This window comes from Oncorhynchus kisutch, linkage group LG23 (assembly GCF_002021735.2).
Source record: "Oncorhynchus kisutch isolate 150728-3 linkage group LG23, Okis_V2, whole genome shotgun sequence".
In the NCBI taxonomy this organism is placed as follows: Eukaryota; Metazoa; Chordata; class Actinopteri; order Salmoniformes; family Salmonidae; genus Oncorhynchus; species Oncorhynchus kisutch.
In genome coordinates, this window is record NC_034196.2 from 40422403 (window position 1) to 40491947 (window position 69545).

At 42.9% G+C, this 69545-nt stretch overlaps 1 protein-coding gene across 1 annotated transcript; it reads right to left on the reverse strand.

Annotated features, from left to right (window-relative positions):
• Positions 1-325: 325 nt before the first annotated feature.
• On the reverse strand, positions 326-22262 carry st8sia4 (ST8 alpha-N-acetyl-neuraminide alpha-2,8-sialyltransferase 4). Its single transcript, XM_020458262.2, has 5 exons — positions 22004-22262; positions 15593-15718; positions 11926-12183; positions 9893-10186; positions 326-4725 (listed from the first exon to the last, which is right to left on the reverse strand). The coding sequence occupies exons 1-5, from the start codon at positions 22114-22116 to the stop codon at positions 4446-4448; spliced, it is 1071 nt and encodes a 356-aa protein (XP_020313851.1). The 5' UTR covers positions 22117-22262; the 3' UTR covers positions 326-4445.
• Positions 22263-69545: the final 47283 nt, after the last annotated feature.

Consider the following 69545-nt stretch of genomic DNA (forward strand, 5'->3'; position numbering starts at 1 on the left):
ACTGGTAATGTTAGAGACTGTGGCTATCATATTTGTGTATAAGGCATTTGCTATTATGGTCTTGTGATTTGGACAATCATGTCGCTTGACCTGAATTGTAACCTTTATTTAAAGCTTTTTCATCAAACTGTCCTCTTTTCTTTTTATGTCAAGTGGTCTAGCACCATCCTCAGTCAATTGCTTTCATTCTTGGTATAATTCTAATTTCTTGAAAAGGATTAAAATAAAGTTTAAAATCTAGGTCATGTGACATGATAGGCCAAAACACAGGGCCCTAGATGGATGATTAAAACATCCATGAATAATTAACCTATCAAAAGATTACTTCAATTTACAAGTTTATTAACTTTTCTAAAACGCATTTTCACAAACATAGAAAACTGACATAAAAAAAGAAGCTGTAAAACAAACGGTATCAAATTTTACCAAAAAGGATGAAAATCTACCACGACATTCAGCACCTGATCGGATCGACTCAAACTACAGGTGTTACATATTAAACATCAAACAAGAATTGTATAAATTACAGAGTTATGAACAGTCAAAAACAGACACATGGTGTAACAAAGCAAACAAGGCGTAACAATTTCAGTCATCTCAAAGGCTTGTGGCAGTATTGAAGAAAGTTATTCAACCTTATGTCTCGTTATAATGGTTAGCCTACCATGTATTAATTAACATTCATTGTTTTCCTTATTCAATGTTACCATGTATGTACATTTCCATAATCTATCTAGGTCATTGTCATTGACAGTGGTTCATTTACAAATGACCTGCCACATACCCAATTACCTCAGTATTATTCATTACAAAGCAACGTTTTTGGACATTTTACATCATTTATGCCACCATATACCAGATGTTGGTGTCTTACAGTGGAGGCTGGTGGAAGGAGAAGTTAGGAGGATGGGCTCCAGTCTCCACTGGTGTCCAGGGCCTCTATTCATAAAGCAGCTCAGAGTAGGAGTGCTGATCTAGGATCAGTTTTTCCTTTTCGATCAGAATAACATTACATGGACAGAGAGGACATGGTCCCAGACTAGCACGACTTCTGTGGGAAGATTTATGAACACGGTCCAAGACTTTTTTCCCTTAGATACATACAATCTTTTAGCTGTAAGCAACTGGACTTTCTTAATACTGAGAGTAAAAAACAAAAAAAACAAAAATTCAATTGGTATGTAAAGAAAATGTAATTAAGAATTCCTTGAGCATACAATGTCTCCTCGAGGCAGATCTTTTTGAACATTCGTTAGCAGTTGCATGACATCATCCATATTGTGAGATAAATGCATTTACATTCAAGCCTATTAAAGAAACTGGAAAAGGGCAGTTGTCTTGACATTATGTAAATATAGGAAGTTGAAGTTACTACAGGATAGCATGAGCATGCAGCAGTTCAAATATATCAAATATCTAAGAGGTACTTCTGTGTGAGATATGAAAGAGATTCAACAGTGAAACAGACTGATGTTGAATCCTGTTACTAAGAACAATCCTGTTACTAAGAACAATCACAGACAGATCTGATTGCTAATGAATAATTCATAGGCTTACATAAAATTCCATACCTCCACATCTTTCCTGTCAGCTTTTTTTCTTATACATTTTTAGATTTGCAGTGGCTACATAGACCAATTAATTCCAATGGTATTAGGCTGTGTTTACATTCAGCTGTTTAAAGGGGAATGGTAACGTTTAATGAACTGGATCAGATGAATCAGTCAGTGGCTATTTATACTCCCCCGGGGGTCCTCTGTAGAGGCTCAGCCACTGCTTTGTAACCTCACAATCCACCACACCGGAAGGTGCAATACTTTGCTTAAGTGATAATGTCAGAGAAGCCCGTGTTTGGAGGATATATTGGCACGGGTGCTGTTACGCCCGAGACTTCTTCAATATATCCTCCAAACACCAGTTTCGAGGGCATTATCACTTTTATACAACGGGTTACCAACATATTCAAACAATGATTTAACATATTTTCATTAAAAAACATTATTTTGATGGATGAAATTGTATGAATAAATCAATTTACAAGATATAGTCCCGACACAAATCTAGGGGTTGCTACCCAGGCCGGTTGTTCGTTCTATCGGTTGCCAGAGACGCGACCCAGTCGTTCAGTCTTTTTGTTCTCTATCTATGGACAATCGTTCTAAATGTTCCATTGCCATACTGGCTGGTAATGTTCTTATCCCTTGCTTGCTAGCTAGCCAACTACGGCTAACATACAGTCCCGTCAAAAAGTGCAGCCAGAATAACAACAAAGTAGCTTCATTTGCATTTGTTTACGCTGTTTTCTAGTGACATTTATTTGGATACATCCATAACAATGAGCTAATGAGGCACGATTTTGCCTGGGATAGAAAATGTGCTCACTTGTCAGGACACTGTTGTTCAGAGGAGCTAGCCAAAACCACAGCTAACACAATCACTTCAAACAGAAGCTGGAAAGACTGCAAACTAGCTGCACTTCCTTTCGTTTGACCTTTTTTCAATTTACATTTCTTTGTATATAAATCCATGAAAATTATGCCAGCTGATTCAAGATATCGACTGGCTGAGAAACGCTGGCTGTCTGTCTTGAACCGACTCCCGACACGTTCATTACTTTTGGACAGCTGGAGATCGAATTTGAATACTGAAACAATGTTGCAAATGTCGAAGAGACAGACAGCGAGGTTTATACAAATTGCCTTTGTTGAAAACTAAATGTTAGTCTACAAGAAATGTGAGACAATGTCTAGATGCTTTTTATAGTGGAGATCAAAGTTATAAATTGCCTGGCTGGGCTGATGAGACAGTGGATTGCGCAGTCAGATGGAACAGAATAAATAGGCATTTTAACGTCATAGATTTAGCCAGTGATAATTTGTGGAAAAGACACCGACTGGAATGCGGTTTCAATCAATCAGCATTCAGGATTAGACCCACCTGTTGTATACAGTCCAATAATGCATACAAATGAATAACAATTGGCTAAAAAGGCCTAACTCGAGGTACGTTTCCATTCCCCTTTAACATGCAAGTTTACAAAAGGTGTGTTCAGATAACATGAGATGAATCACTTAGAAACAGCATACATATTTAAAATGTATAAATTAATCTTCACATCTAGACAAATATAAAAATAATTTTGCCCTGAGGCTTCTAATTCCTAGAAAGTTCAGCTGTGAAGAACATAACCTTGTTTTGTAGTGAGGGCAAATAAATTGGCATGGGATCTTTGGAATCAACTTCCCTGGGCACATTCTTTTTTTTTTTTTATATCCCAAAATCTAATTTACTGAGCATAACCTGTATTCTCTGCTTTTTCCTACTGACAAAACACGCCATGACGACGAAAACGGTTGAAACCAGCGGTGGCCCAGCGAACATGCCCACATTGGCATGATGTGGGCAAAAATATTGGCCCCATGTTGGCTGCCCACAATGGGCCGATACACCGTTGCTGGCTCCCAAGGCATTGGCCCAGTGTGGCCCATTACGGGCAGACCATATCTGGTGAAGGCAACCCTCACTTAGCCTGAAATAAGCATTCCCTTTGGATCAGCTGCCCATTATGAGCTCATGGTATTGGTCCTATGCCAATTTATCAGTTTATTCTATAATTTAAATGTTCATTTATTTATGTATTATATATTTATTACAATTCAACTCAATGCATACATTTGATAATTTAGGGACCTTGCTACATTACATCAGAAACACAAGTTTCTCATGTCACTCATTTAAGTTTTTATTTTAAAAACTTCCTCATTGGCAGTGTCCAAGATCAGGTGGACTGGTATGGGCTAGTCCTGCGTTGGGCTGGTGTGGGAAAGCCCTGCGTTGGGCTGGCCTGTGTTGAGCTGATGTGGACTTGTTGTGGGCTAGCCCGTTTCGGGCAGACGTGGGCTTGCCCATCGAATACCCACATGGGGCCAATGGGGTTAATGTTTGCTGGGGGCCGTCCTATTGCCTCTGACCAGAATATCCCCTTGGACTGTAATTTTCTGACGATTCCGCATGTTGAATCCCCACCATTGGTCGACACCCAGCAGGTGATCGCTAACACACTGCGTCCACCGCTGCTTTTAGCAGTTGGTCTTTGTGCTTTGTCTACTAGACAACTACTGTAATGACCAATGTAGAAATCCATGGTATTGTAATCAATCTGGTTGTCTCTGATGCTCCATCCAAAGGATTGATTTCCTGATTTCTCAGCCATGATGCTTACAATGCCAAACCTGACGTTTAGATAGACTAATCATTTTTCAATTACATTCTTTGTTTTGTACCTTTACATTGTTAGTTTAAAAAAAGGCACGCTCACTTTTACTTACTACTTTTGCAATTATTCATAATCAACTCAGCAGTCTTACAGCCTTGTGTGCTTTCTAGCAACGCAAACAAAGTGTCAGTGTATGTCACGAACTGGCACTCTGTCGAGGAAGAGCACTTTAAGATTCGCACTTCGAAGTCGTCAACTTCAGAGCTCCTTTGCTGTGCAGCATTTTCAGCGTTTTGAACTCAAGTGGCATCCTGTGAGGGCTTGCGTTGGAGAAGTATCGATACTTGAGCATGTCGTAGTAATGGTACTTCACCATATTTCCATTTGCGTCCCGCGGAAAGGGCCAGAATCCATACAAGTGAATCTCGTCGCAGAAGCGCGTGGCCAAAGTGTACATCAACAATCCGGTGCTGGGCCGTTTGATATTGATCTTGTTAGTCAGCCAGTACCTGGAAAACAAGAACAAATTGTTTTACTAAAGCCTCGCTCAGACTTACAGTAAACATGATTCCATCACTGATATAGATGGCTACAAACGTCTCACTGCTATTATCTCTAGTAATCCACAATATAACAGCAGAGTGTCAGGTACGTATTCCCTAAAACACTCAAAATGGCCCCAATTCTCTGTAGTAGCCTAAATAATGCTGGCGGCAATGTTGTTTTGTGATAGAATAACAGCTCAGACTACTAATTGAATGGAATGACAGCTCCTCCGTACTCCCAAGTTATATTCACGCCGAAGGCTTATGGGCTGCATCCTCGGAGGCTTCAACACATCAATGGATTCGAAACAGAAAAGGGAAATTTTGGGGGAGAGACTCCCAACGACTGATGAATTAAAGAACAACCGACAGTTTTCAATTCCCAAGACAGATGTGTGTGTCGAGGAGAATGATCATTTGGATTGGATGAAAAAAATAGCACGTTCTCATGCTGGGGAAACAAATCCAAGTCCTTATTACTATAGACCAAATAAACCGACTTACCTAGATTATTATTTGCCTCAGCATTTGATATTTTTACAACAATACAATGCACTGTCCAGTTAACTGAATATTGAGCCTGAAGTGTACAGGATAACAATATTATTTGCAGTGTGTCAGTGCCCAGTAAACATGTACACGTCCGGCTCAGCTGACATACGTAATGTGGAGAGCGTTTGCACATTGGAAAGACATCACAGAGATATTATAATAGATTTTAGAACGTAGACATTTGAAATACATCGTCAATACTCTTGCCAATGTTAAAAAGATGTCAAAACAACATATTCCTGATGTATCCTGTGCACGTCGTACCTACGTTGAGGTTTGTGTGCTATCTGAGTGGCTAACACTTGATCCCACCCAAATTATCACAGATAATGGTAATTATAAAGGCCAGTGCCGTCCTAAACGTATATATTTGTTTTACTTTAAGCCACAATCTTTATTTTTCAGTCAACGGCAGTCTGCAATAGACTTGGTTTGCTATAAAGCTGGGAGATGCAGCTTGAGAAATGTAACGGACAGTCCATGAGGTCAACATGATAGTTTAAACCACATTTTGAAGCTATACACATTATTTGTTTACATAGACAATTGAGAAAAATAACCTTATTGTTTTGTGTCATGATAGACACAATTGAACTATAAAAATCCATAAGTAATATTCTTCTAGAATCATGTGTATATACACATTGTTTAAATTAATGATATATATACTATCAAAAATGGCTGTACCTATGACAGGTTGGGCCTTCAAATGAAGACTACTTAGATAGGTCTGTCCCATAGACCTGTTAGCCATGTCCCTCCTTCAACCAAACTATATTTAGCAGCGAGGCAGGGCAGCAGATAGACAGAACAGAAAGAACACAGTGCTTGGCTGCTATGGCAACTCACAAGGACATCGAATGTGCCCATAAAATCAGACAGTCACAACCCGTGCCCCTAGGGGAACTCTGCACAGCTAACGATCAACCCACAAAACAATTAACTAATCAGCCAGTCAATTGGACAATTAATACATTGCTGTGAATTTGTCCCGGGGGGAAATGACAAGCGTCACAATGACCCTCTCTTTAACTCCTACGGAGAAGCTCGAGATCGTAAGCCGTATGTTCATGATAATAACAATGTTTCAAAATAAGGTCTCACACACACGTTCTCCTTTCAAAGACGTTTTTCCATAATAAGGTCTCACACACTTTCTCCATTCAAAGACGTTTTTCCATAATAAGGTCTCACACACTTTCTCCATTCAAAGACGTTTTTCTCATCACTTCTTTCACTGCCTCTATCCTTTCCTCCACGGCTCGCAGAGTTCTAAATTGGAATTGAATTGAAGCCAATCCTATTTGACATTGTCTTATACCTAGCAATCGATCTACGTATGAAGACATGAGCACACAAGTGCTTCTACACCTGCATTGCTTGCTGTTTGGGGTTTTAGGCTGGGTTTCTGTACAGCACTTTGAGATATCAGCTGATGTACGAAGGGCTATATAAATACATTTGATTTGATTTGATTTATGAAAATGTAGCCTGCCGAGAAGGCATGTGGAATGGCATGCTGATTATGGCGTGGGGAGATGTGATCGGCGGGTTGCCCGGTTACTATACCATGCTGCGTGAAGCGGCACACACTAACACGACGCACCGCAGGTAGCTAGCTCCACGCCCCCTTTAGAGATCACCCCAGGTAGCTAGCTCCACGTCCCCTTTAGAGGTCACCCCAGGTAGCTAGCTCCACGTCCCCTTTAGAAGTCACCCCAGGTAGCTAGCGCCTAGCTACATGCCCCCTTTAGAGGTCACCCCAGGTAGCTAGCTCCTAGCTCCATGCCCCCTTTAGAGGTCACCCCAGGTAGCTAGCTCCTAGCTCCATGCCCCCTTTAGAGGTCACCCCAGGTAGCTAGCTCCATGCCCCCTTTAGAGGTCACCCCAGGTAGCTAACTCCATGCCCCCTTTAGAGATCACCCCAGGTAGCTAGCTCCACGCCCCCTTTAGGTCACCCCAGGTAGCTAGCTCCATGCCCCCTTTAGAAATCACCCCAGGTAGCTAGCTCCACGCCCCCTTTAGAGGTCACCCCAGGTAGCTAGCTCCATGCCCCCTTTAGAGGTCACCCCAGGTAGCTAGCTCCATGCCCCCTTTAGAGATCACCCCAGGTAGCTAGCTCCACGCCCCCTTTAGAGATCACCCCAGGTAGCTAGCTCCTAGCTCCATGCCCCCTTTAGAGATCACCCCAGGTAGCTAGCTCCATGCCCCCTTTAGAGATCACCCCAGGTAGCTAGCTCCTAGCTCCATGCCCCCTTTAGAGATCACCCCAGGTAGCTAGCTCCTAGCTCCATGCCCCCTTTAGAGATCACCCCAGGTAGCTAGCTCCACGCCCCCTTTAGAGATCACCCCAGGTAGCTAGCTCCACACCCCCTTTAGAGGTCACCCCAGGTAGCTAGCTCCACGCCCCCTTTAGATGTCACCCCAGGTAGCTAGCTCCACATCCCCTTTAGAAGTCATCCCAGGTAGCTAGCTCCTAGCTCCATGCCCCCTTTAGAGATCACCCCAGGTAGCTAGCTCCTAGCTCCATGCCCCCTTTAGAGATCACCCCAGGTAGCTAGCTCCACGCCCCCTTTAGAGATCACCCCAGGTAGCTAGCTCCACACCCCCTTTAGAGGTCACCCCAGGTAGCTAGCTCCACGCCCCCTTTAGATGTCACCCCAGGTAGCTAGCTCCACGTCCCCTTTAGAAGTCATCCCAGGTAGCTCCTCCTAGCTCCACGCCCCCTTTGATGCTGGATGTCAGCATTGGTGGGCAGTTGCTATGTAGTCACCCCAATGGCCCCTGGTCAAAAGTAGTGCAATATATAGGGAATAAGGTAACATTTGGGACGTAGCCTCCCTTTCTAGGCAGTACGGCCAGATTCATGGGGTTTAGGACACCAGTTTCATGGGGATTTGGACACCAGATTCATGGGGATTTGGACACCAGATTCATGGGGATTTGGACACCAGATTCATGGGGATTTGGACACCAGATTCATGGGGATTTGGACACCAGATTCATGGGGATTTGGACACCAGATTCATGGGGATTTGGACACCAGATTCATGGGGATTTGGACACCAGATTCATGGGGATTTGGACACCAGATTCATGGGGATTTGGACACCAGATTCATGAGGATTTGGACACCAGATTCATGGGGATTTGGACACCAGATTCATGGGGATTTGGACACCAGATTCATGGGGATTTGGACACCAGATTCATGGGGATTTGGACACCAGATTCATGGGGATTTGGACACCAGATTGAAATTCATTAATATTTCCCTTTGGAAAAATGTGGGTTCCAATTAGATAAAAACAAACAGAGAATGATATCACTGGTCTTTCTCTAGGTGTAATGTTAAAGGTTTAGAGAGGCAGTACTTCAGTCTAGTCTGGTCTACAATCTGTTTGTGCCGTCTTGCCAACTGTCATGACAACATGTGTGACAGTGACCATAGGTGTTTTTGTAATACAGCACAAACAGACCTGGGATCAGGCAACAATTTAAAATGGTTCTCTCTCAACATAATTTGCAATTAATGACACATTGATAGAATGCATTAATCCTCCAGACCTCAGACCTCTAGGTTTCTACCCATATAGTCCCTTATTCCCTACATAGTGCACTACTTTAGACCAGGGCTGGTCCCCTATTCCTTACATAGTGCACTACTTTAGACCAGGGCTGGTCCCCTATTCCTTACATAGTGCACTACTTTAGACCAGGGCTGGTCCCCTATTCCTTACATAGTGCACTACTTTAGACCAGGGCTGGTCCCCTATTCCTTACATAGTGCACTACTTTAGACCAGGGCTGGTCCCCTATTCCTTACATAGTGCATTACTTTAGACCAGGGCTGGTCCCCTATTCCTTACATAGTGCACTACTTTAGACCAGGGCTGGTCCCCTATTCCTTACATAGTGCACTACTTTAGACCAGGGCTGGTCCCCTATTCCTTACATAGTGCACTACTTTAGACCAGGGCTGGTCCCCTATTCCTTACATAGTGCACTACTTTAGACCAGGGCTGGTCCCCTATTCCTTACATAGTGCACTACTTTAGACCAGGGCTGGTCCCCTATTCCTTACATAGTGCACTACTTTAGACCAGGGCTGGTCCCCTATTCCTTACATAGTGCACTACTTTAGACCAGGGCTGGTCCCCTATTCCTTACATAGTGCACTACTTTTGACCAGCGAATAGGGTGTGCATGACTTACTTTATACTGAGCTGTAAGATGCAACCAATTGTATAATAGGCAAGCATTTAATGTCCCACAACTCTTTATAAACAGCTATCTGACTGTGTGTTTGGGTGTGTGTGTGTTTGTGAACATACTGTAGTGTATACCGTATGTGAGAATGTGTGTCAATGTGTGCATGCATATACACTACCGGTCAAATGTTTTAGAAAACCTAAAAGTTTTTTGGTTACTACATGATTCCATCATGTGTTATTTCATAGTTTTGATGTCTTCACTATTATTCTACAATGTAGAAAATAGTCAAAATAAAGAAAAACCCTGGAGTGTTCTAAAACTTTTGACCGGTAGTGTAGTACACGTGTGGCAAAACTCAACTCACCCTCTCACCACGTGGATGAGCCTCAGTGACGGGTAGGCCGTCCTCACCCTCAGCTTCCTCTTGACGATTAGCTCGTTGACACTCTCCACGTGCCTCTCTCCTCCCTTCACCATGAAGGCCGGGATCCACAGAACGCTGTCGTTGAGCCCCCGCAGGCGCTGGACAAACCTCTCCGTGTCCGTGGCGTTCTTCAGGCCGCCATACGCCCTTTGGATGACAGAGGGGTTCATGGTGGTGAAGTCGGACCGCAGCCCAACGTCCTCGGCGAACTCGGACAGCGGCGGCAGGTTGCAGCTAAATCAACAACGAGTCATTTGAGAAAGGGTACAACCTCGAACAGCGTGGCTCTTTCACAATACCAATAAGCTTAAAGAGGGGGAGAATAAATGTTGTTCTTTGTAAGGGCGGTCAAACTTCAGTCTTCACTCCTGGGTCCTGGAGAAGCTAAGTGTTAATTCTAGTTTTTGTCCCAGCCCTGCACTTACACGCTAACCTTATTTATATTATTATTTATATCAGGTGTGTTAGTGCTGGGCTGAAACAAAACCTTGTGTACACCCTGTAGCTTTCCAGGACCAGGAATGAAGAGTAATGTTCTAGAGAGGCTAGGATTGTACATACAACACCACTCAATACTCCGCAGACAATAGCTTTGGGCCCTGGTCGAAAGTAGTGCACTACTGTTACTACCCTACCAAGCAAAAAGACAGTAACTGCTCAGAATGTGGAACTGAGAAAAAAAAATGCTTTTATTTATCTTTGATTCACAGTAACTTTATACAGTTACTGCTAAACATGACCCCCATTTTATCCAAAACACAATAGAGGCAGGATTCTTGTCCACATGATTAAGCATGTATTTAATGTAGCAAAAATGACATTAACTCATTTTAGACCAATTGAGCAGTTACCGGTACTGCCTTTTTTGCTTGGTAGGGCACTGTCAGGGATAGGGCTCCATTTGGGATGACATCATTATGTCTGAACTGGGCTGATGGCACAATGGAAATATTGGTGGAAGGTATTTCCTTCCACTTTACTGTGCTTTTCTCACACAACAGGTCGTGGTATCGTATCATGAGTCAGACTATTCAGAAGTAGCATATTTGATCCACACTGACAGTATATGCTTCTGGCTTTGTCTATTTAATATTCACAACATAACAATCTTCTTATCGATGTCATGTCATGCAATATGACATATGAACCTAACTGTTATAAATACTCAGGTAATTTAAATTCGTATCATCTAGTAATTTTTTTATGTAAGCATCACTAAGCTGGAGGCAAAACCAAACACGAGACAAGAGAAGAGTGATGCTATTTTTCTGATTTAATTTAATGTGGCCCGCATGGGCACATAAACCCAAGAACCCCTCATTAAATGCAGACGGGGGAATAAATTGACCAAGCTTCTGGCTAAGAGCCAATCTCCTTAAGTGTTGATCCAATATGTGACTTCTATCCATCAGATAATGACAGCTAATACTGTCATTACCTTGAGTGTTTTCTATGAACATATATACATTCTGGAGGTGTTAACCACAGGCTAATGACAGCGGTGGGAAACTGCATTATGGCTTTTCTGCCTGGGCAAAAAGATCCAACCTTCTCTCATAGGCGGCAGGGTAGCCTAGTAGTTAGAGTGTTGGGCTTGTAACCAAAAGGTTGCAAGTTCGAATCCCCGAGCTGGAAAGGTACAAATCTGTCGTTCTGCCACTGAATGAGGCAGTTAACCCACTGTTCTGAGGCCGTCATTGAAAATAAGAGTTTGTTCTTAAACTGACTTGCCTGGTTAAATAAAGGAAATAAATAAATCAAATAGAGTGTCAGAGAATGTCTGTGTTAAGAGGTCCTAATCTTGGTAAAACATAGACCAGACATGGTAACCTTAAAGGAATCCTATCATATGATTCAAAATGCATCATCAGTTTGTGGAGCTTGAAACTTCAACGCTGACATACAGAATATGAACAAAACAAACTTAAAAGTGTTTGGGTGAACTATCCTTTAAAAAAAGGCAGCAGCAGTACCGTATCACAAAGTCATGGCTGTCGATTTCTTTGCCACATCCGCTGTTGAGAAGCACACCGGAATTACCCACAACCGCGCACGTTCTGAAGCGCTTGTTTTTGAGTGGAGAGACGTCCGGTAGCAGGCTGTGAAGCGTGTGGGAGACGTTGAGTGTCCGGCGTCTGTCGAGGACGTAGTGGATAGTGTCGCCTGGTTTGAAACTGCTCTTCACAACCGAAACGTCCCTCTCAGCATCCAGGAAACGCAGGACATCCTTCCTGTATGTTAGTCAGAAGAGAAGTGTACTGTAGTGACGCAAGTCAACTCTTAATTCATGCCTGATTTCCTGTTTCAAATATTTTTTATTGAACACACACAAGAGTGGTGTATAGGTATACGAGACCGGTATACAATTCTTATCTAAACATAAAAGAGCAGACAGGAACAACAAGACCCAGAGTTCTAGGTACAAAACAAATAATACAAAACACGACAAACAGAAAGAAAGAGGGCAGATGTCCCCCCCCTTTATCCATGCCTGATTTCCCAGAGACAGATTAAGAGAAGTACCAGACTGAAAAGCATTCACAATGGAGAACCTCCATTAAAAGGGCTTTTTAGTCCAGAACCAGGGTTAACGACGTGTGTCACGACTCCGACCGAAGGTGGCTCCCCTTCCCGTTCAGGTGGCGCTCGGCGGTCGTCGTTGCCGGCCTACTAGCTGCCACTGATTATTTTCTCCCCCTCCTTATGTGTTTATTGAGTACACCTGTTTTGAGTTGGTTATAATTAGTGAGGCTTTATTAGTCAGCCCGCCCGCCTGGTTCTTTGTGCGGGATTGATTATTGTAACCCTGGTGTTTGCATTAGATGTACATGTTTGTGTATTTAGTGCTAGACTGTTTTCGTTTCCCTGTGTCTGGGGCATTTGGTTTGAGCAGCTGTAAGTGTGATGACCGTAGTTCACCGTGTGGGCATTAAAGAAAAAGCACTTTATTGAACTCTGCTTTCCTGCGCCTGATTTCACCCTCACGACACCCAGGACCTTACACTGTGTCTCGGAAACCGGCCTAATGGGTTTCTCCATTGAAAGGGCTTTTTGGTGGAGGTTTGGGCTTACTGTATGATAGACTTGTCCCATAGGTCTACTGTATGATAGACTTGTCCCATAGGTCTACTGTATGATAGACTTGTCCCATAGGACTACTGTATGATAGACTTGTCCCATAGGACTACTGTATGATAGACTTGTCCCATAGGTCTACTGTATGATAGACTTGTCCCATAGGACTACTGTATGATAGACTTGTCCCATAGGACTACTGTATGATAGACTTGTCCCATAGGACTACTGTATGATAGACTTGTCCCATAGGACTACTGTATGATAGACTTGTCCCATAGGACTACTGTATGATAGACTTGTCCCATAGGACTACTGTATGATAGACTTGTCCCATAGGACTACTGTATGATAGACTTGTCCCATAGGTCTACTGTATGATAGACTTGTCCCATAGGACTACTGTATGATAGACTTGTCCCATAGGACTACTGTATGATAGACTTGTCCCATAGGTCTACTGTATGATAGACTTGTCCCATAGGACTACTGTATGATAGACTTGTCCCATAGGACTACTGTATGATAGACTTGTCCCATAGGACTACTGTATGATAGACTTGTCCCATAGGACTACTGTATGATAGACTTGTCCCATAGGACTACTGTATGATAGACTTGTCCCATAGGACTACTGTTTGTGCTGCTCTTCCATTGTCTGTTGACAGTGATTGATTCAGTTCTTCTGATGTTGGGGGATGACAGCCACACACCTCTGCTCTATATTTGATGAAAATATGTCACAGTTCTCTGGTTGTTAATGATGAAATCTTAATGGGGGGGGGGGGGGGGTGCTCTGTTTTGATTCATTACAGGCCTCCTGTTGTGACAGATGTAAGCATGTATCCAACATGACAGCGACAAACAGTATGGTGTCTCAAAAACGTCTAACGCTAAGCAAGATGATGAAGAAAGAAAGACAGAAACCACAGTATATAAAGCACCCTAAAATGCTGGTGCAATGTGTTCCAGTCAACCTGCTGCAAAGTTTGAAACATTAGGTGGGTCAGAAAAAAAAAACAAGAAGATAAATGAGCAAAAATGGCCTACATTTTTCACAGTGAGTCAAATAGCAATATCTTGATTGGCTTTGTAATTACAATATGCTGCATGGGGGGAAAAAAAGAAGCACGGAAATAAGTCCCAGAACAAAGGCTCGGCTAAATGGGCAAAAAGCCTCTTATGTCATACAGTAATGAGAGTTTTGCCGTTTTCTGTCTCTTTTTCGCTGTCTCACAGGGCTATGTGTTCTATTGCAGTCCTACGTCGACGATTCCCTAGACACGGAGACAGAGGGGCAGGCTGCTATTCTTAGGCATGGAAGGCACATTTGCCCAATAAAAAGAAAAAGTTGTCTCACCGCAAATTAAGCGTATACACAGTGGCGGAGCCAGAAATGAGCTGGTGGGTGGGCCTGTAGCTAACATCCTTAAATTATAGACATTTTGCAATAGGGCAAAGTTTCAGTTTCATAGCTAATCTCATGCTATTCTACACATTTTGCCATGAGGCTGAGAGAAAATTAAAGCTAAAATAACAGTGTGTTGGCTGTGTTAAAGGCACTGGATTATGAGCTGTCTTGTTTGCTAAATGAACAAATGAAGTAAGCTGTGGCATGGGGCATATAGCTATAGAAACACAGTGACAGATGCCTCAATGCAGTCATATTCATAGCTTATTGGGGGTGTGGCTTTCAGTTAGTTATTTTTGGCAACACATCCCGTGAGAGTGAATGTCATCCCAGTTCACCTTTGATGTTATATTTCATCAAATCTAACTAACCCAGTGCACTGTTTGCTATAAATTCTCTGACGGTGTTTGCATGTTTAGGTAAAAATACCAAAATAAAATGTCCTGTTTGGAACACTGACAAGTAAAACAAATCTGATTGGGTGGACTTGGCTCCCCACTGGGTGGGCCGAGTCAGACACGACTGACCCCAGTTGGTGGCTAAAAAGGAAGACAACCTCTACAATGACAACCTCCCCAAAGTTACTGTATAATACAACAGTGTTGTAAGAGTATAATAACTATATCATGTATAGAAATAGCACACAGACTTCTTCAGAAGTAGTACATAAGTAATATAGACTTATTGACAAGAGTGTAGAGTAATGAAAAGGAACGACCTTCGGTATAGATTCTTATGCCATTAAATGCAGTCAAAATAGATCTACGAATGTATTGACACTGTGGTTGAACTGTGTCACCAAAGCAATGAGCTTGAGATAATGTTGACCCTGACAATGATTCATCCTCCTCATAGTCTCCAGTGGTTACCTACTGTATCCCAAATGGCACCCTATTCCCTATACAGTGCACTACTTTTGACCAGGGGAGTATAGGGCTCTGGTAAAAAAAAAAAGTAGTGCACTATGTAGAGAATAGGGTGCCGTTTTGGAAGCATCCCATATTGCTGGGTGCTGTTGTACAATGGTGGTGGATGAGGTTAGTAATCCTCAGACAATGTGTGCTCTTGGGGCTGGTGGTGTAGAGAAGACCTCCATTGTGTCAATTCAAGCCTCTTCTAATCCAATATCAATAACTGGACAAGTGGTGACTCACCTTATCATGAGAACTAGTGACGAATTGACCCGCCATCCTTCGACCGAGTGCTGGAAAAAGGAAGGCACACCACTCCTGCTGCTTTTCTCCGAACTGTTGACCATAAGTCTTGAAGTGCCGAGTTCACTGTTGCAGAAATGAAAAAAAATTATTGAAAAAAAACAACAACTTTATTGTCCAATGTCCCCACACATGAATGAGTACTTGATCCTTGACACACACACACACACACACACACACACACACACACGTGTTCAGGTTCTTTGTTTTAATGTGATATGATTTCTCATTGAGGTGATTGCACTGGTAATTACATTGGAATGAATGGCAGAAAAAGGTACCAGAGAGATAGTGGACTTAGAAAAGAGGGCTTGATTTGTACAGCGGTACACCCTGAGTTCCATGTGCATCCAGTCTTTTGTCCTTAATATGAAAGCTCTGTTGTTTCCTGAAAGAGACACCTTGAACCCACTGTCGATTTGCCATTGTTTTTCATCCATCACACTGTACAGTCTCTCATAAAGGTCTATTGTCCTTGCTTGGGCTACACCTATTCTTGGCAAGGACAGTTGATTTCGGGAAGGTTATTTATGTAACTTCCTTTATATTTAGAGACGTGCTCTACAGAGGAAGTCATGACAGCTTTCAGAGTCTTCCAAAAACAAGTGTACTAATATCTTTAACACGTATGTATGTGTGATTAGAGTGAAGCACCATTCACAAGAACACTTATACTTTTCTGAAAGAGCTACTCCCAGTCCATTCCCCTACCCTAACATGTCTATGCATGGTTACCCCAGTGAACAAAGCCTCGAGCCCCAGACATTTTCACATTTTAGATGACTCACAGCATCTGACTCACAGCATCTGCCTCACAGCATCTGCCAGGGTTGCCTGGGATCAATGAGGCACAGTTGTGTGTGAACTTATGATTTTCAAGAGATATAAGTGGACACAATGGGAAATACCCTACTGTTGGGACTTAGATGTTCAAACGCATAACGACCACTGAAGTCACTTCCTATTTGCTGTTGCAACCTGATTAAACGAATTGTTTGGTATAAAACAAAAACAGCTTGGATATTCAAATGTGTAACCTTTCAAGCTAACTGCAGTGGTGGTTCAAGAGACAATCATCTATATTTTTTCTAAATCCTTGTAATACTAATTACATTTTGAACAGTCTTAACTCTCATGAACGGATATGACAACATCAGTTGATAGACGGGTTGTTGTTTTCGTTTGACACTTCCTGCTTAGGGGAACCACAGGTCTCTTGCGTAGGCTCACAGTCTACTACTCAGTGGCACTGGCACTGGCACTGGCACACACACACACACACACACACACACACACACACACACACACACACACACACAGACACAGACACAGAGAGAGAGAGAGACAACCTTCCCGTCTTAAGTCCAGTCGTATAAAAACTGAAACAAAGCACGTCCTTTCTTTGATAGTATCATCCTACTGACTGGTGATCGTGTGCCGTTCTGGACAAGACGGCTTACTTACCTACTGATTGGTGATTGTAACATAATTATTACAATAATTTAAACCTCACTTCTCTTTTATAAAGCTTAAATGAACCCTTCAGCGTGAACTTTAACTGAGTGGGAATAAATGGGAAACACTCCCATTGAGGCTTGTTCATACAAGAAATCACATATTTTCAGTTCCCGGTAAAGATGTAAATACCCTTTTTGTTGCGTCCTCAGACCAGCTGGCTAGAATGTTTACAGACATATTCAATCTCTTCCTATGCCAGTTTGCTGTCCCCACTTGCTTCAAGATGTCCACCATTGTTCCTGTACCCAAGGAAGCTAAGGTAACTGAACTAAATGACTATCGCCCCGTAGCACTCACTTCTGTCATTATGAAGTGCTTTGTGAGGCTAGTTAAGGACCATATCACCTCTACCTTACCTGATATCCTTGACCCACTTCAATTTGTATACCACCCCAACAGATCCACGGACGACGCAATCGCTATTGCACTGCCCTATCCCACAAGGACAAGAGAAATACCTATGTAAGAATGATGTTCATTGACTATAGCTCACCCTTCAACACCATAGTACCATCAAAGCTCATCACTAAGCTCAGGGCCCTGGGTCTGAGCCCCGCCCTGTGGAACTGGGTCCTGGACTTCCTGATGGGCAGACCCCAAGCGGTGGAGGTAGGCAACAACACCTCTGCCACGCTGATCCTCAACACGGGGGGACCCACAAAGGTGTGTGCTTAGCACCCTCCTGTACTCCCTGTTCACCCGTGGCTAAACACATCTCCAACTCATTCATCAAGTTTTCTGAAGACACAACAGTGGTAGGCCTGATTACCAACAATAACAAGACAGCCTACAGGGAGGTGTAAGCCCTGGCGGAGTGGTGCCATGAAAATAACCCCTCCATCAACGTCAACAAAACGAAGGAGCTGATCGTGGACTACAGGAGACCGCAGAGAGAGCATGCCCCCATTCACATCGACGTGGCTGCAGTGGAGACTGCTGCCCTATGTACATAGAGTAACTGAACACGGGTCCCTTTAATAATGTTTACATACTGTTTTATCCACTTTATATGTACAGTATATACTATATACTGTTTTCTAGTCAAGGTTCATCCTATAACTACTGTTGTACACACCTTTTCTATTCATATATTCTCCATACACACCATCTACAGTGGGGAGAACAAGTATTTGATACACTGCCGATTTTGCAGGTTTTCCTACTTACAAAGCATGTAGAGGTCTGTACTTTTTATCATAGGTACATTTCAACTGTGAGAGACGAAACCTAAAACAAAAATTCAGAAAATCACATTGTATCATTTTTAAGTAATTAATTAGCATTTTATTGCATGACATAAGTATTTGATCACCTACCAACCAGTAAGAATTCCGGCTCTCACAGACACAGTTTTTCTTTAAGAAGCCCCCTGTTCTCCACTCATTACCTGTATTAAGTGCACCGGTTTGAACTCGTTACCTGTATAAAAGACACCTGTCCACACACTCAATCAAACAGACTCCAACCTCTCCACATTGGCCAAGACCAGAGAGCTGGGTAAGGACATCAGGGATAAAATTGTAGACCTGCACAAGGCTGGGATGGGCTACAGGACAATAGGCAAGCAGCTTGGTGAGAAGGCAACAACTGTTGGCGCAATTATTAGAAAATGGAAGATGTTCAAGATGACGGTCAATCACCCTCGGTCTGGGGCTCCATGCAAGATCTCACCTCATGGGGCATCAATGATCATGAGGAAGGTGAGGGATCAGCCCAGAACTACACGGCAGGACCTGGTCAATGACCTGAAGAGAGCTGGGACTACAGTCTCAAAGAAAACCATTAGTAACCCACTACGCCGTCATGGATTAAAATCCTGCAGCGCACGCAAGGTCCCCCTGCTCAAGCCAGCGCATGTCCAGGCCCGTCTGAAGTTTTCCAATGACCATCTGGATGGTCCAGAGGAGGAACGGTAGAAGGTCATGTGGTCTGATGAGACAAAAATATAGCTTTTTGGTCTAAACTCCACTCGCCTTGTTTGGAGGAAGAAGAAGGATGAGTACAACCCCAAGAACACTATCCCAACCATGAAGCATGGAGGCGGAAACATCATTCTTTGGGGATACTTTTCTGCAAAGGGGACAGGACGACTGCACCGTATTGAGGGGAGGATGGGGCCATGTATCGCGAGATCTTGTCCAACAACCTCCTTCCCTCAGTAAGAGCATTGAAGATGGGTCGTGGCTGGGTCTTCCAGCACTGTTCAAAAGTTAGTATGTATACCACCATTCAAAAGTTTGGAGTCATTTAGAAATGTCCTTGTTTTTGAAAGAAAAGCACCTTTCTTGTCCATTGAAAATAACATCAAATTTATCAGAAATAAAGTGTAGACATTGTTAATGTTGTACATGACTATTGTAGCTGGAAACGGCAGATTTTTTTATGGAATATCTACATAGGCGTAGAGGCCCATTATCAGCAACCATCACTCCTGTGTTCTAATGGCACGTTGTGTTAGCTAATCCAAGTTACTCCCTTCACAGAACAGCGCAAACTGTCTCTAACTAGAATAGAAAGAGGAGTGGGAGGCCCCAGTGCACAACTGAGCAAGAGGACAAGTACATTAGAGTGTCTAGTTTGAGAAACAGACGCATCACAAGTCCTCAACTGGCAGCTTCATTAAATAGTACCCGCAAAACACCCGTCTCAAAGTCAACAGTGAAGAGGCGACTCCGGGATGCTGGCCTTCTAGAAAGAGTTGCAAAGAAAAAGCCTTATCTCAGACTGGCCCATAAAAAGAAAAGATTACGATGGGCAAAAGAACATAAGACACTGGACAGAGGACCTCTGCCTAGAAGGCCAGCCTCCCGGCCAGCCTCCCGGAGTCGCCTAACATAATTGCAAAAGGGTTTTCTAACGATCAATTAGCCTTTTAAAATGCTAAACTTGGATTAGCTAATACAACAAGCCATTGGAACACAGGAGTGATGGTTGCTGATAATGGGCCACTGTATGCCTATGTAGATATTCCATTCAAAAAAATATCTGCCGTTTCCAGCTACAATAGTAATTTACAACATTAACAATGTCTACACTGTATTTCTGATCAATTTGATGTTATTTTAAATGGACAAAAAAAATGGCTTTCCTTTCAACAACAAGGACATTTCTAAGTGACCCCAAAGGGGTTTGAAAGGTAGTGTACATACACACACATACCATTATATGTTCCGGACTCTGACATCCTTCTTTTTGGAATATGTGCCTATTGTTTTGTATTGCCAGGTATTATTACTGCACCGTTGGAGCTAGAAACACAAGAATTTCGCTACACCTGCGATAACATCTGCAAATATGTGTACGCAACCAATAAACTTTGATTTGCTACAGGTAACTGCCAAAATAAATGAAACATCAACCTATTGTCTAAATAGGGTGTGGGCCACCAGAACAGCTTCAATGCTCCTTGGCATAGATTCTATAAGTGTCTGGAACTCTATCATCCATCATTTGGTGTTTTGATGGTGGTACAAAAATCAGGGAATTTGGTGTAATTACAGACCGCAATTCAGGTTTTTCTTGTTGTGGGTGTTCCCTGATATCAGGAAACACCCATTGATACCTGCCATTGGTCAGTTCTGGTGTTATGAGACTGATGGTTTCTCGACACAGATGATTTGTTGACATAGCAGGTTAGTATAATTAACGTGGCAGGAAAGGATAATTAACGTGGCTGGTTAGGAGGCTGAGGTTAAGGTTAGGAAAAGGGTTATGATTAGCTACAATGCTACAGTTGTCAAGAACCGACGCAAAAGAAACGGCCAAGGACCAATGGCAAGCATCAATTTGAAATCAAGTAACGCCTACAGTATTTCAGAAAACACCCCTAATTGCGATCCGTAATTACACCCTTCTCATCTCAGACACAACCACCGACTGTTTCCTTGTTGAGATTCAAATGGGTACATGCGGATTCACGCCTCGTCGCCCTCTCAGAGGAACAGCAATGACGAAACAGTCCGTGGTTGTATTTGATTTATGTTTTATTAAAAAGTATGGATTTCAGCAAACAAAGGCACGTAACAACAAAGGACAAACCTAGGTACACAGTAAGAGTTTAAGAATGTACATTTTTGAAGTATCAACGCATAGTGACTGGAAAGAGTCAGAGGTCCATTTTAAAAATAAATAAACTCTGGTCTGCGCTGAACTTAGTGGAGGAGTTGAGGTACATGGCAACCTTCACCTGTACTCAAGAGTCCCAAATATGGTATCCTTAAACTAGTGATTGAGTCTTGAGGGTTCACACACACAATGTTGTAACGCATAAGATTTGATTGATTTTGTTTGCATTCCAGTATTTTGAACAAAGTGAAATCATATCAACTAAAAAACTATATTTCTCTGTATAATGAGATTTTGTCCCAATGTGTGTGGCTGAGGCGCTGAAGGAGAGTCTGTCAGCATGCCTCATCGACTCTGTAGCATTCAGAGAGAAATGTGTAAAATCTCTGAAGAATCCACTCACATGCCACAGTGAATATGATACGAGCCAATTAAATAACTAGAAAATACTGAATATCTGCACTAATGTGTCGTTTTGACATTGTGCTCATCGGTTCAGATCAAACAAAGGAGAATTAAGCGTCCATCCCAATACAATTGCTACGGGCTGGACAATGGCAGAGGTGTCCAATTTCAGGACACTGGCACATATCTACCAATATACATCTAAACAAAGTCCTAAAAACGAAAATGTATCACAAGGATGCATTCATTGACCAAGTCTCAAAGTAGAAAACCTCTGCAGCGCGCCTTATGGTAATACCTGTGTTCCCAAGCGTGTTCCAGCTATTCTATTGGCCATATCGATGGCAAAAGAACGTATCATACCCAGTGACTTGAGCTTCCTGATGTTCTTCACTTCTAGTTATTTCTTTCGTCTTGTAGAAGATCACCAGGATGCTTATTGTGCAAATAGTCCAGCGTTTCCGTGAGAGACGCATCTCGCAGAGTGAATGGCAGAATCCTTAGCGATAGATTCCCCTTTAAAACCCTTTATTGGTTAGATTTGTCCTCCTTTCGAAGCGCTTGTCTCCTTCTGCTGCGCGCATTACCATGACTTACAGCAACTACACCATATCCATCGTATGAAGTCCATCTTCCTGATGGAAAGGCAACGTAGCCAATCATCTCACTCCGTTTTGCCCATGCAAATATTCTTGGTTCTCTAAACCAATGGTTATAGGGAAGGGCGTGAACTTTCACTTTGAAGTTACGTTAGAGATCTATAGCACACAGCTTGGCCAGACGTAACATTTAACAGATAGAAAGACCGGTAGACGCTGAGTAGGCGGAGGAGCTCTGTCCGCCCTGCTGCCTATCGCAAAGACCAGGTCTGCAGCGCATGTGCCCCCATTTTCCGTTCAAACATGGTAACAGATTACCTTTATCCTGCGGGTATGAAACATTAGGATGCAGTTATAACTCCTTATATTTACATTTTACCTGACGTTCTTATCCAGAGCAATTTACAGGAGGTTTAAGTGCCTTGTCCAAGTGCACATCGTAAGATTTTTCGTTTAGTCGACTTAGGGATTCAAACCAGCAACCTTTCGTTTATTGGCCCAATGCTCGCTAACCGCTAAGCTACCTACCGACTTCATGAGCATGCATGACCACTTAAAATGTCTTATTTTCAGAGTTGAGTTTGAGGGCCCTATGGCCTAGTACTGGCACAGAATATCACCGAGATGTAGGCTACACCACTTGGGAGGAAGTCTTAGCATGATCAAATGTAGGGTTAAGAAAAATTAACAACCAATCAGATGTTGAACTGTCCGAATATAACTCTGGATCTCTTGAAGGACACACTAGGTAGTCAGAAATGACCCTGAACATCAACTACTAGGCTCAGAGAAAGGCCTGGGTGGGAGACAACCCTGCTGATGAGAAGTGAGACAAGATTGATGCAAGTGAGAAGATGAGAATAAAAAAAGGGCAAGTAACCAAGAGAGTGATAAGCTTATTCCATTCATTAGAGACAAATAGAGAGTGATAAGCTTATTCCATTCATTAGAGACAAATAGAGAGTGATAAGCTTATTCCATTAATTAGAGACAAATAGAGAGTGATAAGCTTATTCCATTCATTAGAGACAAATAGAGAGCGATAAGCTTATTCCATTCATTAGAGACAAATAGAGAGTGATATGCTTATTCCATTAATTCTTGACAAATAGAGAGCGATAAGCTTATTCCATTCATTAGAGACAAATAGAGAGTGATAAGCTTATTCCATTCATTAGAGACAAATAGAGAGTGATAAGCTTATTCCATTAATTCTTGACAAATAGAGAGTGATATGCTTATTCCATTCATTAGAGACAAATAGAGAGTGATAAGCTTATTCCATTAATTCTTGACAAATAGAGAGTGATAAGCTTATTCCATTCATTAGAGACAAATAGAGAGTGATAAGCTTATTCCATTCATTAGAGACAAATAGAGAGTGATATGCTTATTCCATTCATTAGAGACAAATAGAGAGCAATAAGCTTATTCCATTCATTAGAGACAAATAGAGAGTGATATTCTTATTCCATTCATTCTTGACAAATAGAGAGTGATAAGCTTATTCCATTCATTAGAGACAAATAGAGAGTGATATGCTTATTCCATTCATTAGAGACAAATAGAGAGTGATAAGCTTATTCCATTAATTCTTGACAAATAGAGAGTGATAAGCTTATTCCATTCATTAGAGACAAATAGAGAGCGATACGTTTATTCTGTTAATTCTTGACATAGAGCGATACGTTTATTCTATTCATTAGAGACAAATAGAGAGTGATACGTTTATTCTATTCAATCTTGACAAATAGAGAGCGATAAGCTCATTCTATTCATTAGAAACAAATAGAGAGTGATATGCGTATTATATTCATTAGAGACAAATAGAGAGTGATAGACAATGGGCTTGAAATCTGAGGGGTTCCAATACTGCACCAGGAGGTATCCCTGAGCCAAGAAAAACTGAAAAAAGTAATAAAATAAAACAAAAAGTGGTGTTAAGGTCTTTCATGGTGAAAGCCCATGATACAACTGGAACAGTTCTAAGAATAATTGAGAGAAAAATGTCAACATTTCCAAAGAATGAAAATACATGATGAAATATGCTTTATATATAATTGGGTCGACGATCGTCACGATCAAATTCTCAAGTGTCATTCAAAATGACATTCGGTGAAATCTATGGATAGGGGATATGGTTGAGATCACCCTCTCAGTATCATACCCCGGTAGTATAGTTACTGTAAAACAATATTTTGTTAGCTCTATAGCCCTTCAAAATTATGCCTGTTAAACTATATTGAGCTCCCGAGTGGCACAGCGTTCTAAGGCACTGCATCTCAGTGCTAGAGGTGTCGCTACAGAACCCGGTTCGATTCTAGCCTGCATCACAACTGGCCGTGATTGGGAGTCTCATAGGGCTGCACACAATTGGCCCAGCGTCGTCCGGGTTAGGGTTTGACCGGACTAGGCCGTCATTGTAAATAAGAATTTGTTCTAAACTGACTTGCCTAGTTAAATAAATAAAATATATATATTAAAGATTGACAGGTGATGAAATTTGAAGAGAGCCAAGAATGAGTTGAACTGACATTCCCTTTATTTGAAATCTTTTAGTAAAAATACTTGTTGGAAAGTGAAAACTATATAATATACAAAACCCCATTCCGATCTGCTCCCTTACTCTCAGAGCGTCTTAGAGTAGCAGTGCTGATCTACGATCAGTATTGCCTTTAGATCACGATAAATAAGATTACATGGGAAAAGGGAAAGGTGGACAGCTAGTCAGTTGTCCAACTGAATGTATTTAACTGAAATGTGTCTTCTGCATTTAACCCAACCCCTCTGAATCAGAGAGGTGCGGGGTGCTGCCTTAATAGACATCCACGTCTTCGGCGCCTCTGGGAACAGTGGGTTAACTGCCTTGCCATAGAACGACAGATTTTTACATGGACATCAGAGATCTGATCCTGGATCAATACTTCCCGAGACACTTTATGAACACTGGCCCAGGTGTAGCCTTGTGGCATGGAATGGACAGAATATATACTTCATTCATTTTGGCATTTCACATCACGGGAAAGAAAATAAACACAAGATGCTCTCGTGAACAAAGAAGGAAATGTCACACTTTTCACAAGAGACTATTTACTCCTTACTCATACCGGTGACAGAAAGAGTTGAAGCTCCCTAAGTCTTTTAATTGTTTCCATGGACCTAATGTGATTGCTGATTTTCCCTCTAACTGAGCTCTTTACTAATTAGAGGTGCAGATTAAAATTCTCATCAAACTGATTAAAAATTGATTGGGTAAACTAGAACATGTCCATTGTCTCTCTGTGATGAGTTTGGCAACATCAGCTTTTCAATTAATCTAAATTAATCTAAATTAGTCACACAAATTATTTTTCAGGTCAACACAAAAAAAGTGGCAGATGATAAATATGTGGCCGAGAAGACCGTTCCTCATTTATATCATTAGCATTCACATTCCTACAACATTTTTATTTCAAAGACGTGTCTGCTTGGTATGCACAGCAGCTGTAAAAAAATATATAAAAAAATAAAATAAAAATAGACAAAAAAAAGAGCAACACTGCTTCCTGACAGTAGACAAAGTGTGAAGAACAAAAAGCGTCCGGACTCCAGACCTGGGTTCAAATACTATTTGAAATCATTTCAAGTACTTTAGCTGAGCTTGATTGAGCCTGCCTGTTGCGATGGAATCAATAGAAAAATCCCAAACTGCAAATCCCACCCACCAAGCACTCTAGGCAGGCTAATGCAAACGCTCAAAGTATTTCAAAGATTTCAAATCGTTTTTGAACCCAGGACTGCCGGACTCGAGCCAAAATGGCGTAGGCGAGGCAAATCAACAAATTGTGTAGGCAGGAAATATTAGGGAGCAGAGGAGCCAGATGTGATCCAAGACATAGATCATAGATAAAAGGTTGCAGCAGAAGGCGACAGAGGAAACAGAATAACATTTGAGATTGAGGAGAGCCAGGGGGATCAGATTAGAAAAGAAAATGGCTATAAGGTTGTAGATGTCATGCAGCTCCAAGCAACAGCAAAAAAAAGATGTCCAGCTTTTTTAGGCCCTGGCAAAAAAACAGAATATGGGAGAAGAGATGTACACATCGGGAGGTTAAGGATGGGAGGTTAAGGAAAGCTCCTGAAGATTGATTTTGAAAGCTGAAACAATGAATGGAGAGAAAGAGGAGATGGAGGTAAAGCAGGAGAGAGAGAATCAAATTGCTTACAGACCTGGGTGGGCTGTTAAATTAAATTAAGGAGATGATGTACAGAACAAGTCAGGGAGAGGGGACTGATGGATAGCAGAGAGAGAGAGAGAGAGAACAGAGAAAGGTAGAAAAATACAAACCTAATAATAGTCGACTGGTTCCACTCTCACATTCAGGAAGAGGACTGCAAAGAGGTGTGTAATTGAACAAACACGGATAGTTGAGAATTAAGTACTGGCGCGTTACGCACCGAAGTAATTCACACTTGGTGAAAGGCTGTTCAGTCCCAGGAGTACATGAGATACAATTTTAGAATAGAATGTCATCGTGGAGAACTCTTTCTCTTACCCTCAGCTAGTTCCACATGTTTTATGTGTTTCAGAGCTGACACCTGAATCAGCTGATCAAGAGCTTGATGATTAGTTGACCAATTGAATCAGTGAATCAGTGAACCAGTGAATCAAGTATGCTTGTACTGGAATACATCAAGTAAGTGGAACTGGAGCTGGAGAGATTTGAGAAACAGTAGGCAAATGTAGAGCAGACTGTAGTCCTTTTAGAAATAGCCATAGCAGACCTGTGTGTGGTGCATGTAGAAAGCACTTTAGAGAAGGTGTTCAGATTACAGTAAATCCAGCACTGTTCAGGGAGCCTTTTAAAGGAATCGCCGTCTCGCCCAAAGCCTCCTAATATGAAACCTGAGACTGCATAAGGCTGTCTGGAACATCATGCATCACAGCACGTGGTCAAGGGAAGCAGCTGTTGTGTTATGCTATCGGAAGGGAAGCATTTGTTGTGGTGTGCTATCAGAAGGGAAGCATTTGTTGTGGTGTGCTATCAGAAGGGAAGCATTTGTTGTGGTGTGCTATCGGAAGGGAAGCATTTGTTGTGGTGTGCTTTCGGAAGGGAAGCATTTGTTGTGGTGTGCTTTCGGAAAGGAAGCATTTGTTGTGGTGTGCTATCGGAAGGGAAGCATTTGTTGTGGTGTGCTTTCGGAAGGGAAGCATTTGTTGTGGTGTGCTTTCGGAAGGGAAGCATTTGTTGTGGTGTGCTATCGGAAGGGAAGCATTTGTTGTGGTGTGCTTTCGGAAGGGAAGCATTTGTTGTGGTGTGCTTTCGAAAGGGAAGCATTTGTTGTGGTGTGCTTTCGGAAGGGAAGCATTTGTTGGGGTGTGCTTTCGGAAGGGAAGCATTTGTTTTGGTGTGCTTTCGGAAGGGAAGCAGCTGTTGTAGTGTGCTACCGGAAGGGAAGCAGCTGGAAGGGAAGCAGCTGTTGTGGTGTGCTATTGGAAGGGAAGCATTTGTTGTGGTGTGCTTTTGGAAGGGAAGCAGCTGTTGCAGTGTGCTATTGGAAGGGAAGCAGCTGGAAGGAAAGCAACTGTGTCACGAATCTCGCCGAAGATGGTGCCTCTTCCTGTTCGGGCGGCGCTTGGCGGTCGTCGTCGCCGGCCTATTAGCTGCCATCGATTCCCTTTCCGTTTGTTTCTGTTTATTGGGTTTAATTGGGTACACCTGTTTTAAGTTAGTGTTTGTTTGCAGGCTATTTACGGGCACTAGGCCCGCTGGGTATTAGTGCGGGCTTGTTCTCTGTTATCTGGTGTATGAGTGTTATCTATATTTTTCCGGACAGTTTTAGTCCATTGTATTTTGGGACGGGTTGTTTCATGCACCCTGGTGTTTTGCATGTCGTGGCTCCACAGTCTTTGGAATAAAATATCCAAGTACAGAATTACCTGCTCTCTGCACTTGACTCCTCCACTCACCATTGTTAGAAGTTGTAACAAACTGTTGCAGTGTGCTATCGGAAGGGAAGCAGCTGTTGTGGTGTGCTATTGGAATGGAAGCAGGTACAGGGAGAACATTTAATAAATAACAGGCATGAAACAGGACAGGAACAGCGTCTGGACAGGGGACAAAGTAACGACATCAATGCAGACACAGGGAACAAACAGAGGAAACAGACAGATAAAGGGGAGGCAATCAAACAATGCTAGAGTTCAGGTGGGTCCAATGAGGTGCAGGTGCGCGTAACGAAGGGGGTAGGTGTGCGTAATGAAGGGGACAGGTGCGCGTAACGAAGGGTGTAGGTGTGCGTAATGATAGGCAGTCTAGCACCCTCGAGCGCAGGAGAGGGAGAGCGGGAGCAGGCGTGACAGCAGGTGCTGTTGGTGTGCTATCGGAAGGGAAGCCGCTGTTGTTGGTGTGCCATCGGAAGGGAAATGGGTGTTGTTGGTGTGCCATCGGAAGGGAAGCAGCTGTTGTTGGTGTGCTATCGGAAGGGAAGCCGCTGTTGTTGGTGTGCTATCGGAAGGGAAGCCGCTGTTGCGGTTTGCTATCGGAAGGGAAGTAACTACAAGTGATAAACACATCAATCTGTTTTGTGGGTTTGGAGTCCACCGAACTGTTAATAGCGATAAATTGTGACATTTGGAAAAGGAAATGGAAATTGCATTGAGATCGATCCCTAATTTTGTTTCCATGCTGTTATATTACTGGGTTGCTACACTCATTAGAACAAATGTACAAGAAATGTGTTGGGTCTTGTTGTTGTCCAGCAGTTCTCCAACGGGCTTTCTTAGTTAAAACCCGTAGGGAAGCGGGCCGAGATGAAATCCCCCCAGGCAGACTAATAAAAGAGTTTGCATATGAACTGAGCAGACCACTGACTTACATTCTTAACCTATCTTTACAAGAGGGCATCGTTCCTGGTGAATTAAAATAGTTTACAGTGGTCCCCTTAACAAGAAATTAAGCCACCCTCTATCAGTGAAATATGGCATATCTCACTAACCGAGCAAAGTAGCTTAGAGCTTGATCACTGGATGGGCTCTGACTGATGTCCTACCCCAGATTAACACCCAGCAGTAGGGATGTCTACTAGGCCGATCAACAACACATTGTCTGGCAGATCTAGGTAACTAACGAGCCCTTCAAGTCGCGGGATAAGAATGGTTCCATCTGCTCCCTGGGGACCACTGACTTGAGTAAAGCGTGTCACAACCTCGCCCTCATCAGGATGTTAGACCTTGGGCTACAACCATCACTCGTCAGATGGATAGGCAACTTCCTCTCTAATAGACCCCAGGTGATGAGGAATCATGCTGTGTCAGTTTACATTGTGGCCTAACTCAAGGAACTCTGTTTGGTCTGCTGATCTATCATGGTGTGCTGTCTGACAGTGTCAGTATAATGTATCTTGTGGCATACCTCAAGAAACTCTGCTTGGTCCGCTAATCTTTATTGCATACATCAACAGTCCAGCCAGGCAAACAGCAGTCAAGGAATGGACGTTTGTGGATTACCTTACTAGAAACCAGAACACTAACATCACCTTCCAACATTCAAGAAAACCTGTCTGACCTGGAGACGTGGTCAGTGGGGAGACACATGGTTCTGCACCCTTTGAAGTGCAAAGTGCTCCACGTGCACTCCATCAAGTCACCACCCAAACTACCACCCCTTTCAACTAACAAAACAGAACTCCAGAATGTAGATCCTAGGAATCTTTATCCATGGCAATCGAAGATGGACAACACAGGTGGAGCACATCGGTGAAAAGGCCAGCCGACGCCTGTTCATCCAGCGATGCCTTAAACACTTCCACATCCCCAAGGAGCTGGTAACGGTATTCACCACCTACATCCGACCGAACATGCTGGCTTAGCCAAGAGAGTCCAGAGAAGAGCTGTGCCAAGGTGTATTGGCACAGACTACACCTCCCACTCAGATGCAGCAAACTGGACCTACCAGCACTACACACATGCAGGTAATGTCTCTCAAGATCCTTCGTAAGATCTCTTATAGAATCTGATCCCTACCGCCATATGCTCCCACTGTTTGTTTACACCTGACCCACTCCAACGATCGTCTGTTAGTTTACACCAGACCCACTCCTCAACGATCATCTGTTAGTTTACACCTGACCCACTCCAACGATCGTCTGTTAGTTTACACCTGACCCACTCCTCAACGATCATCTGTTAGTTTACACCTGACCCACTCCTCAACGATCATCTGTTAGTTTACACCAGACCCACTCCTCAACGATCATCTGTTAGTTTACACCTGACCCACTCCTCAACGATCATCTGTTAGTTTACACCAGACCCACTCCTCAACAATCATCTGTTAGTTTACACCTGACCCACTCCTCAACGATCATCTGTTAGTTTACACCAGACCCACTCCAACGATCGTCTGTTAGTTTACACCAGACCCACTCCTCAACGATCATCTGTTAGTTTACACCAGACCCACTCCTCAACGATCATCTGTTTGTTTACCCCTGACCCACTCCTCAACGATCATCTGTTAGTTTACACCAGACCCACTCCTCAACGATCATCTGTTAGTTTACACCAGACTGCTCCTCAATGATCATCTGGTATACTCTTACAAAAAAACCTAAAAGGGTTCTTCGCTGTCCCCATTAGGATAACTCTTTGGAGGACACTTTTTTGGTTCCAGGTAGAACCCTTTTCACAGAGAATTCTACATGGAAAAAGGGTTCTACCTGGAACCAAAAAGGGTTAAATCTGGAACCAAAATGTGTTCAGCTGAAGCACCCTTTTGGAACCCTTTCTTCTAAAAGTTGTGAGGGCATTTTCTGTTAAACCTTACTAACACTTGTGTACTAAAATATCCTTCTTTAATTAAGCCTAGGCATTGGGATTGAGATAGTTTCTTTAACAAACTCATATAAGATAGAAAACTGTGTGTGTATTAATAAAAGGCCTGTTCTAACTGTTCTCTGTGTGTGCAGAATGACCTCATGATGTTTGGGCGCTCAGCCAAGAGTTGACAGAAACTAACTGGTTCCTCTTAGCTTAACTGGTGTTATATTCTGCGCACCAGTGATAGAGCTGTTGTTCTGTTTGGAGCCTGTTTCTGGTCGAAAGGTTCTGTAGGGGTAGGACATACAGTGGCAAGAAAAAGAATGTGAACCCTTTGGAATTACCTGGATTTCTGCATAAATTGGTCATATAATTTAGACAAATATCAGTAGACAAACACAGTCTGCTCAAACTAATAACACACAAACAATTATACATGTTCATGTCTTAATTGAACACACCGTGTAAACGTTCACAGTGTAGGGTGGAAAAAGTATGGATTTAATAACTGGTTGACCGTCCTTTGGCAGCAATAAACTCGACCAAATGTTTTCTGTAGTTGCGGATCAGACCTGCACAACGGTCAGGAGGAATTTTGGACCATTCATATTTACCATTTTCATCATTCTGTTTCAGTTCAGCAATATTCTTGAGATGTCTGGTGTGAACCGCTCTCGAGGTCATGCCAGAGCATTTTAAATCAGGTTAAGGTCAGGACTCTGATTGGGCCACTCCAGAAGGCTTATTTTCTTCTTCTGAACCCATTCTGTTGTTGATTTACTTCTGTGTTTGGGGTTGTTGTCCTGTTGCATCACCCAACTTCAGTTGAGCTTCAATTGGCGGACAGATAGCCTTACATTCTCCTGCAAAATGTCTTGATAAACTTGGGAATTAATTTTTCCGTCGATGATAGCAAGCTGTCCAGGCCCTGAGGCAGCAAAGCAGCCCCAAACCATGATGCTCCCTCCACCATACTTGTAAGTTGGGATGAGGTTTTGATGTTGGTGTGCTGTACCTTTTTTCTCCATACATAGTGTTGTGTGTTCCTTCCAAACAACTCAACTTTAGTTTAATCTGTCCACAGAATATTTAGCCAGAAGCTCTGTGGAACATCCAGGTGCTCTTTTGCGAACTTCAGACAATGCAGAAATGGTTTTTTTGGACAGCAGTGGCTTCTTCCGGGGTGTCCTCCCATGAACACCATTCTTGTTTAGTGTTTTACATACAGTATCGTAGACTCGTCGACAGAGATGTTAGCATGTTCCAGAGATTTCTGTAAGTCTTTAGCTGACACACTAGGATTCTTCTTAACCTCATTGAGCATTCTGCGCTGTGCTCTTGCAATCATCTTTGCAAGACGGCCACTCCTAGGGAGAGTAGCAACAGTGCTGAACTTTCTCCATTTATAGACAATTTGTCTTACCGCAGACTGATGAACATCAAGGCTTTTAGAGATACTTTTGTAACCCTTTCCAGCTTTATGCAAGTCAACATTTCTCAATCGTAGGTCTTCTGTGCTCTCTTTTGTTTGAGGCATGGTTCACATCAGGTAATGCTTCTTGCGAATAGCAAACTCAAATTTGTGAGTGTTTTTTAAAGGGCTGGGCAGCTCTAACCAACATCTCCAATCTCGTCTCATTGATTGGACTCCAGGTTAGCTGACTCCAATTTGCTTTTGGAAAAGTCATTAACCTCGGGGTTCACATACTTTTTCCAACCTACACTGTGAATGTTTAAATGATGTATTCAATATAGACAAGAAAAATACAACAATTTGTGTGTTATTAGTTTAAGCACACTGTGTTTGTCTATTGTTGTGACTAAGATGAAGATCAGATCAAATTTTATAACTAATTTATGCAGAAATCCAGGTAATTTCAAAGTGGTTCACATACTTTTTCTTGCCACTGTATATCATTTGGGCCGACAGTCAAAGGCGCTTGCTTGCTCAACTTGGGGGAACCGTTGAGCTACTGGAGTGATGTCTGGAGTGATGTCTGGAGTGAGTGATGTCTGGAGTGAGTGATGTCTGGAGTGATGTCTGGAGTGAGTGATGTCTGGAGTGAGTGATGTCTGGAGTGAGTGATGTCTGGAGTGAGTGATGTCTGGAGTGATGTCTGGAGTGACATCCTGTAACTTTGGCACTTATTGTCCTCACTCAGTTGCGACAGACTGAGACAACCTTTTCATTATAGTCTGTACCCCGTAACCCAGTTTTAACCCAGTCTCTCCTTCTGTACACACATACACACACATACACAAGATCACGTGTTTTGCAGATGCTTGCATAAGATAGCTTAACTATATAAGGCTTCCATACTCTTTGTGCGGGGTGCTTTCACTCCCATTCACTTGTAGGTGGTGCGACCTGCCTCCTTATTATAATACCTTTTTAATAAAAGTAAAACCTAGATTGATTGTTGACTTTTCCTCTCCTCATTATTAGTTAAAAGTAGAATTTCCTCCACATAGTTTGTGAAACCCTGGCCTACACTACACCCAGACTGGAACTGAATGTTTCCTTTGCAGTGCCATCCCAGCCATGGTTGGCCTGCTGTTGATCTTGTATATTATTGTTCTATTTTCATCTTTCCTTGGCTTCATCTGTTCTTATTGTGTTTGAGTTGAATTGCCCAATTTTTATATTCCAATGTAAATTGTTCTCACAATTCAGCATGTTGCTGGCACTTGTGTTCTGTAAAAAAAAAAACTGTTAAAAAAATATTTATTTCTGTCACAGGGTTGTCCTTTGTCGCATCTTGAGTTGTCCCAGTGGTTATCATACAGGTGCAGGTCAGGTGTGATTCACCAGAGCAGAACTACAGTATGATCATCCTATAGGGCTTTGTTCAGAAAGTTTAAAAAAAGAGCAGCCTGGCTCCCATCTTGATTAGTTATTGATGTACTCACACTACACTTTGATCCTCATTTATTAAAGGCTGCACCTGTTCTTCTCAAGGAGGAATGAAAGTTAAAAATAAAATGGCTTTATAAACCCGTAATGTAAAGTTATAATCAATGACTTTATAAACCCGTAATGTAAAGTTATAATCAATGACTTTATAAACCCGTAATATAAAGTTATAATCAATGACTTTATAAACCTGTAATGTAAAGTTATAATCAATGACTTTATAAACCTGTAATGTAAAGTTATAATCATTGGCTTTATAAACCCGTAATGTAAAGTTATAATCAATGGCTTTATAAACCCGTAATGTAAAGTTATAATCAATGGCTTTATAAAACCGTAATGTAAAGTTATAATCAATCAAATCAAATCAAATGTATTTATATAGCCCTTCGTACATCAGCTGATATCTCAAAGTGCTGTACAGAAACCCAGCCTAAAACCCCAAACAGCAAGCAATGCAGGTGTAGAAGCACGGTGGCTAGGAAAAACTCCCTAGAAAGGCCAAAACCTAGGAAGAAACCTAGAGAGGAACCAGGCTATGTGGGGTGGCCAGTCCTCTTCTGGCTGTGCCGGGTGGAGATTATAACAGAACATGGCCAAGATGTTCAAATGTTCATAAATGACCAGCATGGTCGTATAATAATAAGGCAGAACAGTTGAAACTGGAGCAGCAGCACGGTCAGATGGACTGGGGACAGCAAGGAGTCATCATGTCAGGTAGTCATGGGGCATGGTCCTAGGGCTCAGGTCCTCCGAGAGAGAGAAAAAAAGAGAGAATTAGAGAGAGCATATGTGGGGTGGCCAGTCCTCTTCTGGCTGTGCCGGGTGGAGATTATAACAGAACATGGCCAAGATGTTCAAATGTTCATAAATGATCGGCATGTTCGAATAATAAGAAGGCAGAACAGTTGAAACTGGAGCAGCAGCACGGCCAGGTGGACTGGGGACAGCAAGGAGTCATCATGTCAGGTAATCCTGGGGCATGGTCCTAGGGCTCAGGTCCTCCGAGAGAGAGAGAAAGAAAGAGAGAAGGAGAGAATTAGAGAACGCACACTTAGATTCACACAGGACACCGAATAGGACAGGAGAAGTACTCCAGATATAACAAACTGACCCTAGCCCCCCGACACATAAACTACTGCAGCATAAATACATAATCAATGACTTAATAAACCCGTAATGTAAAGTTATAATTAATGGCTTTATAAACCTGTAATGTAAAGTTATAATCAATGACTTTATAAACCCGTAATGTAAAGTTATAATCAATGACTTTATAAACCTGTAATGTAAAGTTATAATCAATGACTTTATAAACCTGTAATGTAAAGTTATAATCAATGGCTTTATAAACCTGTAATGTAAAGTTATAATCAATGACTTTATAAACCTGTAATGTAAAGTTATAATCAATGACTTTATAAACCTGTAATGTAAAGTTATAATCAATGGCTTTATAAACCTGTAATGTAAAGTTATAATCAATGGCTTTATAAACCTGTAATGTAAAGTTCTTATTCATCTTTTGATTTTTTTCTACATTATTTCACTACAATCTAATAATGATTCTCTTACTCAAAATCACTAGTGCAAACTTTTACTTTGTACAAATGCAAACGTACGGTATAGTTAATTAGGCCCTCATCGACCCCATTCCAGTTAAGTGACCAAATGAGAGGGTGAAACAGAAGAACAGGTCAGGACAAAAAGAGGCACACTCAAAGATCCAGTCTAAGACAGTTTTAAATTCACCATATCCAACCACACACTATATTTACCCTGACTACATAGATAAACAACAACAACATAAGGCAGTCAAAGGGCACACATTTCCTGAATTCTTAACCAGCTGAGCACAATTGTGTGTCTTGCAAATCTCGCCCCCAGAGTTTATGTAACCCAAGTAATTACGATGCAGCGCATTTTATCTCCTCCGGTTTCAATGCACACCCTAAAATGCTTCATTATGTGGACTCTGACAGTGGGTTGCTCTAGGCAATGTTTTTTTTCTGACACACTGTTTATCTAATGTGATTTATTCTCCTCATTTGGTTCCATTTGGGTAGCCTTTTCTGCCTTCGTTCGGTAATGTCTTTTTCGACAGGTCTAGAGCTATTCGTATGAATACGTACAGTGGATCTCAAGTTGCATACAGTAGGATGTCACTGTTTGGGGGTTTTAGGTCTGGGTTTCTGTACAAGCACTTTGTGACATCTGCTGATGTAAAAACAAAAGAAAAGAAAAAAAAGAAAAGGGGTTTATAAATCAATTTGATTGATTGATGACTAGTAGACAAGTTGTGGTATTATATTTATTCTCTACATTAATAGTAGGTAAGAGGTGAGAACATTATTCCTTTTCTACAGCAATCACCCTTTTCAGTAGGTTTAGGCATGGCATAATGGCAGCTACAAAAGGAAAACGTTTATTGTTGTCTAGATGACTCTAGTACACACCCTTCTACTGTAATAATTTGCTCTCACACCTTTTTATGTACACTTTGCTCTATTGACATTGTATTACCATGTTGTGGTGTGTTTAGTATTTGCTACGGCGTTGAGAGGATGTGGTTGTTAAAACTAATGATGCCAGGACTGTTCCACCATCCGCTTGTGTAAAACCGCTGAACCGTATTACAAAGTGATTACTAAATGAACATGAACAACATGTGATACAATGTTGTTATTACAGTGTTATAGTCATGTATCATGTATCGCGCCTAGTCCCTGTTTAGTGCACTACTTTTGGCTCCATGAGCCCTGATCCAAAACAGTTTCAGTATAGGGGGAATAGGGTGTCATTTGTAATGCACGCTCAATCCCGTGCCATGTTTAATCAACATCCATTTACAAAAGTTTACACTGTTTCGTTTCAGAACTGGAGAACTACAGTGTGTATGCCTGACGGACAACCTTAAGGTTCAGCTTGTGCTTTTTCCTCTACCTCACTCTTAGTTCTTTGTCCAGAATTCGCCCTCTCTGACTGTAATCAATCAAGGGCTTGAGTCACTCCCGGGCACTCAGTCCCCACTCATCACTCCTCTGACACTCTGTCCGTCACATGCCAACACTAGAGGAGAATGGGGAGGACAACTTCAGTCTGTGTCCAAAATGGCACCTTGTTCCCTAGTGCTTTATGTTTGTTCAAAGCCTTATGGGACACAGCATGGACTGCATGTAAAATAGTTTTTTTTAGTTGATTTTCTTTCCAAATGGTAATATAAATGTAATGTCTATGTTTCCTTAAGATGAATAGTTGTATTTTTCCAGGCAGAATTGAGAAGTTGAGGGTATCTTGGTCAATGTGATTGTAAACAGGTATTACAACCACCATCCACCATCTGGGTCGTGCCTCTACTTTCATTTTTTGGGGGGGATTGGATACACCAGCTTTATCATAGTCAACAGACCAGAAGTTCAACATTGCTGCTGTGTTGGGAAAATGCATGTTTAAAAAAATATACATGTTCAAAATGGTGAAATTAAGCTAAATTACATTTCATTTGTACTAATGCACCTGTTCCCTAGTCTAGAAAATATGTGAAGAACAAATATTGAATATCATCATGGGGTTACCGAATAAAACACAAAGAAATGTGTCCCTCTTCCAGAAGAGTCCTGCTGTCTCTCACTAGAACCAACTCAGCGGTACTGTTTTTGCACCTGTTACCAGTGAGTACAAGGCTCAGTTCAACATCTCTGTTTCTCTGGACCTCTAGGGTCTGGCGAAGACTCCCACTTCTCTGCTGATGCAACACCACTTTGCACGTCATGTTTGTTGACATCAGTTGGTATGGTAACAGCAGCTGTACATACACAGTACAGTATTGGATGCAAAACACTGTGAAGCAATCCCTAATGACACCCTATTCCTTATATAGTGCACTACTTTTGACCTACAGTGGTCTATGTAGGGAATAGGATGTCATTTGTGACGCAGTTGTCCGTCTTAGCACCACCTCCAACCCCACAGGTTAGGCAGCACTTCATCCCCCTGATTGGAGCCCTCATCCCACCATTGCACATCAGGGGGAAGTTGTTCCGTTCTTCAGGCTCCCATCTTGTTTTTTTGGGGGACAGTGAAGTGAGCTGTCATTCTCTGTTAGAAGTGTTTCTCTTACCCATAACGCACTTGACGGTAGCACAGTGTCCTTGACTTGTGTAATCCTCTCTAGAAAATGTCTAACTACCATGAATACCTTATCCCTCTCCCTGTTTTATAGAATAGCCAACTGTATAGTGTATTGATTCTGTATTGTAAAGCTGTAGATTTATTTTTCTCACCATTTTTCTCACCATGTATTGTAAATATAATAATATATTACTTACAATCGTGTGTGCATCAATTTTACGTATGGGTGGCCCCAGGAATCTAACCCACAACCCTGGCCATGCAAAAGCCATGCTCTACCAACTGAGACCATGATTTAATATACACCACATGGCTGTGGGCTGGGTTCCGGTTCACTAATATACCAACGCAACGCTTTGTCTCCCTAGGGGAGGAGAAGCAGTGATCCATTCATCTTAAATATATTCTCGGCCAGCTCTGCCCAAGACTTCCACCTTTGAATGTTTCATTAGTCCTCATCCATAACACTGGAAAAACGAAAAATCGTGAACTTCCAGAAAAAAAACGGCACCATGTTCTTGGAAATCTAAGATATTAAACCCCAGCTGCTGACTTCTGTGTCTTTCAGAAAGCGAGCAGATCAGGACTTCAGAGATGTCTCTCTCTCTCTCTGTCACTGACAGCTTGATTTGAAGAACAAAACTGTAACAACAAGCAATTTTTGGTACTGATGACAGCTATCATCTTTGTTGTCAAGTCAACACAACGCTTGAGGGGTTCGATTTAAAGCCCTTAATCTCTGTAAATCTCTCCGTGACAGATTTCCCTACTGAATTCTCACTGTCAGAGTGTCATCATTCCATTCAGTGGTTGGTTGGCGCATGATAACTATCCAAGAAAATATCCCCAAAAATCACAATGATAAGTTATGCTAATGTAACAGTATAACTTTAGACCGTCCCCTCGCCCATACCCGGGCGCGAACCAGGGACCCTCTGCACACATCAACAACAGTCACCCACGAAGCATTGTTACCCATCGCTCCACAAAAGCCACGGCCCTTGCAGGGAAAGGGGAACTACTACTTCAAGGTCTCAGACGTCACTGATTGAAACGCTATTTAGCTCGCACCACCACTAACTAAGCTAGCCGTTTCACATCCGTTACACTAACTTATACACATACCAGACAGTACAGTACTATATCTGTGTTGGTTATTGGTGACATTATGACATATTTCACTTCTGTTCTGATTTTACACAGAGAAAATATTACTACGGCTATCATATTCCTACAAGTAAAGCAACATTAATAGATTATTTTCATCCACCTGAAATCTTCTCCGTTCGTACAATATTCAACTTTGAATGAAGTGCCAAAATGATTTGGCAGAAAAAAACCTCCACCAATCACGTACATCAGTTTTTGTTCATTTCTTTGGTCACATATTACTGGTGTGTCTTGCTAAAAATCCATTCGAAAACACTTTATTTTAGAGTGGTGGTACATAGCTTTCATAAAGCATTCGAAAAGCCTTTATATCAATAACTGAAACCCAGACATGGGATAACAGAAAAACTTGGCTTTCTGATCAACAAGCAATGCACATATACATTCAACATTCATTCAGCCTCATTTCTCTTTTCAATTGTTTGTCATCGGGCCCATCCATCCATGACAGCTGTTAATAAACATGGAAACTAGAATCTCTTCCCACTGCTGCATTTCAATAACGTTGGATTGATTGATGACAACAGCCTGATATCTCCCAGCCTGCAATCAAACTAGTCTCCTATCTAGACCCCGATGTGTCCCTCCTCCCCAATGGTGAGATTGCCAATTATTTCCCTAGTTACCCTAGGCTGACCAGGCTGGACCTATATTTTCATCTGATTGAAATACTCATGTCAAATGTCTCTCACTCTCCTTTGCCGTTCTGGAATCTGATTGGCTGCTGCTCCTGCTGTGGTGCCGCAGGCCATTCTGAGGATGAATTAAACGCGGATGATAGCTCCAGAGCTTCTAAATGTTTACACCTGTGAAACTTCTCAGTCTCTCTGCTAGAAGACCAGGTGTGGAGCGATTTCCCATGTAGGTTTTTCCACAAATGCTTCCAACTTAAAGTCCATAACTTTAATTTTTTTTATAAGTCTGTGTGTTTATGCAACTTTCCAAATGATTCCACCAATTTTATAACCCCTCGGGATGGTTGTCAGTGACAGAAACTCTACCACAAAAGTGTATTTTGAACAATCAAATATCTGGGCACAGCAAAGCTTCAGAGTAGTTGATCAGATCTTTGTCTAGAAATCAAATATGGAGAGTCAACTAAAGTTGTTAACCCGCCATGTCTCTCAACACCACTGGAGCACTGGGCAAGCCACTTTTAAATAGCACCTGGGCCAGCACAGGTGAAACACCTTCTCACTGACGAGACAACCAACCAGCACGTGTAATACATACTGACTAACGAGGTGACACCAATCGGTGCACCCCATATGCTAACGTGCTAACATCCAACCTCTAAATATAAATGGAAAAACCAAAGTCTATAACACACAGCTTGCTTGCTAACCTGGTCTGCTAACTGCTAGATTGCCAGCATCAGTCTGCTAACTGCTAGCTTGTTTATCCCCGGCCTACTAACTGTTAGCTTGTTAGCATCGGCCTGCTAACTGTCTGAGTCGCCGTGTCCCCAGTTAGCCCAACCACTCACTGAACCCATATGTTCACTTGGCTACGCATGCCTCTCTCTAATATCAATATGCCTCGTCCATTACTGTCCTGGCTAGTGATTACTGTCTTATTTCACTGTAGAGCCTCTAGCCCTGCTCAATATGCCTTAACCAACCATGTTGTTCCACCTCCTACATATGCGATGACATCACCTGGTTTAAACGTCTCTAGAGACTATATCTCTCTCATCATTACTCAATGCCTAGGTTTACCTCCAATGTACTCACATCCTACCTTGCCTTTGTCTGTACATTATGCCTTGAATCTATGCTATCACGCCCAGAAACCTGCTCCTTTTACTCTCTGTTCGGAACGTGCTAGACGGCCAGTTCATATAGCATTTAGCCGTACCCTTATCCTACTTATCCTCTGTTCTTCTGGTGATGTAGAAGTTAATCCAGGTCCTGCAGTGCCTAGCACCACTCCCACTCCCTAGGTGCTCTCATTTGTTGACTTCTGTAACCGTAAAAGCCTTTGTTTCATGCATGTTAACATTAGAAGCCTACTCCCTAAGTTTGTTTTACTCACTGCTTTAGCACACTGTCTTAGCCCAGATGTCTTAGCCCAGATGTCTTAGCCATGTCTGAATCCTGGCTTAGGAAAACAACCAAAAACACTGAAATCTCCATCGCTAACTATAACATTTTCCGCCAAGATAGAACTGCCAAAGGGGGCGGTGTTGCAATCTACTGCAAAGATAGCCTGCCGAGTTCTGTATTACTATCCAAGTCTGTACCCAAACAATTCAAAAAATTCAACTTTCCAGAAAAAAAGTTTCTCACTGTTGTCGCTTGCTATAGACCTCCCTCTGCCCCCAGCTGTGCCCTCGATACCATATGTGAATTGATTGCCCCCCATCTATCCTCTGAGCTCGTGCTACTAGGTGACCTAAACTGGGACATGCTTAACACCTCAGCCATCCTACAATCTAAGCTTGATGCCCTCAATCTCACACAAATTATCAATGAACCTACCAGGTACAACTCCAAATCCGTAAACACGGGCACCCTCATAGATGTCATCCTAACTAACTCGCACTCCAAATACACCTCTGCTGTTTTCAATCAAGATCTTAGTGATCACTGCCTCATTGCCTGCATCCGTAATGGGTCTGCAACCAAACGACCACCCCTCATCACTGTCAAACTCTCCCTAAAACACTTCTGCGAGCAGGCCTTTCTAATCGACCAGGCCGGGATATCCTGGAATGACATTGACCTCATCCCGTCAGTAGATGATGCCTGGATATTCTTTAAAAGTGCCTTCATCTCCATCTTAAATAAGCATGCCCCATTCAAAAAATGTAGAACTACGAATAGATATGGTCCTTGGTTCACTCCAGACCTGTCTGCCCTTGACCAGCACAAAAACATCCTGTGGCGTTCTGCGTTAGCATTGAATAGCCCCCGTGATATGCAACTTTTCAGGGAAGTTAGGAACAAATATACACAGGCCGTTAGGAAAGCTAAAGCTAGCTTTTTCAAACAGAAATTTGCATCCTGTAGTACTAACTCAAAAAAGTTCTGGGACACTGTAAAGTCCATGGAGAATAAGAGCACTTCCTCCTAGCTGCCCACTGCTCTGAGGCTAGGAAACACTGTCACCAGCAATAAATCCACTATAATTGAGAATTTCAATAATGTCACGCCTTGGTCGTAGTATATTATGTTTGTCTTCATTTATTTGTTCAGGCCAGGGTGTGACATGGGTTTTTGTGGTGCGCTTTTGTCTTGGGGTTTTGTGGGGTGTCTAGCATAGTCTATGGCTGCCTGAGGCGGTTCTCAATCAGAGTTAGGTGATTCTCGTTGTCTCTGATTGGAAACCATATTTAGGTAGCCTGGGTTTCACTGTGTGTTTGTGGGTGATTGTTCCTGTCTCTGTGTTAGTTGTCACAAGATAGGCTGTATAGGTTTTCGCGTTACGTTTGTTGTTTTGTATTGTTCGTTTGTTCATTTTCATTAAAGAACATGAGTAACCACCACGCTGCATTTTGGTCCGCTCCTCTTTCAACAGACGAACACCGTTACAAATAAGCATTTCTCTATGGCTGGCCATGCTTTCCACCTGGCTACCCCTACCCCGGTCAACTGCCCGGCACCCTCCACAGCAACCCGCCAATGCCCCCACCATTTCTCCTTCACCCAAATTCAGATAGCTGATGTTCTGAAAGAGCTGAAAAATCTGGACCCCTACAAATCAGCAGGGCTAGACAATCTGAACCCTCTCTTTCTAAAATAATCTGTCGAAATTGTTGCAACCTCTATTACTAGCTTGTTCAACCTCTCTTTCGTATCGTCTGAGATTCCCAAAGATTGGAAAGCTGCTGCGGTCATCCCCCTCTTCAAGGGGGGTGACACTCTAGACCCAAACTGCTAAAGACCTATATCTATCCTACCCTGTCTTTCTAAGGTCTTCGAAAGCCAAGTTAACAAACAGAATACCAACCATTTCGAAACCCACCGTACCTTCTCCGCTGTGCAATCTGGTTTCAGAGCTGGTCATGGGTGCACCTCAGCCATGCTCAAGGTCCTAAACGACATCATAACCGCCATCGATAAGAGACATTACTGCGCAGCCGTATTCATCGACCTGGCCAAGGCTTTCGACTCTGTCAATCACCACATTGTTTTTTTAAATAATATGTTTATTATTTTACAGTAAAAAATGTAATAAAAAAGACAGCAATACTAACATTGACATTCATTGTCCTGTTGAATGGGATGGCCCATTTAGAGGACAAAACTTAACTCATACATACACAAAATAAAACAACATCCTATTAGGTGGTACATGTATATGAAGACAGCATATAGTCATTACAAGCAGTGTAGTTAAGCCAAAAATAAATGTTGAGTGGAGTACAGCACAGAGTAGCAGCAGATCGTCGACCCAGTTATGAAGCGGGACTAGACCATTTATCCAGTATCGGCTGCCATATTTTGTAAAACATTGTACTTCTATTGGAGGTATTGTATCGAATCTTTTCCATATGTATTACATTCCCTAAATCCCGTAACCACATTTCAAAGGTAGGTACAGTCTCCAGTTTCCAAAATTGCAATATGAGCCTTTTGGCTAATAGAGTACAAAGAGAGACAGCTTTCCCTTCGTGGTTATTCACATCAACTGTACCAAACAGAGCGGTCAATGGGTCTGGGGCTAGAACTCTATCAAAGGCTCTAGACAAATAATCAAAAATGAGAGCCCAGTAAACATGTAACTTAGGATATGTCCAGAATAAGTGGGTGAACGTCCCCTCATCCTGCTTGCACCTCTTACACAGTGGTGAGGTGTCCGGGAATATTTTATGCAGTTTTACTTTTGAGTAATGTAACCTGTGTATCACCTTAAACTGTACAAGGTTGTGTCTGGCATTCACTGAACTGTGGTTTATATTCCTGAGAGCTTCTACCCAGTCCTCATCTGAGATTTCTGACCCAAGTTCTTGTTCCCAAGCCCTTTTAATGGTGTCTGTGGATACCTCTATGTGGGCCTGTAGCACATCATACAGTCTAGAGAACGACCCTTTTGAATGGGGTTTGACAAGGATCAAGCTATCTAATGTAGGACTATTTGGCTTCATGCCATACTGTGGGATATGTGTCCTTACGAAATTCCTGATTTGGAGGTCTCTGAAAAAATGTGTTGTTGACATGTTGAACTTTCCCTGTAATTGTTGAAATGAAGCTAACTGACCATCTATGTATAGATTACCAATTGTTGTGAGCCCCTTCTCCCTCCACTGTGAAAACACCACATCATCCAATGCGGGGTGGAAAGCATGATTCAGGCAAATCGGGCTGTCAATGTATACAGTGGGTATGTTAAGAAAATACCTAATCTGTTTCCAGATCCTAAGCGTATGACAAATGACTGGGTTAGAGTCATAAGTGGATTTTTTCACATATGATGGGCTATTAACAAGTGCAGGGAGTGAGGAACGTTGACAGGAGGCCTGCTCAATCAAAAGCCATGCAGGCATATCCTTTTGTCTCATCGCAGGTAAACTTTCCCTCCAGAAAGACACAATGTTCAGATTAGCAGCCCAATAATACAGTTTAAAGTGAGGAAGGCCAAAGCCCCCCTCTATTTTGTACTTGCATAAATGCTTCTTTGAAATTCTGGCTGCCTTGTTATCCCATAAAAACGGAGTTACTATTGAATCCAGTTTCTTAAAATAGCTTTGTGGTATGAAATTGGGTAGACATTGGAAGAGGTAAAGAAACCTGGGTAGGACAACCATTTTAATAGCGTTTATACGACCAACCAAGGAGATAGGCAGAGTTTTCCAAAAATCTATATTTTGTTTAAGCTGATATATTTTCATGTCCCAATTCGCTTTCAATAGCTGATCAAGGTCTCCCGTCACTACAATGCCAAGGCTTGTGAACTTGTCCATCACTGTTCTAAACGGGGTAGATTGCAGAAATTGCATATCCACAGGCCGTGATATTGGCATCAACTCACTTTTTTGCCAGTTTATCTTGTAGCCAGAGAAGGAGCCAAATGTGTTTATCGGCACATGCCCGAATGCGAGTAGCAAGGGGTTCCATGGCTATAGCGAAGAGAGCAGGCGAAATAGGGCACCCCTGTCGGCACCCCTTGAACAAGCTTAATGACTGCGACATTTCTTGATTGGTTACCACGGACGCCATTGGGTGTGCATAAATAATTCTTATCCAATTAATAAATTCCTTTCCGAACCCGAAGTGCTCCAGAACCGACATCATATATTTCCACTCAATCCGGTCAAACGCCTTCTCTGCATCAATAGCTATTACCACTGCCTCAACCTTATGATCGTGATACATTACGTTGAAAAGATGTCTCAAATTGTAGTGTATATGTCGGCCCGGGATAAAAACCTGTCTGGTCAGGGTGTATGATGTCAGAAATATATGTTTTCAATCGGTTTGCCAATATCTTTGTCAACACCTTGTTTTCTATGGGGAGTAACGACACGAGGCGATAAGACGACATCTCCATGGAATCTCTATCTTTTTCCAAGATCAGTGCTATTGTAGCCTCATACAGTGTTTGCGGGAGTTTGGCATTTTCTTTGGATTGTTTAAACATTCGCAACATAAGTGGAGCTAGACTGGCGCAGTACTTCTTATAGAATTCTATTACATAGGCCCAGGGGACTTGCTGTTTGGAAATTGTGCTATCGCTGTGTTAATTTCCTCCAAAGTTATCCCTGCATCGAGTGCAGAAGCTGCCCCCCTGTCTAGTTTAGGAAGTTCACATTCAGCGAGAAAGCGTTCCATAGTTTGTGGATCAGTAGCATCGCATTTAGATTGGTATAGCTCTGAGTAAAACTGCGCAAAGCATTTATTAATATCCTGCGGATCTGTTACTATTTTACCCTTCTTGTCTTTTATTTTGTGAATAGCTCTATAGCTCTAGACGCCTGTACATGCCTTAGCTGTCTTGCTAATAATTTATGTGGTTTGTCACCCAGTTCAAAATAACTTTGTTGCGTTCTAGCAAGTAAAGAGCCCATCCGTTTTGAAAGGATGGTATTGTATTCATATTTTAACTTTGTGATCTTCTCAAGGACTGTATACGAGGAATTCGTCCTAAAAAAGTTATCCTGTTCCCATGACTCTCTTTCAATTTCTCTTAGCCTAGTATTGGCGCGTTTCTTCCTCTCTGATGTATAAGAAATAATGTAAACTCTAATCACAGCCTTTAGAGATTCCCAAAGGGTGGAGTCGTCAACATCCCCCGTGTCGTTAGTTCCGAGGAAAAAGGCAAACTGCTCCTTCAAATACTGACAAAAAGCCTCATCTTTCAGCAGGTATGCGTCTAAGCGCCACGGTCGCCGACCTGTCGACACATTGTCGAGTTTCAGCACCATGGACACAGGAGAGTGGTCCGTAATTAGAATAGGGTGATCGGTAACCGACTCAGCTGCTGAAATTAGTTTGGAGTCCAACAAAAAATAGTCAATTCTGGAATATGATTTATGAACTGATGAAAAGAAAGAGTAATCCCTGTCTGTTGGGTGCGTCAGTCTCCAAATATCGACAATGTTAAGGTTTGTCAATGTATTTAGACAGACATTGGAATTTGATTGTTGAAGTGACCTTGATAGCTGTTTATCTAAAAGAGGATCTAACGTACAGTTAAAGTCCCCTCCAACAATAACACTTGTATCCGAGATGTTTGGTATGTCCTTAAATACCCTTTGAAAAAATAATGGATCATCGAAGGTGGGTCCATATAAATTGACCAAGGTTACTGGTTTCGAATTCAGTGTACCAGCCACAATAATATACCGACCATTAGGATCTGAAATCGAGGATGAGTAAACAAACGGAACGTTTTTCCTTATTAGGATTGCTACCCCTCTCGCTTTTGCATCAAAGTTAGACTGGTATATCTGACCGATCCAGCCGACTCGTAGCTTGGCCTGAGCGGAGCGTTTAATATGAGTTTCTTGAAGAAACACTATGTCAACACCCAGTGATTTAAGATGAGAAAAAACCTTAGCTCGTTTCACCACATGCCCTAAGCCATTACAGTTCCAGCTGACTATCTTTATTCTACCTGGTCTACTCTGTGCTCTGTCACTATGTGGCATTTCTTATTTTAGAGCAAATTGTTGCTGTCATACAAAACTTGTCATGCTACCTGTACTAATAATAAACATGAACATAAAACACAGACCCCATCCCCCCTCCCGTCCCTTTACTGAGTGACTTCCCCAAACGAAGCACTCCTTGGCTAACACACAAACCTTAGGGTGTCGAGACATACATACATAAAACACAGACCCCATCCCCCCTCCCGTCCCTTTACTGAGTGACTTCCCCAAACGAAGCACTCCTTGGCTAACACACAAACCTTAGGGTGTCTAGACATACAGCTTGAACTAACTCGTCGTCTATAGATGCTCCGCATATAAACTAATATTAAATAACACTTAACACATAACTCTCACGTTAGGGGGTGAGTGGCGCTAAAACATGATGTGCCAAACAATGCTATATTAGCCACAACATCTCACCAATCATAAGTCCCAAATTCTGATCTTCTAATCGAAAAGCCATAGTCTGGAAATCCAAACACATTCCTGGCCTGTATTTGGTCATTTAGCCGGCTGACACAGCCGTTCTGTATCCTCAGCCAGGGAGCTTGCTTGTCAAGAACAGATCGGCCTCTTTTGGGTTGTCAAACGTACGTGTTGATCCTTCGACTGTCACCTTAAACCGGGCTGGGAAGAGGAATCCATATCGGATGTTGGCTGCCCTGCATTTGTTGCGTACCTCATCATACTCTTTCCGTTGGTTCCTCACCTCAAAGGTAAGATCTGGGTAGAAAGACACCCTGGCTCCGTTGAAGTTAAGGGGGAACTTTTGACTAGCCAGCTTGAGGATGAGATCCCTGGTCTGGGGATAGCGCAGCCGTACAATGAATGGCCTTGGTGGCCCGCCCTTGGCCGGCTTCGTTGCCTGAGATCTGTGTGCTCGGTCGATCAGGATGGCCGTTTTGAAGTGTTCACTCCCCAGCAGGGCCGGTATCAGCTCCGAGACTAATTCAGTGGGTTTCCCTTTCTCAGTGTCCTCCTGGATGCCACATATTCGGATGTTCTGGCGTCTTGAATGCGACTCAAGCATTTCCAGTCGGGCTTTCAGGGTTTTGTTGTCATTTTTGAACGTTGCGCACTGTTTCTCTATGTCCTGTAGCCTGGCCTCGTGATCGACTGTCGTCTGCTCAACCTCATGCACCCTTCTCTGAGTTGCCTTCACAGTTTCGTCCAAAGACCCAATACTTTACACTGTGTTAACTAACCTCCAGACGAGCTACCGATCCTCGACTTCGGCGATGTCATCTACAAAATAGCTTCCAACACTCTACTCAGCAAACTGGATGCAGTTTATCACAGTGCCATCCGTTTTGTTACTAAACCACCTTATACCACCCACCACTGCGACCTGTATGCTCTAGTCGGCTGGCCCTCGCTACATATTCGTTGCCAGACCCACTGGCTCCAGGTCATTTACAAGTCCATGCTAGGTAAAGCTCCGCCTTATCTCAGTTCACTGGTCACGATGGCAACACCCACCCGTAGCACGCGCTCCAGCAGGTGTATCGCACTGATCATCCCTAAAGCCAACACCTCATTTGGCCGCCTTTCCTTCCAGTTCTCTGCTGCCTGTGACTGGAACGAATTGCAAAAATATCTCCCTCACCAACTTTAAACATCTGCTATCTGAGCAGCTAACCGATCGCTGCAGCTGTACATAGTCCATCGGTAAATAGCCCACCCAATTTACCTACCTCATCCCCATACTGTTTTTATTTATTTACTTTTCTGCTCTTTTGCACACCAGTATCTCAACCTGCACATGACCATCTGATCATTTATCACTCCAGTGTTAATCTGCAAAATTGTAATTATCCGCCTACCTCCTCATGCCTTTTGAACACAATGTATATAGACTATATTTTTTCTACTGTGTTATTGACTTGTTTATTGTTTACTCCATGTGTAACTCTGTGTTGTTGTCTGTTCACACTGCTATGCTTTATCTTTGCCAGGTCGCAGATGTAAATGAGAACTTGTTCTCAACTAGCCTATCTGGTTAAATAAAGGTTAAATAAATAAATAAATAAATAAAAATGCCATACAACTCTCCTTCCGTGGCCTCCAACTGCTCTTAAACGTAAAACTAAATGCATGCTATTCAACCGATCACTGCCCGCACCTGCTCGCCCGTCCAGCATCACTACTCTGGACAGCTCTGACTTAGAATACGTGGACAACTACAACTACCTAGGTGTCTGGTTAGACTGTAAACTCTCCTTCCAGACTCACATTAAGCATTCCAAAATTAAATCTAGAATCGGCTTCCTATATCGCAACAAAGCATCCTTCACTCATGCTGCCAAACATACCCTCGTAAAACTGACCATCCTACCGATCCTCAACTTCTGTGATGTCATCCATAAAATAGCCTTCGACACTCTACTCAACAAACTGGATGCAGTCTATCACAGTGACATCCGTTTTGTCACCAAATCCCCATACATTACCCATCATTGAGACCTGTACGCTCTCGTTGGTTGGCCCTCGCTTCTTACTCGTCGCCAAACCCACTGGCTACAGGTTATCTACAAGTCTCTGCTAGGTAAAGCCCCGCCTTATCTCAGCTCACTGGTCACAATAGCAGCACCCACTCGTAGCACGTGCTCCAGCAGGTATATCTCACTGGTCACCCCCGAAGCCAATTCCTCCTTTGTTCGTCTTTCCTTCCAGTTCTCTGCTGCCAAGGACTGGAACGAACTGCAAAAATCTCTGAAGCTGGAAACACTTATCTCCCTCACTAGCTTTAAGCACCAGCTGTCAGAGCAGCTTACAGATTACTGCACCTTTACATAGCCCATCTATAATTTAGCCCAAACAACTACCTCTTCCCCTACTGTATTTATTTTGCTCCTTTGCACCCCATTATTTATATTTCTACTTTGCACGTTCTTCCACTGCATATCTACCATTCCAGTGTTTTACTTGCTATATTATATTTACCTCACAACCATGGCCTTTTTTTGCCTTTACCTCCCATATCTCACCTCATTTGCTCACATTGTATATAGACTTATTTTTGTACTGTATTATTGACTGTATGTTTTGTTTATTCCATGTGTAACTCTGTGTTGTTGTACGTGTCGAATTGCTATGCTTTATCTTGGCCAGGTCGCAGTTGCAAATGAGAAGTTGTTCTCAACTAGCCTTCCTGGTTAAATAAAGGTGAAATAAAATTGAATAAAGTTCAAACATCTACTGCATTTGTTTTTACTGCAGACATTGAATGTCATGACTTCCGGCAAAGTTGGTTCCTCTCCTTGTTCGGGCAGCGTTCGGTGTCGCCGGTCTTCTAGCCATCATCGTTCCACTTTTCATTTGTTTTGTCTTGTCTTCCCACACACCTGGTTTCACATCCATCAATTCCATCAATTCCCCCCCCCCCCCCCATGTCCTTGTCCGGAATTGTTTATTGTAAGTGCATGTGCACGTTTATCTGGTGTGCGACGGGTTTTGTACCCATTTCATTGTTTGTTCTGATTCCGGTGGTTTTATCATTAAACTGCTCTGTTGTAAACACAGTTTTTGCTCTCCTGTGCCTGACTTCTCTGCTGCCAGTATGCACCCCTTACATTGAACTTGTATTTCATGATTTTAAACTTAATTGAATGAATATTGCATTCAGTTTTAAAATTAAATTTGTATTTATATTTATATTTCAATATGGTAAATATTGCATTTATTCCCTGTGTATCATTTTTAAACTATAATTTCAAGTTGATCAAAGTTTCATATATTCAACTTCTCAGATGTATCCAGATTCAGTTTCAAATTCAGTTCTCTAAATTCTGATTCAAAAGAGAGACAACATCCTGGAACTTTGCCAGCAATGAATGATAGAGGAGAATACAGAACAAACTCTGTTAAACAGGTTTCTGGAAGTTTCTGGAATGGAGTCTAGATTTTTTTTTCTCTAGCATTTGAAACATTTGGCCTATAAGCTATTACATAAGCACCCACCAAATTCTTCTTCTTATTAGTATGGTTATAATTACTATTATTATGACCCCATTCCTGAAGGTGAAGGATCTCTGGAACATGGTTGTGACTTCTGTTCCCATCTATGATGCTCACAGGAAGCGCAGAAGGGAGTGTGATAAAAACGGTCATTTGGCCCACTTAACAATATATAGAATAGTCGTGTCATAGCCCATCTAAGAATAGCTTTTCAACTCCCTATTTAGCTGAAAGGATCGAAGCAGGAGATGAGAAGCAGGAACAGAGGAGTGAAGGTTTAATAACGGATGGACATGAAACAGAACAGGAGCAGCGTCTGGACAGAAACACATAACAACAATTAATGCGGACACAGGGAACACCACTGAGGAACAAACAGATATACAGGGGCAATCAACCACGTGAAGGAGTCCAGGTGAGTTCAATGAGTGCTGCTGCGCGTAATGATGGTGACAGGTGCGTGTAAAGACGGGTAGCCTGGCGCCCTCACGTGCCAGGGATGGGGAGCAGGAGCGGGCGGGACATTAGTCTTAATCTTGTGGCTGGGTTTTAAACCGGGTCTCCTGTATGTCACAAGACTGTCAGCCCATTTAACTAAAGCCCACAGGGATGAGATCAGGAAGTTATAATGTAAAGGACGACACGCTGATTGCTTAGTGAGGATCACTTTCACCTGATTCAGCTCATATCGAGGCTCGAACTCAGGATCTCTGCTTCTCAGACCCACGTGATCTCCCTCCTGAAGTGTTCCACCACACTATTGAAAAAGGCCTTCAACTGAAAAGGGGCGGCACTTCAGGTTGATGAGTGAGTTTCACAGCACCCATCTGCTACATTCACTCCCCAATTTACACACCCAGGGTTCCCCCATTCACTCCCCAAATACCACCCATTCACTCCCCAAATACCACCCATTCACTCCCCAGGGACCCCAGTGGTTGCACTCCCATTAAATGGGCTGCACAGATCCTTCTTCTGTTTGCCACAGAAAGGGTTGTTGTTGTGCAGTAGGCCTGAGTTTGAACCCAGTCAGTTATATTGGTGCAGTGATCTCTGAGTAGGAGGTCAAAGAGGGGATGAAATGTAACCGAGGTCCACGCTCTTCTGATAAGTAACCTTGCTGGAGACTTGTTAGCTTCCTGTACTCATCCCTATGGGCTTTAGCTAAGTGGGCAATACACAGTCTTGTGACATGCAGGAGACCCGGTTCGCACCAAGTCAGTCACAAGAGCAAGATTCACTAGGGAGTGGGAAATCTATCCTTAGAAGGGCTATGACAGGGCTATTCAACTACATTACAATTGGGGGCATATCGCTAATTTTGTCACACTCCCTTATAATGTGTCCATAGAGGGGAACTGAAGCTTTCAGGAATGGGGTATTAATAGATTATATCCCAAACTGTTATCATGCTATAGCCAAATACATACAAATACAATATATCCAACATGCCACATTGGCTTCAGAAACCTGTTTTACACAAAGAAGATCTGATTTGATATGTTGTTGTTTTTTACCATTCCGTCCTTACAAAGTACCAGGATGTTGTCTCTGGTTTTGAATCTGAATTTAGAGAACTACATTTGAAAATAATCTGAAAACATCTAAGAAGTTGAATACATGAAACTGTGGTGAATTTGAAATTATAATTTGTAAACTTCATACAGACAATGAATTCAATATTTACCATACTGTTACGAATAACTATGAGTGGTGGGTGGAATCAGGCACAGAGAGCAGGGTTCTGTCGTTTATAAAAATGTATTCACCGGTGCAACCAAAACGATGACGCCAACACACAGGGCGTATAAGTTGCCAGTCCAAAACAACAGGACAAAATAGACCGGATAAATAAAAATACAAAAGCAAATACACCATCAAACACAGAGTAACAATTAACAAGCCCGCACAAAATACCCAGCAGGCCTAGTGCCCTTAAATACCCTACAAACAAACCCTAATACAAAACAGGTGTACCCAATTAACCAATAACCAACACAAACGGAAAAAGAATCGATGGCAGCTAACAGGCCGGTGACGACGACCGCCGAGCCCCGCCCGAACAGGAAGAGGCACCCTCTTCAGCGAGGTTCGTGACACATACTGAAACTGAATATATAAATATTACATTTGAACGCCAGTATTCAATTTAATCTCATTTAAAAACTGAATGCAATATTCATTCAATGCAGTTTCAAACCATTAAATACAAGTTAAATTGTTCAATTCAATATCTAAATAAAATACAAGTTCAATAGTTCAACTCAAATTCAATATCTAAATACAAATTCTAAAATATTCAATTCAAATACAGTTTCTGTTAGCACTGAAATCGCTCCATATCCAGGACTGTTCTTCTGATACCCCACTGCTACATTTACCCCCTTCACTACCACAACTGGAAGCCTAATTCATTACCACAACGGGAAAGCTAATTCATTACCACAACGGGAAGCCTAATTCATTACCACAACGGGAAAGCTAATTCATTACCACAACGGGAAAGCTAATTCATTACCACAACGGGAAAGCTAATTCATTACCACAACGGGAAGGCTAATTCACTAACACAACAGGAAGGCAAATTTATTACCACAACGGGAAGGCTAATTCACTAACACAACAGGAAGGCAAATTTATTACCACAACGGGAAGGCTAATTCACTAACACAACAGGAAGGCTAATTTAATACCACAACGGGAAGGCTAATTCACTAACACAACAGGAAGGCTAATTTATTACCACAACGGGAAGGCTAATTCACTAACACAACAGGAAGGCTAATTCATTACCACAACGGGAAGGCTAATTCAAATCAAATCAAATGTATTTGTCACATGCACATGGTTAGCAGATGTTAAGGCGAGTGTAGCGAAATGCTTGTGCTCCTGGTTCCGATAATGCAGTAACAACCAATGAGTAATCTAAACTAACAATTCCAAAACTAATACCTTATACACACACAAGTGTAAAGGGATAAAGAATATGTACATTAAGATATATGAATGAGTGATGGTACAGAACGGAATAGGCAAGATGCAGTAGATGGTATCGAGTACAGTATATACATATGAGATGAGTATGTACACAAAGTGGCATAGTTTAAAGTGGCTAGTGATACATGTATTACATAAAGATGCAGTAGATGATATAGGGTACAGTATATACATATGAGATGAGTAATGTAGGGTATGTAAACATTATAATAAGTAGCATTGTTTAAAGTGGCTAGTGATATATTTTCCATCAATTCCCATTATTAAAGTGGCTGGAGTTGAGTCAGTGTGTTGGCAGCAGCCACTCAATGTTAGTGGTGGCTGCTTAACAGTGATGGCCTTGAGATTGAAAAACAGCTTCTGTCTCTCGGTCCCTGCTTTGATGCACCTGTACTGACCTCGCCTTCTGGATGATAGCGGGGTGAACAGGCAGTGGCTCGGGTGGTTGTTGTCTTTGATGATCTTTATGGCCTTCCTGTGACATCGGGTGGTATAGCTGTCCTGGAGGGCAGGTAGTTTGCCCCTGGTGATGCGTTGTGCAGACCTCACTACCCTCTGGAGAGCCTTACGGTTGTGGGCGGAGCAGTTGCCGTACCAGGCGGTGATACAGCCCGACAGGATGCTCTGTAAAAGTTTGTGAGTGCTTTTGGTGACAAGCCGAATTTCTTCAGCCTCCTGAGGTTGAAGAGGCGCTGCTGCGCCTTCTTCACGACGCTGTCTGTGTGGGTGTACCAATTCGGTTTGTCCGTGATGTGTACGCCGAGGAACTTAAAACTTACTACCCTCTCCACTACTGTCCCATCGATGTGGATAGGGGGGTGCTCCCTCTGCTGTTTCCTGAAGTCCACAATCATCTCCTTTGTTTGGTTGACGTCAGGAAAATAACCTCACACTCTGAGGGCCCTCACCTCCTCCCTGTCGCCCGTCTCGTCGTTGTTGGTAATCAAGCCTACCACTGTAGTGTCGTCCGCAAACTTGATGATTGAGTTGGAGGCGTGCATGGCCACGCAGTCATGGGTGAACAGGGAGTACAGGAGAGGGCTCAGAACGCACCCTTGTGGGGCCCCAGTGTTGAGGATCAGCGGGGTGGAGATGTTGTTACCTACCCTCACCACCTGGGGGCGGCCCGTCAGGAAGTCCAGTATCTCGAGACCCAGGGTCAGTGGCACTGTATTGTCCTCAAAGCGGGCAAAAGTTATTTAGTCTGCCTGGGAGCAAGACATCCTGGTCTGTGACGGGGCTGGTTTTCTTTTTGTAATCAGTGATTGACTGTAGACCCTGCCACATACCTCGTGTCTGAGCCATTGAATTGTGACTCTACTTTGTCTCTATACTGACGCTTAGCTTGTTTGATTGCCTTGCGGAGGGAATAGCTACACTGTTTGTATTCGGTCATGTTTCTGGTCACCTTTCCCTGGTTAAAAGCAGTGGTTCGCGCTTTCAGTTTCACGCGAATGCTGCCATCAATCCACGGTTTCTGGTTTGGGAATGTTTTAATCATTGCTATGGGAACGACATCATCAATGCACTTTCAATGCACTTTCTATTGAACTCGCTCACCGAATCAGCGTATTGGTCAATGTTGTTGTTGGACGCAATGCGGAACATATCCCAATCCACGTGATCGAAGCAGTCTTGAAGCGTGGAATCAGATAGGTCTGTTCTACGCTGGTCCGACCAGAGCGCGGGAGCTTCTTGTTTTAGTTTCGGTCTGTAGGCAGGAAGCAACAAAATGGGGTCGTGATCAGCTTTTCCGAAAGGAGGGCGGGGGAGGGCCTTATATGCGTTGCGGAAGTTAGAATAGCAATGATCCAAGGTTTTAGGGAGTGGTGCGCGATGTGACCGTCTCCGGAGCCTGACCAGAAGACCGCTACGTGTCCCTCTTTTACGATGTCTTTGTTTTGGGTCGCAGGCTGGGATCCATTCCGTTGTCCTGGGTGGAAGGCAGAACACAGGATCCGCTTCGGGAAAATCATATTCCTGGTCGTACTGATGGTGAGTTGATGTTGCTCTTATATTCAGTAGTTCTTCCCGACTGTATGTAATGAAACCTAAGATTACCTGGGATACCAATGTAAGAAATAACATGTAAAAAAACTAAAAAACTGCATAGTTTCCTAGGAACGCCATCTCTGTCGGCATGGGAAGTTATAATTCACTACCACAACGGGAAGGCTAATTCACTACCACAACGGGTTGGCTAATTCACTACCACAACGGGAAGGCTAATTCTATTCCAAAGTATCAAAGTTGGCATTATACATGATTGAACCATTTCCTTATTATTACAAAAAGAGTTCTCTGCTGCAGAGGACACATTCATTTGAGTTACCAACCTCAGCCCAAATATATGCTCATAGAGTTCAAGTAACAGACACATCTCAACAACTGTTCAGAGGAGACTGTGTGAATCAGGCCTTCGTGGTCAAATTTCTGCAAAGAAACCATTACTAAAGGACACCAATTGTCACAACTTCCGCCGAAGTTGGTCCCTCTCCTAGTTCGGGTTCCGTTCGGCGGTCGACGTCACAGACCTTCTAGCCATTGCCGATCCACTTTTCATTGGTTTTGTCTCGTCTTCCATCACACCTGGTTCCAATTCCATGTTGTGTATTTAACACTGTTCTCCCCCCCCATGTCCTTGTCCGTAATTTTTTCTTGTAGTGCTTGTGCACGGTATGCTGGTATTGACCGGGTTTTGTTTGACCCATTTATTGAATTATTCTGTTGACGGTGGTTTATGGTTGTTAAACACAACCGTTGTAAAACAGTATCCGCTCTCCTACGCCTGACTTCTGCCGCCAGTAGCATCGCATTACACCAATAAGAAGAAGAGACTTGCTTAGGCCAAAAAACACGAGCAATGGACATGAGACTGTTGGAAATCTGTCCTTTGGTTTGATGAGTCCAAATTTGAGATTTTTTGCTTCCAACCGCATATGACTATGCATTATGCATGGATAATAACAGATTAGCAGCGGTGTTTAAGGGGAGGGGGGGGGGGGTCAATGCAAATAGTCCAGGTACCATTTGACTAGCTGTTTAGCAGTCTTATTGTCACGTTCTGACCTTTATTTCCTTTGTTTTGTCATTATTTAGTATGGTCAGGGCGTGAGTTGGGGTGAGCAGTCTGTTTGTTTTTCTAAGATTTGGGTATTTCTATGTTTCGGCCTAGTATGGTTCTCAATCAGAGGCAGGTGTCATTAGTTGTCTCTGATTGAGAATCATACTTAGGTAGCCCGGGTTTCACTGTGTGTTTGTGGGTGTTTGTTTCCGTGTCTGTGTTTTTCACCACACGGTACTGTTTTGGGTTTCGTTCATTCCACGTTTAATGTTTTTGTTTTCAGTTGTTCATGTGTACTATTTCGTATTAAAAGAACCATGGACACTTACCACGCCGCATATTGGTCCTCCGATCCTTTTCGCCTCTCCTCTTCGGAGGAAGAGGAGGAAATCCCTTACACTTATGGCTTGGGGTAGAAGCTGTTTAGAAGCCTCTTGGACCTAGACTTGGAGTTCCGATACCGCTTTTAAAATGTATTTTTTATTTATTTCACCATTATTTAACCAGGTAGGCTAGTTGAGAACAAGTTCTCATTTGCAACTGCGACCTGGCCAAGATAAAGCGTAGCAATTCGACACATACAGAGTTACACATGGAATAAACAAAACATACAGTCAATAATACAGTAGATCAAAAGAAAACAAAAAGTCTATATACAGTGAGTGCAAATGAGGTAAGTTATTAAGGAAATAAAATAGGCCATGGTGGCGAAGTAATTACAATTAAACACTGGAATGGTAGATCGGCAGAAGATGAATGTGCAGGTAGAGATACTGGGGTGCAAAGGAGCAAAATAAATAAATAAATACCAGTATGGGGATGAGGTAGGTAGATAGATGGGTTGTTTACAGATAGGCTAAGTACAGGTGCAGTGATCTGTAAACTGCTCTGACAGCTGGTGCTTAAAGCTAGTGAGGGAGATGGGAGTCTCCAGCTTCAGAGATTTTTGCAATTCGTTCCAGTCATGGGCAGCAAAGAACTGGAAGGAAAGACGACCAAAGGAGGAATTGGCTTTGGGGGTGACCTGTGAGATATACCTGCTGGAGCGCGTGCTACGAGTGGGTGCTGCTATGGTGACCAGTGAGCTGAGATAAGGTTGGGCTTTACCTAGCAGAGACTTGTAGATAACCTGTAGCCAGTGGGTTTGGCGACGAGTATGAAGCGAGGGCCAACCAACGAGAGCGTACAGGTCTCAATGATGGGTAATGTATGGGGCTTTGGTGACAAAACGGATGGCACTGTGATAGACTGCATCCAGTTTGTTGAGTAGAGTGTTGAAGGCTATTTTATGGATGACATCACAGAAGTCGAGGATCGGTAGGATGGTCAGTTTTACGAGGGTATGTTTGGCTGCATGAGTGAAGGATGCTTTGTTGCGATATAGGAAGCCGATTCTAGATTTAATTTTGGATTGGAGATGCTTAATGTGAGTCTGGAAGGAGAGTTTACAGTCTAACCAGACACCCAGGTATTTGTAGTTGTCCAAGTATTCTAAGTCAGAGCTGTCCAGAGTAGTGATGCTAGACAGGCGAGCAGGTGCGGGCAGCGATCGATTGAAAAGCATGCATTTAGTTTTACTTGCGTTTAAGAGCAGTTGGAGGCCACGGAAGGAGAGTTGTATGGCATTGAAGCTCGTCTGGAGGTTAGTTAACACAGTGTCCAAGGAGGGGCCAGAAGTATACAGAATGGTGTCGTCTGCGTAGAGGTGGATCAGAGAATCACCAGGAGCAAGAGCAACATCATTGATGTATACAGAAAAGACGGTCGGCCCGAGAATTTAACCTTGTGGCACACCCATAGAGACTGTCAGAGGTCCAGACAACAGGCCCTCCGATTTGACACACTGAACTCTATCAGAAAAGTAGTTGGTAAACCAGGCGAGGCAATCATTTGCTAGAATGCTAGAATCCTGACTAGAACCAAAACATTTGATCATATTACTCCAGTGCTAGCCTCTCTACACTGGCTTCCTGTCAAAGCAAGGGCTGATTTCAAGGTTTTACTGCTAACCTACAAAGCATTACATGGGCTTGCTCCTACCCATCTCTCTGATTTGGTTCTGCCGCACATACCTACACGTACGCTACGGTCACAAGACGCAGGCCTCGTAATTGTCCCTAGAATTTCTAAGCAAACAGCTGGAGGCAGGGCTTTCTCCTATAGAGCTCAATTTTTATGGAACGGTCTGCCTACCCATGTCAGAGACGCAAACTCGGTCTCAACCTTTAAGTCTTTACTGAAGACTCATCTCTTCAGTGGGTCATATGATTGAGTGTAGTCTGGCCCAGGAGTGGGAAGGTGAACGGAAAGGCTCTGGAGCAACGAACTGCCCTTGCTGTCTCTGGCCGGTTCCCCTCTTTCCACTGGGATTCTCTGCCTCTAACCCTATTACAGGGGCTGAGTCACTGGCTTACTGGGGCTCTCTCATGCCGTCCCTGGAAGGGGTGCGTCACCTGAGTGGGTTGATTCACTGATGTGGTCATCCTGTCTGGGTTGGCGCCCCCCTTGGGTTGTGCCGTGGCGGAGATCTTTGTGGGCTATACTCAGCCTTGTCTCAGGATGGTAAGTTGGTGGTTGAAGATATCCCTCTAGTGGTGTGGGGGCTGTGCTTTGGCAAAGTGGGTGGGGTTATATCCTTCCTGCTTGGCCCTGTCCGGGGGTGTCCTCGGATGGGGCCACAGTGTCTCCTGACCCCTCCTGTCTCAGCCTCCAGTATTTATGCGTCGGGGGGCTAGGGTCAGTTTGTTATATCTGGAGTACCTCTCCTGTCCTATTCGGTGTCCTGTGTGAATCTAAGTGTGCGTTCTCTAATTCGCTCTCTCTCGGAGGAGGACCTGAGCCCTAGGACCATGCCCCAGGACTACCTGACATGATGACTCCTTGCTGTCCCCAGTCCACCTGGCCGTGCTGCTGCTCCAGTTTCAACTGTTCTGCCTTATTATTATTCGACCATGCTGGTCATTTATGAACATTTGAACATCTTGGCCATGTTCTGTTATAATCTCCACCCCGGCACAGCCAGAAGAGGACTGGCCACCCCACATAGCCTGGTTCCTCTCTAGGTTTCTTCCTAGGTTTTGGCCTTTCTAGGGAGTTTTTCCTAGCCATCGTGCTTCTACACCTGCATTGCTTGCTGTTTGGGGTTTTAGGCTGGGTTACTGTACAGCACTTTGAGATATCAGCTGATGTACAAAGGGCTATATAAATAAATTTGATTTGATTTGAGAAACCAAAAGATGTCGAGTCTGCCAATAAGAATGTGGTGATTGACAGAGTCGAAAGCCTTGGCCAGGTCGATGAATACGGCTGCGCAGTAATGTCTCTTATTGATGGCGGTTATGATGTCGTTTAGGACCTTGAGCGTGGCTGAGGTGCACCCATGACCAGCTCTGAAACCAGATTGAATAGCGGAGAAGGTATGGTGGGATTCGAAATCGTCAGTAATCTGTTTGTTAACTTGGCTTTCGAAGACCTTAGAAAGACAGGGTAGGATAGATATAGGTCTGTAGCAGTTTGGCTCTAGATTGTCACCCCCTTTGAAGAGGGGGATGACCGTGGCAGCTTTCCAATCTTTGGGAATCTCAGACAATACGAAAGAGAGTTTGAACAGGCTAGTAATAGGGGTTGCAACAATTTCGGCAGATCATTTTAGAAAGAGAGGGTCCAGATTGTCTAGTCCGGCTGATTTGTAAGGGTCCAGAGTTTGTAGCACTTTCAGAACATCGGCTATCTGGATTTGGGTAAAGGAGAAATGGTGGGGGATTTGGCGGGTTGCTGTGGAGGGTGCCGGGCAGTTGACCGGGGTAAGGGTAGCCATGTGGAAAGCATGGCCAGCCGTAGAGAAATGCTTATTGAAATTCTCAATTATAGTGGATTTATCGGTGGTGACAATGTTAACTAGCCTCAGAGCAGTGGGCAGCTGGGAGTAGGTGCTCTTATTCTCCATGGACTTTACAGTGTCCCAGAACTTTTTTGAGTTAGTACTACAGGATGCAAATTTCTGTTTGAAAAAGCTTGCCTAAGCTTTAACTGCCTGTGTATATTTGTTCCTAATTTCCCTGAAAAGTTGCATATCACGAGGGCTATTCGATGCTAATGCAGAACGCCACAGGATGTTTTTGTGCTGGTCAATGGCAGACAGGTCTGGCGTGAACCAAGGACTATATCTATTCCTAGTTCTACATTTTTTGAGAGGGGCATGCTTATTTAAGATGGTGAGGAAGGCACTTTTAAAGAATATCCAGGCATCATCTACTGACGGGATGAGGTCAATGTCATTCCAGGATACCCCGGCCAAGTCGATTAGAAAGGCCTGCTCGCAGAAGTGTTTTAGGGAGCGTTTGACAGTGATGAGGGGTGGTCGTTTGGTCGCAGACCCATTACGGATGCAGGAAATGAGGCAGTGATCGCTGAGATCTTGATTGAAAACAGCATGCCATGCGGTAGCAGAGAGAACAGTCTATGACTAGGGTGGCTGGAGTCTTTGACAATTTGTAGGGCCTTCCTCTGACACCGCCTGGTATAGAGGTGCTGGATGGCAGGAAGCTTGGCCCCAGCGATGTACTGGGCCGTACGCACTTCCCTCTGTAGTGCCTTGCGATCGGAGGCCGAGCAGTTGCCATACCAGGCAGTGATGCATTCATGCTCTCGATGTTGCAGCTGTAGAACCTTTTGAGGATCTGAGTGTAACAGTTTAGCTTCCGCCCCTCTCCTCGCCCCTACATGGGCTCAAACTGAGGAACCTCTGCACATATCAACAACTGCCTCCCACGAAGCATTGTTATCCATCGCCCCATAAAAGCCGCGGCCGTGGCCGAGCAATGGGAACGACTGCTTCAAGGTCTCAGAGTGAGTGACGTGACCGATTTAAACACTATTAGCACAAACCCCGCTAACTAGCTAGTCATTTCACATCAGTTACACTCACCCCCCTTTTTACCTGCTCCTTTTCCGCAGCAACCAGTGATCCGGGTCAACAGCATCAATGTAACAGTATAGCTTCCGTCCCTCTCCTCGCCCCTACCTGGGCTCGAACCAGGGACCCCTGCACACAGACAACAGCCACCCTTGAAGCATCGTTACCCATCGCTCCACAAAAGCAAGGGGAACAACTACTTCAAGGTCTCAGAGCGAGTGACGTCACCGATTGAAACGCTATTAGCGCGCACCCCGCTAACTAGCTAGCCATTTCACATCGAGTGTGAATACAGTGTGTGCATGCTTGTCTCTACCAAGGCTTTGTAGAGAGAGCAGAGCGCAAACATGTAGGCCAGCCAGTAATGAACCCTTGGAGGTCCACAATCGATCACCACTGCAGCCTGTGAGGAATTGACCCTCTCTCTCCCAGGATCACATGACTGGCAGAAGGCAATAAAAACAGAGAGCCTCATATGCCTGGAAAAGAACCATCCATACATGCATGATGGGTAAGAAACACAGCCTTGTGGAAGAGAAGACGTAGGGGAAAGGATGGTGGATGGAGAAATGGGGAAGAGAGAATTGTTTCTCCTTCAGAGCCAATTCCTTTCCATGTGTATACCTTACTGTGATGATGTTGGGAAATGAATGGCGCTATTCAGTTTGTATATCTTACTGTGATGTTGTTGGGAAATGAACTGCGATATTCCTTTTCTATGGTGGCAAGGCCTGATGGGTTTTGTTGCGCAACAAAGATATTGTACTATAGTTTAATCTCTACACTGCAGTAACCCTAGACAGGAAAATGTACTTTGAAGGGAAGGTCTAAGAAGGCATCATGAAAAAAAAATGTATATTTCAATTTGACTTAAATAAAGGATTAAAAATAGATAATTTGATAACCAAAGCAAAGAATATTGAACAACTGACTGTTTGATGTGAATATCAAGTCAGAACTTACCCATATAGTGTAATACCAACAAATATTATATAAAAACATTTGTACTTCAATGTTGATGTCTCTATTTAATTAAATCAGAGAATTTTCCATGCATTTTCAAATAAGTAATGTAAGTGTTTTTCATTGCATACTGATCTACACACCATTAAACTGTATACATTAATAGTCTTATACATGAACAGTTTTGAATGGGAATGATGGGGTGAAATGAATAATAACATTCCTTTCAAATCAAGGGGCTTGAGTAGGCCTATGGTTGTCATGGGGATATAAGAGCACATGCAATGAGATGCAACAGCTCAGTAACACAACCCAAGTCAGACGTCAGAAGTGAGTGTTCAGTGGGGTATTAATATGTTACAAAAACGGTTCCTAACATTTTATTTGACAGAAATGTCTTTGAAATGTTCTAGTTTTTGCTAAAAAATCCAGAAAAAAAAACCTTGGCCTTCCACCTCTTACCTTCTCACACCGCTGAGAAGTGTGGTTACTTTCTGACAACGCAGTCAGTTGTGTGTTAATATTTTATGCAATATGTTATTGCATTGTCTGTTTTTTCTTTTCAGAGAGGAGAATAAAATAAAAGTAACAATGATCCATTCCCTTCAGATCCATGACTGAGTACCATCCATCAACTAAATCATTATCTACGTTCCAAATGGTACCCTATTCCCTATATAGTGCACTACTTTGGACCAGGACCCATAGGGGGGTCTGTCATGCCAAATAGTGTTCCCCTGCCGAAAAGTGACTGATAAGAAGACAGGGAGGTGTGGAGGAGTACAAGGCTTCTGAACTTGGGCTGGGACGGTAACACCATCTGTCTAGCCACAGAGATTCATTGTACATCCTTGACTCAGGACGGTTGACATGTTCCGGTTGTGTTGGGATTTTCCTGGCTACAAAAACACAGTCATGTGATTGACTGGACCACAAGCTCCATCCTGGGTTGTAGTCCTTTTTGCCATTCCCACTGCCTTCAAGCATCACAGCCTTCCTCAAGTCGTCCTCCTCAGGATGTTAGCAAGACTATGTCTCTGCTATTCCTACTGAATACCATGACCTCTTGGAAGTGTTCAGTAAGACACGTGCTACTTCCCTTCCCCCGCACCGTCCTTATGATTGTGCCATTGACCTTCTCCCAGGCACTATACCACCTCGGGGTCGGTTGTATTCTCTGTCCGGACCAGAGACCAAAGCTATGGAGGAGTACATAGGAGTCTCTGGCCACTGGGGCCATCCGGACCTTCAGAATGCCTACCACCTGGTTCGGGATGATTGGAAGACAGCCTTCAACACAGCCAGTGGATATTATGAGTACCAGATCATGCCATTTGGACTCACCAACTGTCTTCCAGGCTTTGGTCAATAATGTGCTTCGGGACATGCTAAACCGGTTTGTGTTCGTCTACCTGGACGACATCCTGTTTTTTCCCCGATCTGTCCAAGAACACGTATTCCATGTCAGACAGGTCCTTCAGCACCTCCTGGAGAACCAATTGTTCGTGAAAGCCGAGAAGTGTGAGCTCCACCGCTCTTCTATCACCTTTCTGTGATATGTCATTACTGAGGGCAACGTTCAGATGGATCCTGGAAAAGTGAAAGCAGTGGTGGATTGGCCTCAACCAACGTCCAGGGTGCAGTTGCGAAGCTTTCTTGGGTTGGCAAACTTCTACCGCTGTCTCATTCGGGATTACAGCACCCTGGCGGCCCCCCTCTTGGCGCTCACCTCTCCCAAGGTACCGTTGAAATGGTCTCCAGCTGTTGACAAAGCCATTGTGGACCTGAATCATCGGTTCAGTTTTTCAGGAATTGTGAAAAACTTTGTTTAAATGTATTTGGCTAAGGTGTATGTAAACTTCCGACTTCAACTGTAGATTGTCCCCCCCCCCCCCCTTTCCACACCACTGCCACTCTGTTGTCATTTATCCATAGTTACTTTAATAACTGTACCTACATGTACATACTACCTCAACTAACCAGTGCCCCCCGCGCATTGACTCTGTCCCGGCACCCCCATAAATATATTGTTATTTTTTACTGCTGCTCTTTAAATACTTGTTACATTTCTCTTATTCTTATCCATATTTTTTTTTTAAACTGCACTGTTGGTTAGGGGCTCGTAAGTAAGCATTTCACCTTACGGTCTATACCTGTTGTATTCGGCACATGTGACTAATAAAACATGTTTTTATTTGATTTAGAGGGGTATAAAGAAAATAGCCCTATTTGGTAAAAGACCAAGTCCATATTATGGCAAGAACAGCTCAAATAAGCGAAGAGAAACAGTCCATCATTACTTTAAGACATGAAGGTCAGTCAATACGGAAAATGTCAAGAACTTTGAAAGTTTCTCGAAGTGCAGTCACAAAAACCATAAAACGCTATGATGAAACTGACTCTCGTGAGGACCGCCACAGTAATGGAAGACCCTGAGTTAGGATAAGTTCATTGGAGTTACCAGCCTCAGAAATTGCAGCCCAAATAAATACTTCATGGAGTTCAAATAACAGACACATCTCAACATGGACCTAAGGAAGGCTGTTGATTCTGTTAATAACCATGAGATTCTCATCACAAAATTGTCCAAGTTCAACTTTCCCCCCTGATGCCTTGAGATGGATGAAATCATACCTTGAAGGCAGAACTCAGTGTTTCAGAGTGAGCAATGAGCTGTCACCCACTCTTAGCTATGATGTGGGCATGCCCCAAGGGTCAATACTGGGGCCCCTCCTGTTCAGCCTGTACATTAATTATCTGCCTTCGGTCTGTACTGGGTCTGAAGTTCAAATGTATGCAGATGATAACAGTGATATATGTGCATGCAAAGAGAAAACAACAAGCTGCACAACAATTCACTACTGTAATGGTCCAGGTTACAAAGTGGCTCAGTGACTCGTGTTTGCATCTCAATGTGAAAAAAACTGTTTGCATGTTCTTCACAAAGAGGGCAACAGATGCTACTGAGCCAGATTGTCACGACTTCTGCCGAAGTCGTTGCCTCTCCTTGTTCGGGTGGTGCTCGACATCACTGGCCTTCTAGCCATCATTGATCCATTTTTCATTTTCCATTGGTTTTGTCTTGTCTTCCCACACACCTGTTTTAAATCCCATTCATTACTTGTTGTGTATTTAACCCTCTGTTTCCCCTCATGTCTTTGTCAGAGATTGTTTTATGTCAAGTGTTGTATAGGTGCGCGACGGGTCCTCATATACCCATGTTCGTATTTAGTGTTTGGAGCATGTTAAGTGGACTTATATTAAAAGACTCCATTTACACTCAGTTTGACTCCTGCGCCTGACTTCCCTGCCACCTATACACACACACACACACACACACACACACGACTCTGACACAGATGTCTATGTGTCAGGGGAGAAGCTCCGGGTGGCATCTGATTTTAAGTACCGTGGCATCATAATTGATTCCAACCTCTCTCTTAAAAAGCATGTAAAAAAGGTAATTCAAATAACCAAATTCAACCTAGCTAATTTCCGATTTATGCCAAATTGTTTGACTACAGAGGTAGCAAAACTGAACTTCAAATCTATGATACTCCCCCACTTGACATACTGCTTGACTAGTTGGGCCCAAGCTTGCTGTACAACATTTAAACCCATTCAGTCAAACAGGCTCGCAAAGTGCTTGATAGGAAGCCCAATAGTCATCACTGTTACATCCTCAGAAAGTATTGTGCAAAAAAATCTTGTACAATACACCGACGCATGTCTTGTATTCAAGATCCTAAATGGCCTGGCTCCCCTTCCACTCAGTATTTTTGTTAAACAGCAAACACAAACATATGGCTGCAGATCCACAATGTCTGCCATGAGTGGTGACTAAGGAAAAGCACCTTTAGTAAATCTGCTTTCTCTGAGTGTCACGGTCGTCAAAGAGGAAACCAAGGCGCCGTGTGGTAAGCCAACATAACTCTTTAATAAAAGAGAGAACACTGAACAGCACTAAACCAAACGTGAAGCAATATGGCTAGTGCAGAACAAGCAACCAAACATAGAATAACAACCCACAAAATAACCAAGGAATATGGCTACCAAAATATGGTTTCCAATCAGAGACAACGATAAACAGCTGCCTCTGAGAACCAATCTAGGCAACCACAGACATAACACCCCTAGACTATAAAACCCCTAGACTAGAAAACCCCCTAGACTAGAAAACCCCCTAGACTATACAAAAACTAAACAAACCACCCTTGTCACACCCTGACCTAACCAAATAATACCAAAATAAAGAAAACAAAGATAACTAAGGTCAGGGCGTGACAGTGAGAGCTTCCCATGTCTGGAATACACTGCCATCAGACACACATAACTGCACCACATATCACACTTTCACAAAATGCATGAAGACATGGCTAAAGGTCAATCAGATTTGTCAACATGGTCCCGAGCTGTGCATTGCCGCTTTCCATGTTGTCTGTTGTCTGTAGCTTGTGAGGTGTGGAAACACTTTTGCTTTTATGAATTTTTTCTTGCTGCTTTTTGTTCTGTTGCTCTGTCTGTATGCTACGTCTTGCTTGTCCTATGTTGCTCTGTCTGTATGCTACGTCTTGCTTGTCCTATGTTGCTCTGTCTGTATGCTACGTCTTGCTTGTCCTATGTTGCTCTGTCTGTATGCTACGTCTTGCTTGTCCTATGTTGCTCTGTGTGTGCTCACTGCTAAATGATTGTCTATATTGTAATTGTTTTTAATAACCTGAAAATTAGCCGGCTGGCTAAAACCGGCACTTTTACTGAAACGTTGATTAATGTGCACTGTCCCTGTAAAAATAAAATAAACTCACACTCAAACATGAACTTTTCAGAGTAGACTGCATGAATCAGGCCTTCGTGGTCAAATTGGTGCAAAGAAAACGCCACTAAAAGACACCAATAAGAAGAATACGAGCAATGAACAATAGACCATTACATTAGATTTTTTGTTCCAACCTCTGTCTTTGTGAGACACAGTGTGGGTGAACAAATGATCTCTGCATGTGTATTTCCCATCGTAAAGCATGGAGGATGAGGTGTTATGGTGTGGGGGTGCTTTGCTGGTGACACTGTCTGTGATTTATTTAGAATTCAAGGCACACTTAACCAGCATGGCTACCACATCATTCTGCAGCGATACGCCATCCCATCTGGTTTGGGATTAGTGGGACTAACATTTGTTTTTCAACAGGACAATGACCCAACACACCTCCAGGCTGTGTAAGGGCTATTTGACCAAGAAGGAGAGTGATCGAGTGCTGCATCAGATTGCCTGGCCTGTACAATGACCTGACCTCAACCCAATTGAGATGGTTTGGGATGAGTCGGACCGCAGAGTGAAGAAAAAGCAGCAAAAAAGTGATCAGCATATGTGGGAACTCCTTCAAGACTGTTGGAAAAGCATTCCAGGAGAAGCTGGTTGAGAGATTGCCAAGAGTGTGCAAAGCTGTCATCAAGGGAAAGGGTGGCTACTTTGAAGAATCTCAAATATAAACTATATTTTGATTTGTTTGACACTGTTTTGGTTACTACATTATTCCATATGTGTTATTTCATTAGTTTTGATGTCTTCACTATTATTCTACAATGTAGAAAATAGTACAAATAAAGAAAAACCCTTGAATGAGTAGGTGTTCTAAAACATTTGACCGGTAGTATATGTTAAGCATTTGGTTGACATTTGAGAAAGCAAGAAATGGTAGTTATGCTGAGCTTATAAAAATGTACCTCTCCAATTGACTTTAGGAACATCGTCTGTCCGAGGCCCTCAGGAGGTAACCCATCCACCAGAACCAGTGCCAGAGGTGAGTTGAGTGTTGAGAAGTACATATCTCCCATTTATAACACTGCACTAATCAATCAAATTTTCTCCCAATAAAGTGTAACGTCTCTTTCTCCTACCCTATTCCATTTAACTCTGATCCTGTTCTCCAGGACCTAGGGGTTCTGCCCAACACCCAGATGTGGCGCCACCTGATGTCCTCCATTTCCAACTACCCTCCAACTTTTCATTACATCATCTACAGCTACTTTTATTGTCATTATCTGCTAAGAAAGTTCTTGCTCTAGCATACTGGGCACATAATATGTGAGATACACAAATTAAATAAAAATACTAGCACAGCAAAGAGAGCAGCAGTGCCTGGAATTTGCAGTCTCGCTCTTCAAGTCCCCCTTCCAGAGACTTTTCCTGTTGAGAACAAGTGACAGGCAGAACCTCCCACCCACACAGCAACCACCTCCTCTATATTCCACACACCAGAATTCTGATTGCCATATGAGTATACAACAAAAATCTGTGAA

Bases quoted from the DNA above. Each gene is read 5' to 3' on its own strand.
- st8sia4 (XM_020458262.2), bottom strand. From the start codon at position 22,116: ATGCGTCTCTCACGGAAACGCTGGACTATTTGCACAATAAGCATCCTG. The intron at 12,184-15,592 runs GTGAGTCACCAC...ACTAACATACAG, and splicing joins TCACTAGTTCTCATGATAAG to GAAGGATGTCCTGCGTTTCC. The intron at 4,726-9,892 runs GTGAGTTGAGTT...CTTGTTTTCCAG, and splicing joins CTCATCCACGTGGTGAGAGG to GTACTGGCTGACTAACAAGA.